Genomic DNA, 71,537 nt, shown 5'->3' on the forward strand with positions numbered 1-71,537 from the left:
CGCTTGGACTTCTTCGGTGCCATCTGGAATGTCACAAGCCTCTTCTCGCGCATATGCTCGGGGGCTGAAGAATTGATTGGAAGACAAAAGAGGAACTCTAACAAGGAAGGCCGATAAGATTAACAGAGGCAAGAGCAAGTGGAAAAACCTAGATTGGTTCAGCTCAGTTAAATAACTGAGTTAGTGGCATTTTTGAAAATATCAAGAAGTTCAAAGGTCACACTTCAAAAAGAACACCTCGATTCTGGAACCTTAGCCCTAAATCAAGGGATTTCAAGTCAAGGTTCGGGGGCTGTGGGATATGTGTCATAAATGACAACTTTTTTTTCAAAGAAGATTCGAATTTCAAACGAAGATTTAAAAGACCTTGAAGACAGAGTTGACCCTCAGCCTGATCTTTCGGTTCATCCTATGGCTCGGGAGCTAGTCCATATGGAGCATGAGTATATCGCGCACCATATATGAAGGGAAGATTCGGGGCTAGAGCACCTCATAGCCTCGATGCAGCCAAAAAAGTACTCGGAAGACTACTCGAAGCACTCAACGGACTCCGAGCCTGAGCAATGGATTCTAGAAGCACTCGGAAGCGCTCGATGAACGTGTTCGGAAGTACTCGACGCCTGCGGGACTCGACTACGAAGAGCTCGGGGGCTTGTCAGACCCGGGGCAACGAGACTGCTCATAGGCGTGGAATATTCTGGAGTAAGGAATAATACATGGAATACCCCTTACTACCTTGTATCTACTCGAGCAACAGTAGGACTAGCTGATGTATAAGGAAACTACTCGACCTCATTGAAGTAGGACTCTGATCGTACTTGGCTAGGACGTTCCATGTAACCCTGTCCCCCCAAGATATATAAGGGCGGGCAGGGACCCCCTCAAGACATCGAACAACACCTAAGGCAATACAACCACCACACAGGACGTAGGGTGTTACGCTCCGGTGGCCTGAACCCGTCTAAATCTTTGTGTTCCTTGCACCATCGCATTCTGATCCCGGCGAGTCCCTGCCTTCAACCACTCTCCTCGGGGTATACCCCGGAGAACCCGCCGGTAAAATACCGACACCGCCGTCTTCAACGCAGACCCAAGACACGCAACACAGGTCGACACCACACACCAACACCCAAAGACTGTTTGAAGCAAAACACGCCACCATGGATCGAGCCTCTCCGCCTCCACCCATAGATGAACGAAGGCAGCGATGCCCGCTCCACCAGCAAACCTAGTTACCTAGCCATAACCACCTAAATGTAGAAGCTAAAACTACTCTGGCCACCGATCCATCCGATCCCTTTGTCGTATTGCCGCCGAAGAGGCTGCCGGTGAAGGGAATCGGGCAAATAAAATGAATTTTCGAATTAATTTGGAAAATAATTTTTAGGGGCGGGCCGGAGTGTCACCTGCCCCTACAAATATATATGTACGGGCGGGTGAGGCCCCCACTTACCCCTACAAATATTTTTCCAAATTACGTAGATAATTCCTTTAATTCAAAAAAAATAGTAACACACATCAAAAAAATTATGAAATTTTGAATGTCCGGATACTCCGGGTCTGTGTTTGGATACTCTGGGCTAATTGTTCGGACGTCCGCTTATTTTCCCTGATATGTCCGGATACTCCGGGACCATGTCCGAATACTCCGGGATAATTCCTTCAATTTAAAAGAAATAAGAAAACACATCGAAAAATTGTGAAACTTTAACCATATGTATATTGTGATATGTATAACAGAAAAAATATCAAAATTACATTTCAGTGTATATAATAAATAGAATTGTTGAAACCAGAATGAGTCTTGGGGAGCTCCTCTCCTGAGCAAACAATAGAGGGTCGAGAGGAGAAAGAAGCCCAAACTTTTATATACATTTTTAGGAGGGGGGCGTTGGTAGGGGTCAAACCTGTCACATTAACCCCATCCACCCCAGATTTTATGTTATGGGCCTAAACTAGCCCAACAAATCGGCCCCCATGTGTAATGCAGTCAAATTCCAGTAATACAAAAATTTTGTTTGGGAACAAAAAAAATTATTCCGGAACAAAAAATAGTTATTGGGCCTTATGTGATGCTTTGACTGCCAGTCACCCGAGCGACTCCTAATATTTGCCGGGGGGGGGGGGGGTTGAGCTGCCCCTAAAAATAGGATTTGCAGGGGCGGCTCACCCCCCACCCACCCCAAAAAATCGCACCCATTTTTAGGGGCAACTGAGGGGTGAGCCACCCCTACAAATGCCAGTTTTAGGGACAGCTCATGCTATACTACCCGCGCCCCATTTGTAGGAACGGGTGACTTTTTGGTTCGTCCATAAAAGAATTCAAGGTGCTGCTACAAATCGTTTTTGTCGTAGTGAGTATCAAGGTGGAGTGGAGCCAAAAAAATTTGGAGTGGAGTGCTCCCAAGACCCTCATCCAAATGGGAGTGCTAATGGTCTGGGCTAAGCTTTAATCAAAACTCAAAAACTTTAACATGTATATAAATAATAATATATGCTAAAGTTTAGTACTCAACTTCCAACAAATTAACATGCATAGAAAAAATCTCGACATAACAGCATTTCTTCTGGATTTGCTGACCGACCAAACTACAGTTTTCAGCGAAATAAGCCGGTTACAGTTGCATAAAGTTGGAGTGATAACCTCAAGGTAGCTTCCATGCGAATGCTGAACATGTGACGAGATGCAATGTCGTCTCGTCATCGCGGCTTCCTGCTCCGCTTGCTCTTTGCAGCGGTGGCAGCATTAGCGGTGTCGGCAAGGGAGGCGAGCTCGAGAGACCAGGATGAGAAGCCATCCATCTACCTCGTATTGGTGCACGGCGAGCCCTTGGCCGCGGCGTTCCAGCGAGGTGTTGGTCGGAACGCGACGTGGCACCGAGCACAGAAGAGGAGGGTGGCGCGGTTCCACGACCGCCTCCTCCGGCGCGCCGCCGTGGATGAAGGTGGCGGCGGCGGCTCGTACCACTGCCGGAAGATCTACAGCTTCCAACGCGCCGTCAACGGGTTTGCCATCCACGCGACTGCCTCCCTGGCGGAGAGGCTGCGGGCGGCGCCGGAGGTGGCAGCTGTTGAGGAGGACGTGGGCACGAGGCTTATGACCACGTACATGCCGCGGCTTCTCGGCCTGCCCAACGGCGTGTGGCGGCGGCACTGGGTCGGCGGCGGAGGTGACAACGGGGAGGGGGTGCTGGTCGGGTTCGTCGACTCCGGCATCGACCCCGCACACCCCAGCTTTGCGTACGTCCCACGTGCACGGGCTGATCGATCCGCCTGATGACGACAATGATGGCGCGGGGGCCCGGCCGCCGTTCGCCGCTGCGGGTGCTTGCAGCGTCGGTCCCATGTTCCCGCCTGGCGCGTGCAACGGCAAGATCGCCACGGCGAGGTACTTCGCTGGTGGCGCGGCGGCAACACTTCCGCTCGACCCCTCGCGCGACCTGTCGCCGTTCGACGCCAAGGGGCACGGCTGGTGTGCTTTGTATTACAACTTACAATTTACCGGAAATTCTGAAGAGCAGTATGGAAGCAGTTTAGTTTGTTTTGCAGCCATGTTGCTTCAATAGCGGCGGGGAACCGGGGAGTGCCGGCGGTCTGCGGCGGCGCAATGTACGGCTTCGCCAGCGGCATGGCACCATGTGCAAGGCAAGGCAATGCATGACACCAAGCATTAGTTATGTTTGCTACGATCTGGCTTAGATTACAAGGAAAAAACATAATTTATCTTTACACTGAAACAACTCGCTATAGGATTAAAGAGAGTTAGAGGTACAAGCCATAACCCATCCAATCCCTTTGGCGAGGGATTAACCCAACAAATCTTACATGGTATCAAAGAAAAGTCACTCTCTTTTCTTAGTGTTCTTTTGGAATTCTTCTTCACAATTCCTTACGAAGGGTTGAAAGTTTATAGTCTAATTTCAACATTGCAGATTAGCTGTGTACAAGGCGGTATACCCAGCAGGAGGAACCATGGCTGATCTCATCACCGCCATAGATCAAGTAAGGCATTATTTGTAATGCTGGAGTTTTACATAAAAATTGCCGGAAACAATTGAATGTCTAAAAATTCTCGAAATTTTAGGAAAGCAAATCGTGAAAACCTTTATAACTTCCATCGTGTTTATCAGGCAACCCAAGACAAGGTGGACGTGCTGGTACTGTCCGTCGGACAAGATGAGCGTCCGACCAGCAAGGTCACGTTCCTCAGCATGCTGGACATTGCGCTGTTGTCGGCAAGGAGAGCCGGCGTGTTAGTCGCGCAGGCTGCCGGCAACCGAGGGCCAGCCGAGTCCTCCGTCGTCTCCTACAGCCCGTGGGTGACGACCGTCGCCGCCAGCACCACCGGCCGGAGATACACGTCGAGGCTGGTCATCGGCGACGGTCGCCACGTACCGGGACTCGGCTTGTCAGGTACTTGTACTAGCTCCTCTCCTAGCTAGATCTTGTTTCCATCAAGCTATGCGCAGTCACGATGAGTATCATTTCTCGCAGCGCCCACGCTCGAGTACAGGCTCGTCGCGGCGAAGGACGCCGCGGCGCCGGACGCCGCCAGCATGGAACGCGCGGAGGAATGCCAGGACACGGAGGCGCTGCGCTGGCACGCCGGCGTTCTGCGGGGAAGCATCGTCGTATGCTCCTTCTCGCGGGGCTTCTACAACGGCACGTCGACAGTGACCGCCGTCCTCGACGTGGCGGGACGTGGCGGAGGCTCTCGGGTTCGCTGGTTTCGTCCTCGTGGCCAGCGAACAGTACGGCGACTTCCTAGCGCGGCCTCTGCCTTTCCGTGTTCCCGGCGTCATGGTCCCCCGAGTCGCCGATGCTCAGGTGATCGACGGATCAATCTGGTGCAGTTCGTCTTTGGCACGGCGCTGATTGCGACGTTCGTGGCAGGTGATGTGGTCGTACTACGCGGCGCACACGGTCTACGCGGGCAGCGCGACCGTGTTCGGCGCCGCCGCGGCGATTGCGGAGGGAAGAGTGGCCACGTTCACGGACGTGGCTCCGGTGGTGGCGCGGTACTCGTCGCGAGGGCCCGACGTCACCGACGGGGAGTCGACGCCGGCAGACGTACTCAAGCCGGACATCCTCGCGCCAGGCGACCAGATATGGGCGGCCTGGAGCACCCCCAGCGTCAACCAGCCAATCCTCGCCGGCAATCATTTCGCGATGGTCTCGGGAACCAGCATGGCAGCGCCGCACGTCGGCGGCGTCGCGGCACTCATCAAGCGGAGGCACCCGTCGTGGGGGCCGGCAGCCATCGCCTCAGCGCTGTCCACCACCGCGCAGAGGCACGACGAGCGCAAGGTCCCGATCATGTCGGAGGACTTCGAGATCGGCTCGTTGCCCCCCGCGACTCCATTCGACTACGGCGCCGGGGTCGTGAACCCTGCCGGCGCGCTGGACCCCGGTCTGGTCATCGCGCCAGAGCCCCACGACTACGTCGGCTTCCTCTGCTCCTTGCGGCAGCTTAGCCCCGACGAGGTCCGGGCCGCCACCGGCTTGGCGTGCCAGGCGCTGCCGCGGGCTTCTCCGGCGGACCTCAACGTGCCGTCCGTCACCGTGTCCGCGCTGCGGGGATCCCTATCCATCCGGCGCAGGGTCACGAACGTGGCGAGCGACGCCGAGACGTACCTCTGCTCCACGCTGCCGCCGGCCCGGCGTGGACGTCGCCGTGCGGCCAGGGTGGTTCGAGGTGGCACCCGGGGAAACGCGGGAGCTGGCGGTCGAGCTCAGTGTGACCAGGGCGTTTGGGGCGTTCAGCTTCGGTGAGATCGTTCTTACCGAACCACTGGCCGTGCGGCCCCTTGCGACGGCATGACAGAATGCATCCGTTCAGGTCGGCAGCTGATTAAGTTGGTCTCTAGACTCTAGTGAACCGACGAATATATGCTAAAATCTATTCTAGTCTTGCAAAAATCGAAGTTTTTTTGAAAATACAAAAAAAATTCAAAGCTGTGTGCTACGTTACATCTATCGTTGTAACTGGGAAGGAACTGGTTGCAGCTTTGATGGTATTGTAGTGGTAGTATATTCTTTGCCTTCTATTGACAAATCAGCTGCGGCGAAGTTTAGGAAAAAGGAAAAGGAGATAGCATATACTAGATCCATTACATTCTTGAATTTCTATTATAAACTTCTTTGCTTGAACTTCTACACCCCTCTCAAACATTTGCCAACTTATTAGAAAACGTCCAGCAAACTAGCCAAATATCACTCTATATACCTTTTATTTGCCTACCTACTCCACAAGGTTTACCAAACTAGCCGTATCACACTTTTTCACATCCTACTAACCTGTTTTTACACTGCAGAAGCATGGTTTTCTCGGTTGCAGCTTAAAATGGCGACGGCAAGCAGGTCAGTTTGCTAGAAGTCAGTCTGCCAGAGATACTCCAGGGTCGGGGTCTAGGGAAGTAGGGATGGTAGGACTGGATTCCTTCCTCGTGCCCATGGGCTCAGCGAAGGCTTCTCATTCTCACACTGATGCAGCATATGAAGCAAGGCCAAAACTGCCACGCTGTTCGTTTCCATTATGAACCCGAAGCTCATACCGGAGTTAGCAGAGATCTCATAAATGTTATAAGTTGCAACAATCAAACATGAGTATGTCTTTACAACCAGACCGTTCTACTTCTAACTTACAAGATTTCATCCAGGCCCCCTGGTTGTTGATGACCCTAGAACCCAACAAGACAGCACACAATGCATGAAACAGATGATGCATCATGTATCCAAGTTAATTGCTGTCCACAGATCATATCCTAAGATGGTTCGCTGTCAAACAACCTGCAAAAATGAAGAGCCTGGATGTGTTAGGAACTCGGTGATATGATAGCCGATCTGCAATAACATAATGAAAAGTTAATAAGAACCGTTGACCTCCCATGCACATCACAGTTTAAACCAAATGCCTAATTTGTCGGGCTCATCATACTTGGGTTGTTTCCTTATGCTAATGCATAATCAAGTATCTCGTGTCAAACAGGAAACATGTGCTCCACAATAAAGCGGGACTGATAATATGTGGTTTCGAACAGTGTCCTTGAATATGGTTTGCAAGGATCAAGCATCAAGGGCCATGCCATGAAAAGACACCACAATTCTTTATAATGTATGGCATAAATGTTAACATATAAGTTAGCACTCATCATTTAAATAACATGCATTTAAAATGCATAGAACACAGAGAGAGCACCTGCTATATGTTGTAGTAGCACATTACTTGCGCCTGAAGAAAGTAGGAATCCTTATATTTTCTGCCACTCCCTATGTGAACACCATTTTTAATCCAATCTTCTCTATGAATCCAAGCATCCCTACCAGTATCCAGGACGCCCAAAATCTGCACCAAAGTAAAGTAAAGTAAAGATCCAGGAATATGGAACACAGGCCAACAAAAAGGGGGAAACAAAGCACAAGATGCATCACTAATTTCAATCTTACTGCTAACAGTCCATTACCCAGTTTCTCAAATCAGACAGATCCTTTTCTTTTTAGCTGCTTGGGTGCCCACAGCAAAGTTTATCCAAAAACTGTTAGGCTACGTAAAGAGTGAAATTTTGGATGCAACCACCACAATCCTTTTGTTCATGGTTGAGAAATCCCTTGCTTTGGCACATGATATGGTACCAAAACTCCTAAAGTCAAATTGCCAAGCTTCTTCTGTGGATTTGGTTGTCTCCTTGAACAGGATGGTCAGTTGTTTCCAGGTCAAGATCATCTGGTTGCTTGTGCTATCTATGAAGGTGCCTGACCGAGTGGCCGGGTAAGTTCCTGGGCTTGGGTTTCACTAGTCTAGCTGCCGTTGTCCTCCATGTTTATGCTTAAGGTAGAGTCCAAATATGTATGTTCATTCCTCAAGAGTCCTAGTTACATCTGAAATTACACTATGCTCTTGCTTACCTTTATAAGGAGTACTCCCTCCGTTAAAAAATAGTTAAAAAATACAAGATGCGCTTGTTTTCGGAACTTCGTATGTTAAGGGTGTAAAAACTATACAGCTAGATTTATAATTCAAAGTGCTTTTATGCTATATTAATTTTATGGCTACAAGTGATATATTGTGCAGAAACACTAGTTGAAGTCTAGTTTTGAATATAGAGCCAAAATAAATTAGCCTTAAATTCTTGCGTTAGGGATCAAAGAAAAAAAGTGATTTTCCTAAAAAGGAAAATTCTATTCTAAAAAACTTGCATCAGGTTATCTTATTAGCACAGGGTATGGAGAGCATGATAATACTATTTCCCGAGGATGACAATAGAGCATAGCCTAAGCTTATATTAAGCATAAAAATAAAGTATTTTATAGAACTATTTACAAGGGAAAAGAAGAAACTAAACCAGCCACAGGGAAACTGACTTCTTCAAAATCAAAAGTCTAGTCTGAAGCAAACAGTAGACAAGAAAACATATTACTAGATAATGCATCACACTAGCAGTGGTGGATTTGAGATGTAGGGAGGGCTGATGCTTTCTTCCCTCCTCTTCTAATGGAGGTTGCAGTCAGTAGGGGGGGCAGGAGCCCCCTCAGCCCCCCTACTGGTTCCGCCCCTGCACACTAGGACACTAGGTACTGGACCAGAATATATCAAACTTTGATGCACTTCAGCACACCGTAAGCTTTCAAAAAATCATTTTGAAATTTTCCATACATTAACCAAAAGAGTTGGTTATACATTTCATTTTTCTCATTTTTTTATCTCAAACTCCCAATATTTTTCAACTTCTAGTATGGCATGCCCTCAATGGGTTCACTTTCTCTCAGTATCTGCCAGGGTTTTTCAGTTCATGGAGGTAGCCAGTTACTGCTAAGATTTGGAAAATAATGCTCCCCTTTGCCCCTCTGGGCACCCTCAAGCCTAGTGCGGACTAGAAGGATCACAAATATTTAATTAAATTTTGTTGGCACGGCTCAAAACCTCAAACTCACATCATGACCTATAAGATCTTATGCCATATTGAGTTTGCTACACCCAAATTTCGCACAAGCTATAAAGGATAATTGACAGCATACTTTTCAGCGGAGAAAAGATGTAACTTACCACTCCACCTTTCCATGGAACAAATAACGGATAAGTCCTAGACTGCAGCACCTACAATTTCAAATGAGAGGTTAAGAAACAAGAAACTAAAGATAAATGTTGTAGATTATGGACTCGCAACATCAATCTCTAATATTCAAAACTATTGAACCTAGAAATGCCAAAACGACCTATAGGTTGGAATGGAGGGAGTAGATTGAATGTAAATCCAGGAACAAACCTATCATATAACTTCAGGCAATAATCTCAAGAGATAGAGCAAGCATTACTAATTAAAGAGAAAAGAATCAATCCATCACTTTAAGTTTACAGGACACACCTCAACTCTCTCAACAGATTGGTTTGCTGGAATTTTATTGAGAATCCTGCAAATAAAAGTTTAGTAGATAAACAAACCTTTGAAGGTCAGGAAATAGCATACATTGATGAAAATTTGCATTTTACTTTTTTGTCCAAAATTGGGCTAATGGCATCAGAATGTTCATTTCAGCGTAGCCTTAATTTTAAAGAAGGCACTACCTCCAGACACAAATAAATAACATTTTGGGAGGAAATGCAGCCAAAGCACATAAATTCTGCTACAACTTGTAGAAACATTGAAGAGAGACTAGTGATCAAGCATACATTTTAAGGACCGTGCCCATGTCCAAAATGTCAGTTATTTGTGACCTAGAGAGGGGGGCTTAATACTCCTCTGTTTCACAATAGTTGTCCAGTATACTTCTACAAAGGGACTACAAAATATATTTATGTAAAAAAACTGATGTCCATTATTCTTGTGCACTGTATACATAGTATCACATTATTTGCAAACTTATTCCAAAGCTTTTGCAAAGTTAGTCCAACATTCTTCCATTAAACAATGATAGGACAAGCGACATATAACAAACCTTTGCTCCAGAACTGGTGCAAGGCCAGCTGTAGAAGCTGCACCACCAACCTGAAAGGCACATATTACAGTAATCCCTCTAACGAGTCAGAGACAATATTGGTTTTATTGGAGAAAATAAGCTTGATATTTTACCAGCTGAATGCTACAGAAAAGCTTCCTTTGAAGGTCAACACGTCCTGTAATCAGTAGTTGTTACTGTTAAAAAGTTTTCTTTCAGGTAAGCGATAAATCAAGAAAGAATGAAAGATTACCTGTCGAAAGAATGCTACTAACAATGGCCTCTACGAGGCCAATGTTATCAAATTTCTTTAATCTAGTGGGAAACATCGGGTAATTGTCCCACATGCCATACCCACCATTCCCACTAGGGTAAAGACTGTCACTTGTTTGCCAAGTATCTTCCAGCATGTCATCATAGTCTTGGAACCTGGGAGCATACACAACTCGTATGAAGCAATCATATAATATGCAAAAGCATAATCACCAAACTAAGAAAAACAAAATCTCACCAAGATCGAGGAGGTGGAGGGTACTCTTCTGGAACAAGAACCCTTGGGTAAAGAAGCCCCATAGGAGGAACCTATTTTATCACAATTTACCGTAATTTAAATTTCATATATGTTACATATATACAATTCATATAAGAGAAACACCTGCAGAATTTCGCCTACAATTGTTCAACACCCTTTTCAAGGAGATGGAAAATGATGGAATATGAATTGCAACAATTAAATAAGCACTTTAAATGGACAGATCCAGTTTGTTTGTGCACACTTCTGTGTGCATGAGAGAGAACATATCCACAGTTCTACTCATGCCAGGCATGAGCACAATGTTCACTTCTGTAAGACAATGCATTCTGAAAAAAACATAATCTTATGTGTTGTTTTAAAAGACAGCAGCAGCAAGGAAATAAAGGGGAAGACCAAAAGATTGTGTACATGTTCAAGGAATTACATTAAGAGCTGATAGTCTTGTCTTCTGATGACCAGCAGATCTTTCATTATCGTATGAATGAACAAGGGTAACTGCATCAAACGTCCCACTCTGAAAAAATGAAAAAAATATGTACTTATACCACCTCAACTGTAATGAAAACAACAGAATTGGCCAAGGAAAGTTTTAGGTAAAACCGTAAAAGAAAGTTTTAAGCAAAGATACAAGTTTTTGTCATTTTTTGACCATTTTTACATAAAGCATGGTAGGACATAACCTGCAAATTTAAAATGGTATCTTCAGCAAAATATTACCTTACGCTACTGGAATTCTTTTTCTGTACTAATAAGCATGATGCAATAAAAAATGACCATTTAAAAGGCATGTTTGGAGGATGGGGATTGGTCTAGGAATTTTAGGAATGATGTTGCATTCATACTAAATCCTAGGCATTTGGATCCCAACCTACAAAGTACAAGGTCCTAAGGGCAACTCCAATGGAACTGTCAGAGTGCGAGCAGCGTAGCGCGTATCCGTGGTGGACGGGAGGCCGGGGACTCGGCTCCCGGCGGCGGCGAGGGCGCAACTCCGTTCTGGTGGCCGGCGTCGAGCAAGAACAGAGGAGCACGCTGGACAGAGGCAAGGACGTGTGGGACGCCCAGAGATCTAATTGATCTCCTAGCATAACTTCCATTAAGCCATCTAGTACATAGATATATGTTTGATTACAACCAACTTAAGAATACGAAATTCAAACACAAAGTAAACTGCTACGGCACCGTGGGCGCGCTGCCCGTCTTCTCATCAGCCATGACGGCGCCTCTCATACACGCGTCCGACCATAACAAGAACTCTCAAATTTGAGCCCTTATTCCCCTCAATGAGAATCTCTCATCCAGATTCCCACCCTGCTTTCCTTAGCACTCCAACCGAACTCTCATATACCTCCTTACATCTTATGCACCTCTTTCTTTATTAATATCATCATGTAACTAACAATCTAAGCATTATATATGCAAACGGTGTTTATTACCAACAAGAATTTTATGAATGACTATATTTCCTACTAATAATGTTTTAACGGAATTATTTATAACCATTAATTTTTAATAACCATATTTAATAGTTATTTTGAAAAGGCAAAATAGCCAAAATCATCCCTGAACTATGGGGCTTGGCTCAATTTGGTCCCTGAACTATGAAAACGTCCATTTTAGTCCCTCAACTATCCTAACCAACCCAACTTCATCCTTGAATGTGACGTGGCAACTCCATGTAGGCAACTCCAGTAACCGCTCAGTCAGTTTGGAGTGTGAAATACCCTTTTTACCCTCCATCAATAGAGCAGAGGCAGCCCACATCGAGCCGCTCCCTCCCTTGCCATTGATGACCTATACTACCTAGGAGGGGTGACGACCTGGCTGGGGAGCAGTGTTCTAAAGGCGTTAAGGCGAGGCGAGGCGAGCTGGGTCCGCCTAGACGAGTAGGCGGCGCCTAGGCGACAAGGTGCCACTGTAACCCAAGGGGAGCAGGGTCCGCGTGGGCCGCTGCCTCCCTCGCCGCTGCGCAGGTTGTCGCGCCCGCCGCACACGCCACGCAGGTCCAGGCCGTCGCGGGCCCTCGTCCTCAGCCCCACCCGGCGGCCAAGCTCGCCGCTGCTGCTCCCCTGTTCGCGCCGTTCTGGACACCGCCCGCTCCACCCAGCCAGCAGCCGACCTGGCCTGGGGGGTGGGACCAGGCCGCACTGGCGCAGTCCTTTAGCGCCATAGGGCGGACGCCACCGGTCTGCACCGAGTGGATCGCCGACTCGGGTGCCTCATTTCACACCACCCCACATGTCGGTATCCTCTCGTCTGTCCGACCCCCACACCCCTCTTGTCCTTCTTCCGTCATGGTTGGTGACGGGTCTTGCCTTCCTGTCATCGCCGTGGGTTCTGCTCCTGGCTCTTTTCGTCTTCCCAATGTCCTTGTTGCTCCTCAGATGGTTCATAACCTTCTTTCCATTCGTTAGTTTACAACTGATAATTCTTGTTCCATAGAGTTTGATTCTTCTAGCCTCACTGTAAAGGATTCGGCCTCCCGGCGTCCGCTACTCCGGTGTGACAGCACAGGGCCCCTTTACAACCTTCGCCTTCCTTCTTCCGCTGCACCACTCTCGCCTTCTTCTTCGCCCTGGCTGTCTTGGTCTGCCGCTTTTGCCGCGACGCCGTCTTCCACCATCTGGCACCGCCGTCTTGGTCACCCTGGCCGCGACGTTCTGGCTCAGCTCAGTCGTAGTACAGATGTTCCTAGTACTAGGGCTCCTGCTGAGCCCCTCTGCCATGCGTGCCAGCTCGGTCGTCATGTTCGGCTCCCTTTTTCTTCTTCTTCGCATGCGACACATGCATTTGACCTTGTTCACTGTGACCTGTGGACCTCTCCTGTACTTAGCCTTTCTGGTTATAAGTACTATTTGGTGGTGGTCGACGACTTCTCGCGCTACTCTTGGACGTTTCCTTTGCGCGCCAAGTCTGAGACCTTCCCCACCCTTCACTTCTTTGCCTGGGTGTCCACTCAGTTCGGCCTCACCGTTAAGGCCGTCCAGTGTGACAACGGGCGGGAGTTCGACAACTCCACCTCCCGTTCTTTCTTCCTCTCTCGGGGTGTTCCGCTGCGTATGTCTTGTCCGTAAACCTCCTCAGAATGGCAAGGCTGAGCGGATGATTCGCACGACGAACGACGTCGTGCGCACCCTTCTGATCCAGGCTTCTCTGCCCCCGCGCTTCTGGGCTGAGAGCCTCCACACCGCCACCTACTTGCTCAACCGTCTTCCGTCCACTGCTTCTCCTGCTCCCACTCCACACCACGCTCTTTTCGGTACCCCTCCTCGCTACGACCACCTTCGGGTTTTCGGGTGTGCGTGTTAACCTAACACCTCCGCCACTGCTCCTCACAAGCTGGCGCCCCGCTCGACTCGTTGTGTGTTCCTTGGTTACTCCCCTGACCACAAGGGGTACCGATGCTTTGACCTCACCTCTCGCCGCGTCATGATCACCCGACACGTCGTCTTTGACGAGTCGAATTTCCCCTACTTTACCTCTTCTACAACTTCTCCTGACCCCGAGCTGGAGTCTTTGTTTCCGACTGACCCGGTGGTTCAGCCACCGTTACCTGTCTGTCCTTTTCCTGTAGATTTTCCCGGCACGTCGGCACCGTTTCCGGTGATCCCTGCTGCGCCGAGCGCGGCCCCGGTGCCCGCGGTCGCGCCACGCGCGGTCCCCGGACCTCCGGTCGTGCCACGCGCGGCCCCGGTGTCTCCCACTGCGCCACGCGTGGCCCCGGAGCCTTCACCTGCACCTGCGCGGTACGCTCAGCCGATGCAGGTGTACCGGCGTCGCTCGGCGCCGACCCCGACATCGCAGCGGTCCGTTGAGCCGATGCAGGTGTACCGGCGTCGTTCGGCGCCGACACTGGCGCCGCCTCCTGCTCCAGAGGCTCCTGCGACGCCGACGCCGGAGCCGTCGCCGCCGCCGCCTCCTCCGTCTCCCTCTCGAGCCGAGCCGGAGGTATACCACCCGCCAGTCATCCATCGAGATCCTCGGCATATCCCATGGTGACTCGGCGGATGGCGTCTCAGGCCGCGACTCTCCGCTACCGAGGGAGAGCCGCGGGTCTCTCCGGTACCCTCCTCTATCCGCGACGCCTTGGCGGATCCTTGCTGGCGTCGCGCGATGGAAGAGGAGTACGCGGCTCTTCATGCCAACCAGACGTGGGACCTCGTGCCGCGTCCGTCTGGTTGCAAGTGGATCTGGACGCATAAGCGTCGGGCTGATGGCACACTGGAGCGCTACAAGGCTCGCTGGGTTCTCCAGGGGTTCACTCAGCGGCCTGGTGTGGACTATGATGAGACCTTCAGCCCAGTCGTTAAGCCCGCTACGATGCGCACGGTCCTCTCGCTTGCGCTCTCGCGCTCTTGGCCTGTGCACCAAATGGACGTGAAGAATGTGTTTCTTCACGGCACTCTGCCAGAGACTGTCTACTGCTCTCAGCCAGCGGGATTTGTGGATTCGAGTCGTCCGGATATGGTCTGCCGGCTCAACAAGTCTCTCTATAGACTGAAGCAGGCTCCTCGAGCTTGGTACTCTCGGTTCGCCACGTTCTTGCTCACATTGGGGTTCACCGAGGCCAAGTCTGACACGTCTCTTCGTCTACCGCCGTGGGGATGAGACTTCCTATCTGCTGCTCTACGTTGATGACATTGTGCTCACAGCCTCTAGTCAGCGATTGCTTCAGAGTGTCATCTCCTCTCTGCAGCAGGAGTTTGCTATGAAGGATCTCGGTCAGCTCCACAACTTCTTGGGCGTCACTGTTGAGCCTCGCCCGTCTGGTCTTCTCCTGCACCAGCGACAGTACGCACTCGATATCCTGGAGCGGACTGGGATGACTGATTGCAAGCCCTGCTCCACTCCTGTCGACACTTAGGCGAAGCTGTCCGCTGATCTGGGTGATCCGGTGGCTGATCCTACTGCCTACCGGAGTCTGGCTGGTGTTTTGCAGTACCTCACCTTCACCAGGCCGGACCTCACCTACGCTGTCCAGCAGGTCTGTCTCCATATGCATGATCCCCGAGAGTCACACCTTGCTGCGCTGAAGCGTCTCCTCCGCTACGTCCGTGGCACTGTGGACCTCGGCCTGGTGCTTCACCGCTCGTCCTCTGCTGAGCTGGTGGTCTACACCGACGCTGACTGGGCTGGCTGCCCGGACACTCGTCGCTCCACTTCCGGCTACGCCGTCTTCCTGGGCGGCAACCTGGTCTCCTGGTCGTCCAAGCGGCAGCCGGTTGTCTCCCGCTCCAGTGCCGAGGCGGAGTACCGGGCTATCGCTAACGGCGTAGCGGAGGCGTCCAGGCTACGACAGCTCTTGGCGGAGCTCCATAGCCCGCTCGCCAAGAGCACGCTCGTCTACTGCGACAACGTCAGCGCCGTGTATCTCTCCACCAACCCCGTCCAGCATCAGCGAACGAAGCACGTGGAGATCGACCTACACTTCGTGCGCGACAGAGTCGCAATCGGCGATGTTCGGGTACTCCATGTCCCAACTACCTCCCAGTTTGCTGACATCTTCACCAAGGGGCTGCCCTCCTCGACCTTCTCGGAGTTTCGATCCAGCCTCAACGTAGCCGGTGGCTAGTTGTGGCTGCGGGGGGGGGGGGGGGGGGATGAGTATTTGCCCTTTGTACACTATTTGTACTCTCTTCTTGTCCAGTCTTGAACACCGCTGCGTCGGTAGTTCAGACTGCGGGGGGTGTTAGCTTTCTTATTGTCCAGTCTTTAACACCGCTGCGCCGGTAGTTCAGACTGCGGGGGGGGGGGGGGGGGTGTTGGAGTATATTGAGCCCATGTGTATAGAGGCTCATTTATAGGTATTATATATACCCACCCTTCTAGGGTTGGAGGAATACAAGCATTATTCTCTCCTACAAGCAGGTTGCACACCGTGCCTCCTTCTATGCTGATGATGCAGTGATCTTCCTTCGCCCCACCAGCAATGATCTCCGAGTCATGAAGTTTCTACTCGATTTATTTGGGCAAGCCTCAGGGCTCCACACCAATCTGTCTAAAAGCTCTGCTTCTCTCCAATTCACTGCTCCGAGGAGGACCTGCAGCGCACGACAGAGATTTTAGCGTGTTCATTATTAAATTTTTCTTGCCAATACCTTGGTCTGCCTCTCACCATCAGGAAACCCAGCAAAGAAGTTTTTCTCCCTCTCATTGACAAAGTGGCAGATCACCTGCCGGGGTGGAAGGCCTCTCTTATGAATAGGGCTGGGCGGCTGGTGTTAACTCGAGTAGTCCTGACAGCCACTTCCACTTACGCCATGATTGCTTTGGATCTTCCTCGATGGGTAATCAAAGCAATTGACAAAAAACGTAGGGGATTTCTCTGGAAGGGTCAGGAAAAAGCTAATGGTGGTAACTGCCTGGTCTCTTGGGACAAGGTTCAGCGGCCTCTTGAATATGGAGGTCTGGGAATTAATAATCTGGAAGTTTTCGGATGGGCACTACGAATCCGGTGGCTCTGGGCACAAAAAACTGATCCCAACAGACCTTGGGCTGGTCTCCTGATTCAAGTGCCGGCAAAAGCAAAAGCTCTTTTTGATATGGCAGTCGATGCAGTGGTCGTCAGCGGTGAATCCATCCTATTTTGGACAGACTGGTGGCTTAATGGGGGGGAACACTAGCTGAATTAGCCCCCAATCTATTCAGTGCTGTACCAAAAGGAGTGAGAAAATCAAGGACAGTAGCTCAAGCACTACATAATAGAGGGTGGGTTCGAGATATCAGAGGTGCTTTAACAGTTCAGGTCTTGATGGAGTATCTACAGGTTTGGGGTCCTTTGGAAGGGGTAATTCTACAGCAGGGCGTACCTGATCAGTTCCGGTGGAAATTAAGTCAGTCAGGTTCTTATAGCAGCAAAACAGCTTATGCTGCTTGCTTTGTCGGCTCCATCAGATTTCCAACCTGGAGACGGATCTGGAAGAGCTGGGCTCCTTTGCGCTGCAAGTTCTTCCTCTGGTTAGCCATCAAGCAACGGATTTGGACTGCTGATCGCCTCGCCAAGCGGGGACTGCCTCACCATGCTGCTTGCCCTCTTTGCGACCAGGAACAGGAAACAGCCCAGCATCTCCTTCTCACTTGTGTGTTCACCCGGCAATGCTGGTCGCTAATATTTCAGCACCTGAATTTGGCCATTGCCGGACCTACCACCTCGACGACCAGTTTTTCGGCTTGGTGGAGCACAACTATAAAACATGTGCCTAAAGATCATCGCAAGGGTCTGAACTCCCTCATCATCCTGGTTACGTGGGAGATCTGGAAGCACCGCAACGCTTGTGTGTTCAAAGGTTCTCGACCAAGTGTTCAGTTGCTCCTCCAGACAGTGTCTAGTGAGTGTGTTCTTTGGTGCATGGCAGGAGCTTCCAAGCTCAAGGAGCTCCTCGATAGGTCGATGCCCCTGGTACCTTAGGTCCTAATGTTGTATGGAGTACAGGGGTTGTCTAATCCCAGTGTTCCCCCCTTTTTTCCTTCTTAAATGAAATGACGCGCAGTCCTGCGCCGTTCGAGAAAAAAAAATCAACATGAGAGACGGGATGAGGCATCGGTTGGAGTTGCCCTAAGTGCCAATTACTAGGATTTCATTGCATATATCAGGACCCGTCAGTCTGCTAAAGCTCAAAAAAGGCAGGGAGGGATGGAGATTTTAACTTGGAAAAAGAAAAGAAAGTAGATTTTGTTGGTTTTCAACATGCTGGATTTACTAGTCAACATACACTTGAAAAACTGCATGATAATACAATTGTTAACAGAAGACGCATGCTGATGCGTTGTCTCGCCATGACGAGGATTCCATGTCCCATGCTCTATCTCTGTCTCAACCTGAATTTGAGCTATTTGAGGAATTCAGAGCTGAAGCAGCTACACTTCCTGAGATTGAGGCTAAGCGCCGTGAGATCGCAGATGGAACAGCAGGTGCAGCTTGGACCTTGGTTGATGATTTTGTCATGCATCGTGGGCGGATTTTTGTTCCATCTTCCTCTCATCTCTGGCCGCAGCTCCTGGAAACTGCTCATGGTCTTCGGGCTTCGTTCTATAATCCAGGTGCTGCTAAATTGGTTCGTGAATATGTTCAGAGCTGCCAGGTATGTCAAAGAAGTAAAACTGAGCATTTACATCCTGCTGGTCTGCTACAGCCACTTGATGTCCCTTCAACCATATGGAGTGACATTGCCATGGATTTTGTGGAAGGTTTTCCTCGTGTGGGTGGCAAGTCAGTGGTCTTGACGGTTGTTGATCGTTTCTCCAAGATGGCGCATTTCATTGCCCTTGGTCATCCTTATACAGCCCTTTCTGTTGCCCAGGCTTTCTTTGACAATGTGGTCAAACTCCACGGGTTACCATGCTCTATTGTCAGCGACCGAGACCCTGTTTTTACTAGCACTTTGTGGACTGAATTACTTAAGCTGGCTGGTGTCAAACTCCGCCTGAGTTCCGCTTTTCGTCCACAAACAGATGGTCAATCCGAGGTCACTAATCGGATTCTGGGAATTTACCTCCGTTGTTTGGCTGGTGATCGCCCCAGGAGTTGGTTGAGGTGGTTGCCATGGACAGAATTCTGCTACAATACTTCCTATCAAACGGCTCTTCACACTACTCCCTTCAGGGTGGTTTATGGTCGCGACCCTCCCTCTCTTTTGTCCTATGAACCTGGTTTGTCCAGAGTAGTAGCCCTGGATAAACAACTACAGCAGCGTGATGAGTTCTTGGCTGAAATCCGTGAAAGGTTACTGCAAGCTCAGGATTACATGAAGACTACTTATGACAAGGCTCATAGGGAGGTTGAGTTTGCTGTAGGAGAATGGGCATGGCTTCATCTCCATAATCGCCAAGCTGCCGGCATTACATCAGGTGGTAATCAGAAGCTAGCTCCACGTTACTATGGCCCATTTCAGGTTCTGGAGCGGGTAGGCAAGGTGGCCTATCGTCTTAAGCAATGTTCTTAAGGCGTTAAGGCGAGGCACGGCGAGCGACCCCGTCGGCATGGCGAGGCGACGCCTAGGCGGACGCCTAGGCGAGCAAGGCGAAGCCTTATAGCAGCAAAATGTAGGGAGAAAAAGAAAAAAGAGAAGGAAGGAGAAGGGAGAAAAGGAAAAAGAATAAGAGAAAGGAGACAACTTGGCCCAGCCCACTAAAAGCCCAAGCACCACCCCACATCCCCACCAGGCCTGACCTAGCTCCCCTATCCCGAACACTCTCAAACTTGCCCACCCTTCGCTCGCGAGTCACTGCCGGCGGCGGCGGCTACCTTCCGCTCCTCTCCCTCCTCGCCCTCGCCCTCTCCCTCCTTCTCCCTCCCTCACCGGAGCTAGCAGGAAGCTTCCCCCTCCTCTCCCTCTCCCTTCTCCCTCCCTCAAGTTCTCCAGGTGAGCCGCTGCCTGCTGGATCCGCGCCAGCCGCCAGAGCCAGCAGGGAAGCCTTCCCTTCCTCTCCCTTCTCCCTCCCTTCCTCACGCTCTCCAGATGGCTGCTGTCCGTCGGATCGACGCCAGAGCTAGCAGGAAGCTGTTTCTCCTCTTCCTCCCCCTTCTCCCTCCCTCCCTCTCTCACTTTGCTGCTGTTATGGTAAGGCGACCATGGACACCTCATCCCGGTCGCTCCTTCCCCTTACTCTTCCTCTCTTCTGGCTGGGCGTCGGCGACGCCTTGGCCTCCCTGAGCGCCTTGACGCCTTGGCCTCCCTGAGCGCCTAGGCGACGCCTTAAGAACCATGGTCTTAAGTTGCCTCCCAAAGCACAGATTCATGATGTTTTCCACGTTGTCTTTCTCAAGAAACATAATGGAGCACCACCTGCAGAGATTATGCCTCTCCTAGCTATTGCTGATGGCCGAGCATTGCCTACACCAGCTGCTGTTTCTCGTGCAAAGCCTAATGGTCATTCTTGGGACATTCTGGTACAATGGGTTGGCAGAGGACCTGCTGAAGCTACATGGGAAGCATTGGAGTCCTTCAAGGAGCGCTACCCAGATTTTCAGCTTGAGGACAAGCTGTTTTCCCAGGAGGGCGGAAGTGTTATGGACAAGTTCTTTGGTGCCAAGTTCAGGCGCAGGTCCAAGGACAAGAGTCCTGGTTCGGTTTAGATATTTGTTTCGGTTTCTTAGTCGGTTGATAGTTTCCTTTAGGGACAGGTTAGCTAAATTAGGGAGGTTTGTTAGTTTCGGGCTCTTATAAGGAGCACGGCAGGATCTTTTGTAATCAAGGAAGAAGTAGATCAGAATTCTCAGAGCCTCCAGCGTGAGGGCGAGATTCGTCTACCTCAACCTATATCATCAATAAAGCCAGCAATTTAGCCATAACACATGTGGTCCAACTTGGAAAAACTTCTAAGCCATTACCTTTTTAAGAATTAGCAAGCCTAGAATAAGCAACTTACCCTTATTTGACTATATGACTCTTTTATTTTGTTGAGCATTAGCATATCTATAGGCTTGCTCACTGGATCAGTTTGAAAGTTTGGCCATGTGCGATGGCGACGTTGAACCCAAAGCAGGCACCTAGAGATATCCTACAATACAATGAAATTAACAAAGGACACATCATTGAGAAAGAAATAGTGCATAATGAGAGAATGATATACATATATACAACACAAAGAGATAGTGCTTTCAGCATCCAGAAAAGTAATTCATGCAGTTAAAGGGCTACTAAAATGTTAGTACTATTTACCCAAGGAGATGACCACATCATTTTGAAGACTAACAGTAATGCCATCAAGGAATCAATTTATCACTAGCTGGATCAGATTATGAAATCACAAAACTATGTAATAATATGTTAAAATACAATAAGCATTAGTCAGAGTTCATATATATTAGTCTAGAGGGCTATAATAATATAACTTCCCCAAATCCCACCTTGTGTGGGAACTTTAAGCATTGAGTGCACCCCTTTATACTATTATATTTCCTAAATTTATCACTAACTGAAATGAAGAAGAATATTACAGAAAGCATGAAACAACAAGGTATACAAAAACACTAAGGAAATGCCTAGATATACAGGACATGGACCAAACAACATATAAAACAGAATTACAGAACATAAAAAGGCACACATTTAGCTGCATTCATCTAAAACCAAAAATGAGTAGTAGAGAAGTGTTTCTCATTACCTCATAGTGCTAATATTAAGGGTTTGTCTGATATAGTAAAACATTGATCAAACTGAAACAATTCTACATATAACTTGTTTCTAGTGTTCCAATGCTACATTAATCAAGTTCATCCTCCTCATTACAAAACTAAAGAGGGAGATACAACAACAACAACATAGCTTTTTTTCCCAAGCAAGTTGGGGTAGGCTAGAGATGAAACCCGAAAGAAATAAGTTCAAGGTTCAGGCACATTGATAGCTAGCCTCCAAGCGCTCCTATCCAAAATTATCTCTTTAGAAATATTCCAATCCTTAAGGTCTCTCTTAACTGACTCATACCACGTCAGTTTAGGTCTACCTCTACCCCTCTTTACATTATCGACCCGCTCAAGAACCCCATTACGCACCGGCACCTCAGGAGGCCTTCGTTGGACATGTCCAAACCATCTCAACCGATGCTGGGTAAGTTTCTCCTCAATTGGTGCCACCCCGACCCTATCCCGAATAACTTCGTTCCGGAATCTATCCCTCCTTGTGTGCCCGCAAAACCACCGCAACATCCGCATCTCTGCTACACTCAGTTGCTGGACATGTCGCTTTTTTGTAGGCCAACATTCAGCACCGTATAACATCGCCGGACGAATTGTTGTCCTATAGAATTTGACTTTTAGCTTTTGTGGCACCCTCTTGTCACAAAGGATGCCAGAAGTTTGCCGCCATTTCAACCAGCCAGCTGAAATTCTATGCCTAACATCTTCATCAATATCGCCATCCTTTTGTAGCACCGATCCTAAATACCGAAAAGTATCCTTCTGGACCACCACTTGCCCATCTAGACTAACGTCTCCCCCCTCATGCCTAGTCGCGCTGAAATCACACATCATGTACTCGGTCTTTGTACTACTAAGTCTGAACCCTTTCGACTCTAACGTGCGTCTCCACAGCTCTAAGTTCCTATTAGCCCCTGCCCTACTCTCGTCAACTAGCACCACATCATCAGCAAAGAGCATACATCAAGGGATCTCACCTTGTATATCCCTTGTGACCTCATCCATCACTAAAGCAAATAAATAAGGGCTCAATGTTGACCCCTGGTGTAGGCCTATGTTAATAGGAAAGTCAGTGGTGTTGCCATAGAATTGCAGTTCAAATCAAATAAATTGCAGTTCAAAAATTGTCAGCTATAGAATTGTTACTCATATCTCTGATCGGCTTTTGCAAAATATGTTGAAAACCCTAAAATCTACACTGCATTAACAGTAATTCTATCATGGGCAGTTGGCTGAGCTGTCGCTAGGCCTATTGGGCCCCCATTAGTGTTAGGTTTAGAGATAGAGTTAGATATATTGCTTAAGGGCCAAGCAAGCCTCTCTATATAAAGAGAGGAGATGTATCAATTAGAGGAATCAAGTAAGAATTATTAGGACAGATCCTCATCTAAATAGGGCCTTGAGATTGGGCGCAGCCACCATCGGCATACCCGATCTCAAGTGTCTGGTTCAGCGTTTGTTTACCATCACAATCCCCAACTTCCCCTAGTTCTGCACGGCTCCCCAATCAGAGCCGTGACAAATTCATTTTGTTAGGACTCTTTACAGAACCACAGCTACTCTTTTCTTATTATACATATTTTTAGCACTTGAGTAACTGCAGAAACAGAACTGCTGCTGAGGGAGCTATCGACAAAGCAGAAATTTCTGCATTCCTAAGTAATATGTTGTGAACAGGATGATGAAATTACAAGATACATCAATACTACAATCACACTGTACCAAATAAAAGGAAGATCCCCATTGCTGACACACAAGTAGAATAGGACTGAATGCACAGCAGTACATTAGATCATGACAACATATGGACAAAATGAGCAAAGTAATGAAAATCTGTTGTGCAGGCAAACATACATCTCCACCATATGGAAGCGCCAATGCTGTGTGGGGCAAAGCTACTCCATCCTGCAAACATTGGGGAAGATGATGTGTTGATATCTAATTTGTGTTTTCCCGAAAAATGCCATGACACTAAAAATAAGACCTCCATTCCCTAGCAGTTAATGCAATAATAAAAAAGAAACACATGGGCCATTACCTCTACACAAACTACTTGTGTAACTTGAGCACCAATGTTGACAACACAAGCTGTAGACAAACCATTTCCAAACGCTGCAGCTAGAGCTTCCTAATAAAACGTAAACATAAAATATGTTGGATGCCATTTTGTGAATCATCAAATATAAAAGCATGGCCAAGTCTCTTGAATTCTGCTAGCACATATATTCTGAGCCCAAAAACGGCACTAAGCAATCAATTTGTAGTTTACCCAAACAGGAAAATTCAACACCATATGAACCACATTTTAACTCAAATCTAATGCCCAGCCTTTGGGTACAAGTTGCTCAATCTAATTGTCGACTAGTAAAACTCGTGCGTTCACAAGGATCTGATTTGTAGCTACAAAACATAGAGCAAGTGGCTAGACTTAATCACATAATCGAGAACCGCTAACACTAGCAAAAAATATGTCGATTGTTCTTCTAGAGCAACAGTGTAGTAGCCCATGTGTAGGAGAGAATAATTGTGTCTATTCCTCCAAACCCTAGAAGGGTGGGAAATATAGTAGCTATACATGGGCCTCAAGATGGGCCTCTATACATGGGCTTCACATATACACCAATACCCCCCCTCAGTCTGAACTACCGGCGCAGCGGTGTTCAAGACTGGACAATGAGAAAGTACACACAGAGCAAATACCCCCCGCAGCCACAACTAGCCACCGGCTACGTTGAGGCTGGAGTGAAACTCCGCGAAAGTCGAGGAGGGAAGACCCTTGGTGAAGATGTCAGCAAACTGGGAGGTGGTCGGGACATAGAGAACCCGAACATCGCCGATAGCGACCCTGTTGCGCACGAAGTGTAAGTCGATCTCCACACGCTTCGTCCGCTGATGCTGGACGGAGTCGGTGGAGAAATACACGGCGCTGACATTGTCGCAGTAGACGAGCGTGATCTTGGCGAGCGGGCTGTAGAGCTCCGCCAAGAGCTGTCGGAGCCAGGACGTCTCCGCCACGCCGTTAGCAACAGCCGAGTACTCCGCCTCAGCGCTGGAGCGGGAGACAACGGGCTACCGCTTGGATGACCAAGAGACAAGGTTGCCGCCCAGGAAGACGGCGTAGTCGGAAGTGGAGCGGCGAGTGTCCGGACAGCCAGCCCAGTCAGCGTCGGTGTAGACAACCAGCTCAGCTGTGGGAGAGCGGTGAAGAACCAAGCCGAAGCCAACAGTGCCACGGACGTAGCGGAGGAGACGCTTCAGCGCAGCAAGGTGTGACTCCCAAGGATCATGCATGTGAAGACATACCTGCTGGAGGGCATATGTGAGATCCGGCCGGGTGAAAGTGAGGTACTGCAAGGCACCGGCAAGGCTTCGGTAGACAGTAGGATCAGCCACGGGATCACCCAGATCAGCAGACAGCTTCGCTTGAGTGTCGACAGGAGTGGAGCGGGGCTTGCAATCAGTCATCCCAGCCTGCTCCAGAATGTCGAGTGCATACTGCCGCTGGTGAAGGAACAGGCTAGACGAGCGATGCTCAACAGTAACACCCAAGAAGTGGTGGAGCTGACCAAGATCCTTCATAGCAAACTCCTGTTGCAGAAAGGAGATGACGCGCTGAAGCAACTGGTGACTGGAGGCTGTGAGCACAATGTCATCAACATAAAGCAGCAGGTAGGCAGTCTCATCCCCATGGCGATAGATGAACAGAGAAGTATCAGACTTAGCCTCGGTGAATCCTAATGTCAACAAGAACGTGGCGAACCGAGACTACAGCCCGAGGAGACTGCTTCAGACCATAAAGAGACTTGTTGAGCCGACAGACTAAATCCGAACGACTGGAGTCCACAAATTCCGCTGGCTGAGAGCAGTAGACTGTCTCTGACAAAGTGCCATGGAGAAACACATTCTTGACATCCAACTGGTGCACAGGCCAAGAGCGAGAGTGCAAGCGAGAGGACCGTGCGCACCGTAGCGGGCTTCACCACTGGACTGAAGGTCTCATCATAGTCCACACCAGGCCGTTGGGGGAAACCCCGGAGGACCCAGCGAGCCTTGTAGCGCTCCAATGTGCCATCAGCTCGACGCTTATGCGTCCAGATCCACTTGCCAGTGACCACATTGCAACCAGACAGACGTGGCACGAGGTCCCACGTCTGGTTGACAAGAAGAGTCGCGTACTCCTCTTCCATCGCGCGATGCCAGTGGTGATCCGCCAAGGCGTCGCGGACAGAGGAGGGTACCGGAGAGACCCGCGGCTTTCCCCGGTGGCGGAGAGAGTCACGGCCTGAGACGCCATCCGCCGAGTCACCATGGGATGGATATGCCGAGGATCCCGATGGATGACTAGCGGGTGGTACACCGCCGACTCGACTCGAGAGCGAGTCGGCGGCGCCGGCGGCGGCGACGGCGGCTCCTGTGTAGGTGGCAGCAGCGACGGCTCCGGTGTAGGCGCCGAATGAGCCTCCAGAGCCGGAGGCGGCGCCGGTGTCGGCGCCGGTACACCAACACCGACTGAGCGTACCACGCAGGTGCATGGGAAAGCACCGGGTCCGCGCGCGGCACGACTGAAGGTCCGAGAGCCGCGCGAGGCGCGACAGCGGGCGCCGGGGCCGCGCTTGGCGCAGCAGGGATCACCGGAAGCGGTGCCGGTGTACCGGGAAAAACTGCAAGAAAAGGACAGACAGGTAAAGGTGGCTAAACCACCGGGTCAGTCGAAAACAGGGACTCCAACTCGGGGTCAGGAGAAGGTGTGGAGGAGGTGGAGTAGGGGAAATCCGACTCGTCAAACACAACGTGTCGGGAAATGAGGACCCGGCGAGAGGTGAGGTCAAAGCATCGGTACCTCTTGTAGTCAGATGAGTAACCAAGAAACACACGAGTCGAACGGGGCGCCAGCTTGTGAGGAGCAGTGGCGGAGATGTTAGGGTAACATGCACAACCGAAGACCCGAAGGTGGTCGTAGCGAGGAGGGGTACCAAAAAGAGCGTGGTGTGGAGTGGGAGCTGGAGAAACAGTGGACGGAAGACGGTTAAGCAAGTAGGTGGCGGTGTGGAGGCTCTCAGCCCAGAAGCGCGGGGGCAGAGAGGCCTGGATCAGAAGGGTGCGCATGACGTCGTTCGTCGTGCGAATCAACCACTCAACCTTGCCGTTCTGGGGAGAGGTATGCGGACAAGACATACGTAGCTGAACACCCCGAGAGAGGAAGAAGGAACGGGAGGTGGAGTTATCGAACCCATGCCCGTTGTCACACTGGACGGCCTTAATGGTGAGGCCGAACTGAGTGGACACCTAGTCAAAGAAGTGGAGGAGGGTGGGGAAGGTCTCAGACTTGGCGTGCAAAGGAAAAGTTCGAGTAATGAGAAAAATCATCAACCACCACCAGATAGTATTTATAGCTAGAAATGTTGAGTACAGGAGAGGTCCACAGGTCACAGTGAATAAGATCAAAAGCATGCGCAGCATACGAAGAAGAAGAAAAAGGAAGTCTAACATGACGACCTAACTGGCACACATGACAGAGGTGCTCCGCAGGAGCCCTAGTACATGGAATATCGGTACTACGACTGAGCTGAGACAAAATGTCGCGGCCGGGGTGTCCAAGCCGGCGGTGCCAGGTGGTGGAAGACGGCGCCGCGGCAAAAGCAGCAGACGAAAAAGAAGTCGAAGGCGGAGCAGCGGAAGCAGGAGGACGAAGGGTGTAAAGGGGCCCCGAGCTGTCACATCGGAGGAGCGGACGCCGGAAAGCCGAATCCTTCACAGTAAGACCAGAAGAGACAAATTCGATAGAACACGAATTATCAGCAGTAAACTGGCGAATGGAAAAAATGTTGTGAACCATCTGAGGAGCAACAAGTACATTAGGAAGACGAAAAGAACCAGAAGCAGAACTCACGGCAGTGACAGGAAGGCAAGACCCGTCACCAACCATGATAGAAGGACAAGAGGGGTGTGGGGGTCGGACAGAAGAGAGGATACCGGCATCTGGGGTGGTGTGGAAGGAGGCACCCGAGTCGGCGATCCACTCGGTGCTGACCGGCGGCGTCAGCCTCATGGTGCTGAAGGACTGCGCCAGCGCGGCCTGGTCCCACCCCCCAGGCCAGGTCGGCTGCTGGCTTGGCTGAGCAGACGGGGTCCAGGATGGCGCGAACAGGGGAGCAGCACCGGTGAACATGGCCGCCAGCTGGAGCTGAGGACGAACCCCCCCCCCCCCCCGACCCTGGAACAGCCACATCGAGATACGCCCTGACCATGGGTTGCTGAAGGATGGCCAAGACATACCTCCAGGGGCAGGGGCAGGAGCCGGAGCCGGAGCGCCCCGACGGCCCCCACCGGCACCAGAACCCCCAGAAGCAGGGCCACCCCCCAACCTCCGGTTTGCCCGGTGGGAGCAGCACCAAGGAGGGAGGTGGCAGTAGCGGCGGAGGAAGCCGGTGGAGCAGCAACGAGCGCGGTGGGGGTGGACGAGGACGATCCGGGCGTGAGACCCCTGGTGATCTCGAGAACGAGGTCGTCCGGACCTACAGGAAGGAGGGGAAGGGCCTCTGGCGGGTGATCCATGTTTTCAGGTGGTCATAGGTGCTGCTTAGACCCCGCAGGACATTGAGCACCAAGACCCGATCAGACACCGGACACCCGAGGTCGTGAAGAGCATCAGCCATGCCCTTCATCCTCATGCAGAACTCACCAACGGAGAGGTCCCCCTACTCGAAGGTGCGGAAGGTGGCGTCGAGCTGGAGAGTGCGGAACTCGGCGTTGCCGAGGAACTGCCCCTCGAGCGCCATCCAGGCCTGTCGCGCGGTGCCGCCGTGGGTCCTGACGATGTCCTGAAGATCTAGGAAGATGGTCCCAAAGATCTAGGACATGGCGACGTTGTCGAGGCGCAGCCACCACCACGTCCCGCGCCTCGATCGGCGTGTCGAGGAGGACGTGATCGTCGAGTGCGTAGCGGTGGAGTGCGAGGAGGACCTGATCCCGCTAGCGTCCATAGAAGGACGTGGAGTCGCGGAGGACAGTGACCAGGGCCCTGATGTTCTGGACGCCGGCGGCCTAGAGGTGGAGTTGGGCGACCTTGGGGTCAGTCGGGTCGTGCCGGGGTCCAGATCCAAAGGGCGGGGCCTGGTGGGAGGAAAAGGCACCGTGCTCGGGAACGACGGGCTGCTGGCCGGAGGAGACACGGAGGTAGTGCTCCGCCTCGGCGACCCGGAGAGCGAGAGCATTGGCCGTGGCGCGCTCGCGCTCCCAGGCGAGGGCAGCCACGCGGACCCGCTCCTGGGCCGCCGAAGCCTCGGACTTGCGGCGAGGAGGGCCGCGGCGAGAGCGGCGTCGGCCTGCTGCCCACGGAGTGCGGCAGCGGCGAGCGGCGCATCCGCGGAGGGCATCCCGAGGCCAGGCCACGCGGAGGGCATCCGCGGATGAGCTTCAGGAAGAGCGGCATCGGCGCGATGGGCCGCAGTGGCGGTGGCAGCCGTGGCGGCGGGAACGGCGGCCGGCGCCTGCAGCAGGGGCTGCAGGGCGGCTGGATTGGCGCCCGGCGCCTGCAGCAGCTGCAGGTCGGCGGGATCGGCAGCCGCGCCCCCTGTGCCCGCGGCCCCCGCGCCCGCAGCGGCGGCGGCGGCGCGCTGCACGGGGGCCGCGACCCCTGCGCCCCCTGCACCCGCAGCCCCCGCACCCGCGCAAGCAGCTGCGGCAGGATCGGGCAGGGGGGTGACAGGGGCGGCGGCGGCGGCGCCACCCGCGCGCGCGGCACCCGCCCCCATGGCGGCAGCAGCAGCGGCAGAGGAAGGTAGAGGTGGGAAAGAGGAGAGGGGAGGGGCCGGCGGTCGGCCGGCCATAGAGCCAGCGGCGGCGGCGGCAGGGGAGGCAGGGGAGGTGGGGAGAGAAGGAGAAACCTAGGCTAATGATACCATGTAGGAGAGAATAATTGTCTATTCTTCCAAACCCTAGAAGGGTGGGTAATATAGTAGCTATACATGGGCCTCAAAATGGGCCTCTATACATGGGCTCACATATACACCAACACCATGTACTTACATTATTTTGGCAGTGGAGTGAACTTCCACTCTAGCACAAATACCGACAGTTATACTGCACTGCTACCAAAGCCTCAGCTTGGCAAATCAACATACCCTATCCAGCATAGTTACTTAATAACCAATAGAAGGATCATAAACATACTAGTGAAGTACCACATGTTGACTGAACTGCTGATTTAGAACATAATCCATTAGGTGAATTAGTGAATGGAATTATTCCGTAGTTCCAGGAAAACAATAATATCAGAAATGAGGAAATTATTACAGCAACATTGGAGTGTAATTACATACAGTAACAAAAGCTATCCCCATCTTGACTGACAGATCCAATTAACTGAATTAACTGGGATACAATCGCAGGGAAAGAAAAAGGACTCTTTATGTGATAAATGCTAGGAGATTGGAGACAAAGACAAACCTGATGTACCACTGCTGTGCTAAACCCCAAATCGTGGAGAACAATAGACATCATCTCTTTTATTTCTGGCATAGTGAGTAAATTAGTATTCTTCACCAGAAAAAGAATTAACAGAATATGCCATATCAAAAATAATTTATACTTTGCAGTACAGGATAGCGCGAAATATAAAACAAAAGGGAAAAGTGAACAGCTGACTGTTACTCAAAACACACAAAAAATCTAATAATAATATGGATAACAGATATATACAAATTTAAAGCATTGGACAAGGACATAAGCTGAATTGATGACTGATGGCCAACAACCAAAGGATCGAGATTCGAAAACCAAACAAGGCATAAGATCGGATACACGATCACGATACAAATAAAATGTGCCACTGGGCAAAGATCATGTCCAAAGAGACAAATCCCAATTAAGCGAACCAGGCAACCTCATAGTATGTGAACATGCGCTGTTGGAAATAATCTATTACAGAACCATGCGCTTATCCAAACCATCTTGCTAAGAAACTGAATTCGGTGAATTGACAATTACAATGTCGACTGAAAAAAAATGCTAGGATGTTAAACTGAAAGAAAATAAATATCACCTTAGCTTCAAAATCAGTCAAATACAAACAGAATGCCCCATGTAACACAATGACACCAAATCAGATGTTGGAAAAGCAATGAGCCCATCCTCCTCACATATAACAATAATGGTGTTGACACTCTAAAATTACCATGTAATCTAGATGTCTACTAAAGTAATTCACTAAGTACTGGCATCACACGAGGCAGTATTATATGGCATGGAAAGTGACATCAGGTCTCACCCAAACCCAAGAAAAAGATCTATTATGAGAAGAAATTTGATAAACCTTTGTATAAAGCATATCATCCTAATGTTCTATTGTATGAAAGGAGAAATACCTCGGTTGTCAAATGTCTCCCCAAGAACAAGAATCGCAGAATATAGACCTCTGTCTCTTGGGTTGATATGCAACTTTTCTGTCAGTATCCAGTTCCAAATAGTGCGTAAGTCTTCTAAAACCTGCAACATAATGTTTAACAAAATTAAAATCAGTAGGATGACACATACACAAGAATAACAGGAGATAGCCACATAAGTATGACAACCAATGCAAAAGGATACCATTCTTAGCTTATCTTTTCGCCACCCCTTTTGGGAGCCAGATACCGCCTGTTGCTAGCATCCAGTTCAGGTCTTTTAAAAATGCAAAGTCACTATTTTGCAGCCCAGAGTTCTACTCATTCTATCAAAATGAATTACTTATAAAGCCAAAACACTCCTACTCAAGCATTATAGAACTTACAAGAGAAATCTCAGCAAATAAACTGAAATGAAACTCCATGATCTAGGCTGTGTTGTCAAGTACACTAAGTGAAGCATACTACAGTTGAACTATCTTTAAGAAAAGAAACATGCATTAATCTAGTTTCCTACCTGATGCAGTGAATAATTATGGGACACATTGAAATGGCCTCTCCTGATAGGACGACTCAAACAGTATGACTCAGATGGAGGGATTTTCAAAGCATCTTCTCCAAATATCACTTCCTTGTACTTGTTCTCTTCAAAGTCATGCCCATTACCATCACCGGATGTGCTTGGCGGAGTATCTTCCTCAGCATCCTTGTGTACTGACCTATCTGGCAAATTTGGAGGGTTCGGCAAAACTATTATAAGAAGGAAACATTGTTATTTAGAGTTTCCTGTTAACTACAGAAGAATTGAACATAACTGGGTAACTGTTACGACAAATATCAGCAGGTACCAAATTATCTCCAGCTGTTTCATATGGGTAAGATCACTACTAACCAGGCAGGTATTTAAACAGAAGTCATAACAAGCGATCAAAATGTCAAAAAATATAACCATATCAAGTAACACTGATGTCCAACTTCCAAAATGTAAACAAATATATAAGGGCAGTACCCTAAACACAAAATATGCGGTTCAACTTCTGTTAACAACAGCAACTCTGGAATGAATAAGGAATTACTTCAATGCATGAAAAGTAATGATCAGAAAGTACCAATTGATGTGGATGGCTTGATACTTCTCTCTGTCACATTTGTCCAGGTGAATTTACTATCATCCCTACTTTGCTGTGAGGAAAAGCCATCAACACGTCCCATCTGAAGAGGTCAACATAACCACATCAATCAAAACAAAACTGAATCTTGTGGTGCCAAACTATCTAATATATCTGCATTGCAAACATCAATTAGTCTTAAATATTTGAAGCTGCATTCAGGAGAGCTGAAAAGCTGCTGAGTCACTTACAAAACCATGATTGGAAAATAACAGCAAGTTCCACAATTGGATATAATTTAGAACTAACTCTACACCTTCAGGAGAGCTGAAAAGCTGCTGAGACATTCAAGGACATTTTAGAACCTTCATGTCCAACTGCATGCTATGATGCTAATATACTGCCTTATAATGCTTTGTTCAACACTTCCATCGTAAGAACATATTTTAACATCTAACAATGTCATTCAATATCATTCAATGATAGCTATAAGGACATTAGTGAAAAAGTTCAGTTAATTTATGTGCTTGCTTGTAGACATTATATTTCATAAACAAGGAGATTCATTATATGGCACAGATAACACCAGATTGCACAATTGGACACAAAATAAGTGGTGGCCAATTTCTGAGGGTATGGCACTTCGGGCCCACGAAGGATAGGATGGTAAACAGCAAGCCACAAACAGGAGGAAATAATAATGGGATGGAATGACAACCTAAAAACAATGGCATAAAAGGAATTGAACAATTGTTTAGTGGAAGACTGTGCAGGGTGTCTCTATATAAATAAATTAGCTTAGTGTACAAGTCCTGATTCCTATCTAGCTATTGTTCAGCTTATTAGCAACTTAGAACCTTATAAGCCAAAATGCACAAACAAGCAACTCCCGCTGGGCTCAGTTGCACTGTAAGGGACTGGCCATATCATTATGACATGAGCTGATGAGCCTACAAACCCAGTTTAAGACTTGTTTGGATAAACCCTTTCCCTCCCAATCCATGTGGATTGGAGTAGAAAATGAACTAATTTCCACCTCAATCCCTCTCAATGCATATGGATTGCCGGGGAGTATCATACATCCAAATGAGGCCTTAACAGGATATTAGGTCCAAGGTGTCTTACTCCCTAGCCTTACAGTCTTTGGTGCAAATGGGTATCCTTTTTTTATCCGATCGTGGTTTGTGTGTGTGTGTGTGTGTGTGTTTGTTGTTGCGGTGGTGGTGGTGTAAAAGCTGAAGCATGAGTAACATGGCATAAGGTAAAGGCATGTGGTCACAATACACAATACCCTCGGAGGAAGGGGTTGGTTCAGTGAAGGCATTTCTTCATCCAAAAATGGTATTTTCATCAGTGCTGCAATCTGCAAGAGTAACAACTCATTAGCTACGGAGCCAAACATAGTCCAATCCAAAAGGAAAATGACTGGAATCTTTTCTTTTACAATATCATATGCACTCTCGCGCTCGGCATTCTGTGATGAAGAAGCACGGCAATTGAGCATCTGCAAACAAGCATAACTCTTGTTCAATAAAGATATATTGAAGTTAGAGTTACAATGCAAGTATGCAACAAACACTATAGAAAGGCCTCCCTCTTATTTGCTATTACCTGATCCCGAACAGAGAACTTTGGCTCTTTGCCCTCCTGTGGATTGATGCGTCGCGCAATACAGTGTGGTATATTGAATGGCACATCCTGACTAGCAAACCCCATGCGCACGTTTGCAGATCCTACATAAGATGTGCAGTTGCTTAAATGACTAGCAACCATGAATTACATTCATGTAGGAAAAACAAGTAATGCACTTCTCACTGTCAGCACGGTAGGTTATAAATCATGCAATGCACTTCTATTAACTTCGTTACTGCACTTAAGCAATCGATTCAACCAAGCAAAGGACAAAACATGGCTGAGATTCCCATTTTGAATTATCAAAATTAACCAGAGGTTCAGAATTTCCGAGCACATTGGACCCCATAAGGCGTGAATCATGAATAGAACGACGAAGAAGCAAACCGCTTCAGGGGGGAAATAGTCTGAGAAAAGTAGTGATAATTTTACACGTGCGAGCACTAGGGTTTCGGCTGGGGCGCACCTGGGTTGATGACTACGAGGTTAGATCCGCGCTCGGCCATAAGCTGCGACGGCACCACCGTCTTGAGGTAGTCCTGCGCGACGGGGCGGCACAGAATCAAACGTCAGTCGCCACTCGCTAGGGTTTCTCGGGGGTTTATGGGGGCAGGAGGGACAAGCCAGATTCAGCGCGGAGGAGGATAAGCAAGCGAGGGGAACCAATAGAGCTTACCATCCCGCCGCCGGCGTCCGCGGCGGAGCGGGGCGCCGGGGTTGGAGGCGAATGCTCTGCTCCTCTTCCACTAGGAGCGGGTTTGCTCGCCCGCTTTTTAGGTTTGGTTTGTTTTGTTTCCCCCAGCTACGAGGGGAACCGTGAGGTGAGTTTGTGGGCTCCGCATCCGCTGGTCTTCGGCATGCGCATGTCTCATTACTGCCACCACTTATAAAAAAAACAATGAAAAAACTGGAATTACTTTATTTTTTTGCGAGGAGAATTACTTTACATTCGAGTATCGATAAAGTTCTAATAACCTCTAAACTATTTGTTAATTTAATTTACTCCTAAACTATGTCATTTAATCAACATTTTAAGAAAGGTTTAAGTATAACTTTTTTAGATGATAGTGGACATCATAACATATTTTTGAAAAATATATTAAGAAAATTTCATGAAAATTTAATATTAAGTTAATCTTTATGATGCAAAATTATAAGAATAAATTACGGAAAATTAATAATATATTTTTACATACGTTGTGATGCACAATAAAACCTTACAATACTAAATTAAGATTTCACTTGTGTGTAGAAAAAAATACAAATTATATTAGGAGGTTAATTGAACTCAAATGTTATAGTTTAGGGGGTTAAATTGGACTAAGGAATAGTTAAGAAGGTTATCCGGATTTTGACAGCACTTGAGGTGAGTAATTTGAACTTTTTCCAAACAAAAAAAAACTCAAATTCTTTACTACACCTTTGTATGTTTAAGTAATACTTAGTATAACTTTTTTAATTATTATGTATGTATTAACAACAAATTTAGCAACGATTATTGCTACAACTTATATTGTACAAACTAGTCAAACTTAATCTTCAGCCGTGGCGGAGCGGACCCGATAAATCAACCAAATTCAATGCAAATCATTGTTGCCGGCAGTTTAGACACCCTAGCTTTCTTGTGAATAAGGCCACAACGAAAAGCTGGGCTGGCTTCGCCCCTGATCTTCGGCATGGAAGACAGTAAACAAAATACGCTTTATATCTTCAACTTTCGCCATGTAACTATGCGAGCTATTTGGAAGCAAAGGAAATGTTCAGACGATTCTTTGAGGAAAGTTATAAATGAATATGCCTTGAGGAGCATAATTTTTTTTAGTTTTGTTCTAAAGCATGAAAAATGAAAACCAAACCGTACTCATTGATATCATATGAAACTTTGACGAGAGAGATCTATGAAGTCTGTTCTATAAGTCAAAACTCAAAACTATTCTAAAGGATCCTCTATAATCATCAAGAATCACAAGATCTATTATGTACGTTTGTCTTCAATGAATACATTTTCATAATTCACTTCGTAGATGTAATTGATATTGATACTCTTTATCTATAATCATCAATAATCTGATTGACATCACATGAAACATGGCCGAAAAGATCCGTGAAGATTGGTAAATGAACCAAAGAATAAAATGTACCCTAATTGTACTCTAATTTTCGACCAGCACAAGGGTTATTCTAGGGGTAGCTCTACCAACTATTACCTGAGTTCGATTTTGGTCATCCAACTACAAAAACTGGATATTCTTGAACATCAAGCTATCAAAATTGTTTATATTTGGTCCCCGGACGGTTTTGCTGGGTGGTTAGAGTGACACACACGCTTGTGGTTTTGCATTTGCTGACGTGGACATCGTGTCGGTGTTTTACCGTCGGGTTCTCCGAGGGGTATCCCAAGGAGAGTGGTTATGAGTAGGGACTCGCCGTGATCAGAACGCGATGGTGCAAGGAACACAAGGATTTAGACAGGTTCAGGCCGCCGGAGCGTAATACCCTGTGGTGGTTTGTATTCCCTCAGGTATTGTTCGATGTTTTTGGCTAGTCGAGTCCTATTAGGATCCCAGTCCAAGGAGTTCGGCTAGTTCCCGAGTGTATCGACTAGTTCTACTCCTATTCGGGTAGATACGAAAGAGGTGGGGCGTATCCATGTGCTATACTCTACTCTAGAATATTCCATCCTGATGAGCAGTCCTGCTGCCCCAGGTCTGACAAGCCCCCGAGCTCTTCGTAGTCGAGTCATGCAGGCATCGAGCGCTTCTGAAGACGTCCGTCGGGTACTTTGAGGGTTCCTGGACTTTTATCCGCGTAATCGAGCATTTCGAGTGCTTTTGGAGCAAGTCGTCCATCCTCGGAGTCCATCGAGTGCTTCGAGTAGTCTTCCGAGTGTTTTTTCGGCTGCATCGAGGCTATGAGGTGCTCAAGCACCGAATCTGTCCTGTATATGGTGCGCGATGTACTCGCACTCCATATGGAGTAGCCCCCGAGCCTTAGTTTGATTCGATGAATCGGGCTGGGGATCAGTTCAGTCTTCTGGGTTCTTCGACCCTCCGTTTGTAGTCTGCAACTTTTTTTGAAAAAAGTTGCCATTTATGACATGTATTCCGCAGCCCCCGAGCCTTAAATTCAAATCCTTGATTTCGGGTTAAGGATCCAGGAGAATCGTGTTTCGTCCTCTTGTGATCTTTCTGAAATCATCAGAGCTGCAGCGAATCTTCTGAAAAGGTGACAGTGCGGTGTACTATTTGCCCGTGGGTTCACATGGCGAGTACTGCTGTAGAATCTTTTCTGTTTTGCCCGTGAGCCTCCCTGCCCTTGGATGTCATGGGCTGAGCTGCGGTTCTGCTACTTCCTCTTATTTAAGCAGGGTCTGCTGCACTTGGATCTTCATTCTTGTAGATGTAGCCATGGGTTCCAAGTGGAGTTCTTCGTTGGAGAGTACTCAACCTCCTGATGAGAGTACTCGATTCATCCTTGTAGGTGCTAGAAGAGTGTTTGCGAGCAGCACAAACACTTGTTATCTCTCAGGCCGCCGCCTTTACTTCTCACATCGCAGCCATCCTAGTTATCTTGGTGGGGAGCTGGTGGAAGCTGTGTCAGAAGCTTTTTCGGGTGGGAACTATGGTTGCCTCCCCCCCCCCCCCCCCCGATGACTTCTGGAGAGATGACATTATTTTTGTTGCAAAACATATCAGGGAGAAGAGCATATGCAAGAAGAGGATTTGCGATGTTCTGGACCATCCATATCTTCTTACAACAAGCCTTTTCCTCCCTGAATGTATCTGGGTTACTCCTCTTTGGGAGTAACATGCACTACTACAGAATTCCATTTTGCGAGGCACTTAAAATAGGCCTCGGAGGCGGGCGGCATCCCGGACCGCCTCGGTTAACAGATTAACCGAGGCGGTCATGTAACAAAAACCGCCTCGATTAATGACACTTAACTGAGGCGGTTGTGTTAAGAAAACTGCCTCGGTTAAACTAACCGCCTCAGTTAAATGTCATTAACCGAGGCCTTTCTCTTACAGTGCCCGCCTCGGTTAAGTCTATTATATATAACAACCATCCCTTCTTCTTCCTCCCCGCGGCTCCACCTCCATTTTTGGGTGTTTTGAGGTCAAAACACCCAAACTTGAGCATTCTAGAGGGGGGAGGTTTTGCCCTTATATTTGGTGGGGGGAGGACACTACAAAAGGTTGATTTCTAACTCCTCACCCTCTCATCTCCTCTCTTTCTACTTGTTTTGGATCTAGATCTAGATCTAGTTCTAAATGCAAGAGAGAGAAACTCGGATCTGGGTCGATCTGACTCTTGATTTTTCGCTGTGTACAGGGTCTCCTCATGGACAGGGCAGAGTGGATGTACAAGATACCGAGGGCTGGCAACGATCTGACTTTTTTGCATCATGTGACAAAATTTGTTGTCATTGCGAAAAAGCATCGTACAAGTCTGGGTTAGGAGGGCACCATTTGTCCGTGCAATAGATGCAAGAACAATCTTGTCTACGAAGATAGCATGGTGAAATCTCATCTGATCTGCTATGGTTTTGTCAACAATTACACCATCTGGAAGTTTCATGGCGAAGTGGATTCGAGCGCCACCGGTGCATCAGAACGAAAGTCGTCGACGACGACGACCTCTTCGGGACAACAGCCCTCATCATCACCGGCAGCGAGAGCGGACAGCGATACTGGGAATCATGATTATGTCAATATCAACGAACTTCTCCAAGACATGGCAGCCAATGATGGCGATGGGGGATTGTGACGAGCAGAGTGATTGTTTGGGGCCCGAAGATGCAGAGATCTTCGAGAACTCGGCTAACCGCATGGACCAAGACAATGTTCTGTTTGGGAACCCGAAGTGGCTCGAGAATTTTAAGGAGATGAAGCAGGCGGTAATTGATCTGCTGTATAAGGACTGTCCGAAGCAATGGACGGCATTGTGTTTTAATCTCCAATTGCTGATGCTGAAGTCTCACCATGGGTCGTCCGACACTAGCTTCAATGACCTGTTACGTATCCTTACTGACACATACCCAGAGGGTAACAAGATGCCGGCCAATATGTATCGAGCGAAGAAAATGATCCAGCCAGTGTCCATGAAGCTTAAAAAGTTCCATGCGTGCAATAATCACTGTATCCTATATCGGGGCAAGTATGACAACTTACAGAGCTGTCCGCATTGCGGCGCATGTCGCTACAAGAGGAATGCCGGTTGTCGCGCCAATGTGGATGAAGAGGGACCCAAGAGTAGGCAGAAGAAGAAGAAGACGACCAAGCAGATCCCGGCGGTTCCTGAGGAGGAGGAAGAAGAGGGATACGTGCAGAGAAAAAGTCATGCCCTGTCAATGTGGTACCTCCATGTGATCGATTGCCTGTGTGTGCTATTCGGGAACCTAGAGGATGCCAAGCTAATGTCGTGGCATGCATCGGCAAAACGCATTAAGGGCGATGGCAAGCTACGACACCCCCTCCGATGCCAATCAGTGGAAAAGATTCGATGCAAAGTATGCAAAGGAGTTTGGTGACGAGGCGAGGAACGTCAGGTTCGCACTAAGTACCGATGGGATGAATCCGTTCGGTGACCTCTGCAGCTACCACAGCACTTGGTCGGTCATCTTGACCATCTACGACCTACCTTCCTATCTATGCCTGAAGCGTAGGTATCTTTTACTGACCATGCTTATTTCTGTCTTGAAGCAGCCAGGCAATGATATAGATGTGTTTCTGGAGCCACTCATGGAGGACATGAAGATGCTATGGGAAGAGGGGGTAAAAATGATGGATGCGTTCGTAAAGAAGGAGTTTACTCTAAAAGTCATCATCTTTGTCACCATCACTGATTACCCTGGCCTTTTTGCACTATCGGGGCAGATCAAAGGCAAGTCAGGTTGTGTAGTTTGCTTTGACGGTACCTGCTACACTTATCTTAGTGGATCGAACAAATTGGTGTACATGAGGCACATGTGTTTCCTCAGTAAAAAGCACAGGTATCGGCATACTTCGATGGATCAGTTCTTTGACAAAGAGGACAAGCCTCAAACAAATGAGCCAGAGAAGACGAGTTATGGGCAAAAGGTGTTTGAAATGGTGAAGGGCATAAACATAGAGTTTGGGAAGAAGAAGAAAGCTAAGGAAGATGGGACCACGAAAAAGAAGAAGAGGAAGCGGGATATGATGGAGGAGGAACAACCGCCTGTCACCCCAGTGTCAGACCCGGGACAGCGGGACTGCTTATAGGAATAGAATGTTCTATAGTAAGGGATAGCTCATGGATGTACCTAACCTCTTTTGTAACTACCCGAATAGGCATAGAACTAGCTGCGGTGCAAGGGAAACTACCCGATTGTGTTGTAGTAGGACTCCAACTGTACTCGGCTAGGACTTTCCATGTAACCCTGTCCCCCCGGATATATAAGGGCGGGCAGGGACCCCCTCCAAACAATCATCAACACCTAAGGCAATACAAACCACATAGGACGTAGGGTATTACGCAAACTCGCGGCCCGAACCTGTCTAAATCTCTATATTCCTTGTACCATCGAGTTCTAGAGCAGTCGATCCCTACCTACAAACCCTACTGCTAAGGGTATCCCTGAGCAGGCTTGGCGGTAAACACCGACAGCTGGCGCGCCAGGTAGGGGATTCGGCGAGTTCACCAACGAATTCGATGGCCAGATCAAGCAACACCAACAGCGTGCCAGAAGGCACGACTTTCGTTTTTTGTTCCTGGGCTTGCACGGCTGATGGAACGAGAGGCTTTTCCAGCCACCTTGTCACGCCTAACTCGCCTAAATCGAAAACCCGCTCCCAACTCGCCGACATCCGCGAGTCCGCGGATCTCGACGAGAAATGAGTTCCACCCGAACTCGACTCGGACAACCCAGGAAACGTGACAACTCAAAACCGAACTCTTGGTTTGGTCGAGTTCGACACAAATTCTGATTCCGAAAAGCCTTACTTTTCCAAAACTCTTGGAAAATACCTGGCTCATCTGAAGACAATCAAACGCCCTAAGATCAAAAACTCAGAACTACTCGCTGGAGTGGATCAAGTTTCACGATCGATAGAGGGCTGCATCAAACTTGCAGAAACCGCTCTAAGCCTATCTGCGCTACAACAGAACCCTAAAGCACTAAACCCACCGCAGAAGAGGTCGGGCGACATGCTCTCAGGGATCGATCGGGTAAATTCAAAGCTTGCTAACTGCATCAAGGTGGCTGAAAGCACTCTGCAAAACAAAGAGCAGAAATCGAGAGGAGGAATCTGCGGGGGGAGCTGGTGAGACAGACCCCCGGCTTGTTCGGACGGGACCGTCTATCTCCAGGATACCTCAGAGCCCTTCACCGAAACCTGCTCACACTCGGACTCTGAAACCAGTCGAGTCCAAGTTCGATCAGGACTTTGATCGCTTCATGAACGGTCTCAAGAACTTTGAACCATTTGATGATCTTGAAGAGTGGTCAGACAATGTTGAGATGTTCATGGACGCTATGGCCAAACCAACCGAGCATGCCGACGCTCTTTGGGAACTGGCCAAGCTTAAAAAAGGAAAAGCCAAGGCCCCAGAACAATCCAGCAACTCAATCTATGACAAACCCTGGATTAAGGAGCCTGAGAGGCTAACTCCTACTCAATCATAGCTACACTGGATGATCGAGAACGCCCTCCGTATAGAGATGGGCATACCACTTCTCGCTCACCCAAAGCATACATACTCAAAAATCGGTGGGCTAACCGACTCCGAATCCGAGTACTCCTTCGACTCGGAGGAACAACTGGACGACCTAATCTAGTATAGTAAACAAGTCGAGTCCAACTCGGCTAAGAACTCTAAGTCCGATCAGGACTCCCTCCCTAATTTGATTATATATGCAACGCCGCAAGGACGGACAGTGCACCTCAGGAAGGCACAAGATCCCAACGCTTCTGCCTCACAGCTAGAGGATCTGCCCTACCAACAGAGCACTCCTTTAGACCCGTCCTCAAGAAAACAAGACCAAGAAGTTCAAGATCTCTGCCGTGAAATCCTCATGGTTTGTATCGCCGAAGAACTTGAGGGCGATCCCACGGAGCGTCTTAACCTCGACGACTACAATTCTGATGATTTCAACGAGTACCTTTCCGACAGCATGGAAACTACTCCTCCTACAATCACAGAAGCCCAACTTACCACCAAGGAGAATCTACCTGCTCCTCCTCCTCCTCCAGCGGTGACCATCACCGTCCAACTGGACGAGCAGCATCCAGCAAAAGATCTCTATGAGCGTCGCCGCCAGCTCAACCAGAAGAGGGCGTTCAGGCGTCAGCGCCTCGCCAACACCCTACAAGAACAACAAAGCGACAACTACGACTACTCCAACTGCGACCTCCGCAGTGTGATCAACATTGGGCGCGACGCGCGCAATGTCATCATCTCAAGAAGAAAGGAACGGGAGGAAGTCAAGGCATACAACCCTTCTTCCAACTACCGCATCCCGCCAAAGGCTTCCGCATCTTTCAAGAAGTACAAGCCGGCAACCACCAGTACCCGTCCTCAGGGTAAACCATGCACCCAGCATCAAGCTGAATCGCCTCAGAATGGAAACAGGATCAACAAAGTACTGCTACGCAAGTGCTTTATCTACCCAAAGAGTTCTCACACGATCTTCCAGTGTGACTCACTCCGCAAGGCCCTTGGGGCACCTCTCCCGAAGGAGACCCCACCAATAAATCTAGTCGACCTCTGCATCGACTAGCTCTACCCCAAATCTAGTCGACCCCCATATCGACTAGTACTATCTTTGAATAAGTTTTATTCAGTTATGTAAACCATTGCTCACGTCCAACGAGCAAGGGGTAGGTCTTAAGAGTCAGAGTCTGTCACTTTACAGTTATTGTAAGTTCGACAAACCCAAATAAAGTTGATTTCTCCTATATCAACTACTTGGCTCTCGCTCACATGACCAATACCCCACCTCGAAAGTCTTGCTCAGCATTGGAGCAGCTATCGAGTAGTTTTTATGGTTCTCACTCGAGCGCTTTTTTGACATTTATTCTTGGGCAACCCGACGGGGTTCATACCTAACAGTTCTGTCCTAAAAGACACTCTAGTCCTCTGGTAGGACACCCTACTCGTCTTGCCCGAGTAGGTCTTGGATACCCTTTCGGCACCTTCATCTTGGGCAACCCGACGGGGTTAGTACCCAACAGACTTGCCCTAAGAGTTACTCCAGTCCTTAGTTAAATGACACCTTACTCGCCTTGCTCGAGTAAGTTTTGGATATCTTTCTAACATTTACGTCGTGGGCAACCCGACGGGGTTCGTACCTAACAGTTCTGTCTTAAGGATTACTCCAGTCCTTGGTTAAAGGACACCTTACTCGCCTTGCTCGAGTAAGTTTTGGATATCCCTTCGACATTTACGTCTTGGGCAACCCGACGGGGTTCGTACCTAACAGTTCTGTCTTACGGATTACTCCAGTCCTTGGTTAAAGGACACCCTACTCGATGGATCGAGTAGGTCTTGGATACTCTTTCGGCACATTCATCTTGGACAACCCGACGGGGTTAGTACCTAATAGACTTGCCTTAAAGTTACTCCTGTCCTCAGGTAGGACACCTTACTCGTTCTGCTCGAGTAAGTTTGGGATGTTTCTAGAATATTCACGTCTTGGTTAACTCGACGGAGTTCAATCCTAATAGTCCTATTCTAGAAATCAATCCAGTCCATTAATAGGATGCACTACTCGATACGATCGAGTAGTTTGGGCAATTTTCGTAAACAACTGCATACTATCTGGGTAACCAACCAAGATCTACCCTAAATGGTCAACTACGAAAACCCCTCAAGGAGTACAAATAAGTTCTTGATACTCTAAAATAAGTTGACACAAGTTTCCCGCTTACTTAGTTTACTATGGGAATCTCCATTACATAATCTTTTTGCCTCGAGTACTTGACGGGTACTACTCGCTTGCTTGAGATACAAAAAGAACTCCTGTTCTTCCTTAGTAATCTAAGCATTTGTCGAGAGCTTCATGTCTTCTTATCTATCGAGAAACTTCTTAAAACTCCTAAATACTCAATAATAGTTCTTCCCCCATTAGGACAACAAAGTTCATATTAGCCGCGTGCTAATCGAAAAATTTTCCTCCAAAAAGGAAATTCATACTAAACTACGGCTTCTCACACCTTTAAGTGCTATTCCCACTTGGTTAATCATGCGGGATTCAATCCTAACCGGTCAGCACTATGGTTATGATTCAGAAACATACAAACTCAAATTTGTTCGAGAATATGTTGCCTCCTAAGGCACCCACGGATACAATGCATCGTATCTACTATTATGACTGAGTGGGCCAAGTGCTGCCTACACTCAGGACCCACGAGTACAACTACTCGACACATTAAGGGATTCCACAATCCTAACAAGTACTTGACTTTACACAAATATCTAGCATTTGTTCAAAGTACTTCTGGCTCACACGCCAACTCAAATACAAGAAAAGCTTAAGGAGACTCTGCTATGCTCAAGGCTTCTACAATCTGATAGCCACCCCGGAAGTTTCTACCAAATACTGATGGAACTGATCATCAGTACAATCAGCCTTGGCTCATGTCCAAGAGCATCCAGACGAGTGGTTGGCCAATAAGATTTCACCAGCCCAAGTACGTGACCTACGTACTGGCAGGTAATGTGGGAAACAAACCTCTCGAAGGCCCCAGGCACCCTGCGAAGCCTCCCGACCAGCGTGAGTGGTTCATCTCCATCTCTAACTGGGATATCCATGGCCTCGGCTACCTCCAGGGCGGCATCTCTGACTTCTTTCAGCTCCACGAGCTCACGCTGCATCGAGTCTCGAGACTCTGACAAAGTCTTGAGTTGTTGCAGCATCGATGCTGCCTCACGGTCAGAGTCATCCTTGATCTTCTTGAGCTTCTCTATTTAATCTGCGTTTCAGTACATAAGAATCTTTAAATCCTGTACCAGGCTTTCTTGAATCTCTAAAGATTTGGTACAAGCTGTGTACTCGATAGAAAGAAAATCTTATAAACACTAAGCAGATCTACTAGTCGAATGCATATCAAATGCTAAAGACTAACCTTTCTTAGATTGGGAAAACTTTTTCAGCTTCCCCTCAAGAGCATTCTTCTCAGATGAGAGCGTCTTAACCCTCTCCTTGAGAGCATTTAGCTCTGTCTCATCTGGTGTCTGGACACCCTTTCGTCCCAGTGCCTCCTGCAAAACAAAAAGATCAGTATTCTACTCGATCCACTATAAAAGTACTTGAAGCATTCGACTACTTACCTCCAGCAGCTTAAAAGCATGCTCCACCTTCTCTCGCGACAAGTTACTTCTCGATGAGACTTTGGAAGTACTCGCCACAACAATAGCCTTCTTGGGCACTTCTTCAATCCTTCCTACAGTATTCCCTGTGACTTGGGAATCTAAAGAAAGAACATGGTACATAATTACATTAAGAGCAAACAAAAGGATATCTTTTTACAAGGCACTACAAGCTTACCTGCTGGGATCTCCGCAGGCTGTTTATCATCGCCTCCCTCAGGAAGCTTCTCGCTCTCTCCTTCTCCTAGAAGCCTGCCGCTTTGTGACAACCCAGAAAATTCACCAAAATAAATCACTCGCTAAAAATCATTTTCAAAATCTTTTTTGTCGCTGAGCTCAAATCCTTCCAAGTCTTTTTCCTTCCGAGCTCCTAATTACCTCAAAACCTTTCCCGGCGATCCGCCGACCCGACATCAGTACCAATCGCCGTCCTATCCCCCTTCCAGTTCCCTCGTTCCGCGTGCTCGTCGCCGACTGACCGAACACCGCAGCGTGCGCGTGGCCGACCGCCGCCGCGAATCCCGCCGACAGCTCTCTCTCTCTCTCTCTCCATTTTTCTTTTTCCCTTTTTCCTTTTTTTCTTTTCCCCCTCCTTTCCTTTCTCCTTCTCCCTCCTCTCCTCCTTTCCCTGATGCGCTGCACGAGCTCTGCTCGGCACGCCGCCCCCCCTGCACCGAGCCCTTTCCTGGGAGCCGCCTCCCCCGCTCGCGGCCGCCGCTCGCCGTCCCCTCCTCTGCACGCGCCGTGCCCACTTGCTGCCTCGGCGCGCGTGCGCTCCCGCGGCAAGGGCCCCCGCACAGCGCCGCCGAGCCGAGCCCGAGGTAGGGCCGGGAATCGAATCCCCGTAGCCCCTTCTCCATTTTCCCCTCCCTCCTGGCCGCCGCCGCCCCCTGGACCGCCGGAATCTAGCGCCGCCGGCGCCGTCCCCCCCCCCTCTCCTCTGTTTCTGTCGCGAGGAAGGAGAAAGGGGGCAAATTTGCCCTTAACCCCCTGCTCTCTCTCCTTTTTATTTAAGAACCCCCCCTTGTAGCCTCTTTTACAAAAGAAACCCCTCCCTTATTCCTTTTCAAGAATAGGTCCCTCCACTATATGAAAATAATCATACACAGACCCCTACATATTTTTAGAGTAGCCCGGATATTTTCTAAAATTTCAATCAAGTCCTTGCCATCCCAAAAATAATTACAGAGAAGCCCTCTCTTATTTCTTTTAATGAATAAGCCCCTCCACTATATAAAATATTTATGAGTAGGTCCCTGCCTAATTTCCAGAATAGGCCAAACCTTTTCCAAAATTTTATTCAAGTCCTGTCACTCCCAGAAATAATTACAAATAGGCCCTCGGATCCTTATTTAGCCCCTAAACCCCTCTCCAGCCTATCATTTCATGCACCAAAAATCCTCCGTTTGCCCCGAAACTTTACCACGCCATTTCCAACATAATTTCAGTCATGCCATTAGAGAACCACCCAAAAATATTGCTCCCATATCCATATATTAATTTCTTCCGATTCGAGCTCGACGATAAAACCTTTATTTCTTTTTCTTTATTGTGTGTTTGTTTGTGTGCGCCGTAGATCACGGTGTGAACAAGGGAGAACCCGTCGACGAGCAGTACCATGAGCAGGTGTGCGAGGACCAGTACCACGAGCCCGAATCCGAAGGATAGTACCTCGATTAGGACCTCCCAGAAGGCTTTGAAGACGGCAAGTTCAATCTCATCCTTTGATTGCATATTTCGACCCAGTTTTATAAACACAATCTATTGGCCTATATTACAAAATTGCATATATTTTTACTGCTAAAAACATGGTTGGATAGCCACCCTCTGATTTGTTATAACTATTCCTTGACCACCTAGATTAATGTCTAAATATGATTTATTCTATTTGGATATTGATCGCTGCTAGAGTGCCGCTTAGGACCCGGTACTCGTTTTATTACACTCTAAAATGGTTGCAACATGTTTTATAAAAAGGAAAATGTGTGAGTATTAAGAAAAGGGAAATTGGGTTGCAAAGAATAAAATGTTAAGATGGGATGGACGAATGGCATCCCCTGGGTGGATTGTTGTATTGGAGGCTTGTACCGTTGTGGTAGAGCAAGGAGGTTGGGAGATGGCCATCCTGTCACAATTAAGGACCGAGTTGATGTGTCATCTTGCCTGACTCAACTATCGTGCAAACCACTCGACCGTTGTATGTGGCAACGGCTTAGCATAAACCCCACTAGTTAGTCTGATAGCCATCTGAAGAGCTGAGAGCAACGGGCGACCAAGGAGAAGGGATAAGGTCGTGGTGACTTATGCCCCGGTTAAACCTCGATGTCAGGTACACTCATTATGATCAAAGGTACGCTCATTATGATCAAACTAACAATGCCATGACAACAATTTGCATTGTGCTTACAGGATGCAAGCATATGCTACCCAGCAACTAGGGGAAGATATTATCTACCTATCTCCTATGCATATTACCCAAAGGGCCATTAGTGGGTACGATATACCGGACACACACCCAAAGTTAGTGAATTTGACCGGTCTGCAGCGAGTGGAGGTCCGAGTTAAAATGCGAGGCGAGATGTTGTATAGAAAAGGACAATACATCTTAGAAGCCATGAAGAAGGTTCGGGGCAATGGGTGTATCCTTGCCGCGCACCAATTCGGGTAAGTTAAAACGATACTTGCTATGTTTCAATTGTGATTTTTCAAGTTTTCACCATTTGTGTACCAATATTGTTTCAATTGTGTAGCGGGGGAATCATGGGCCACTGGGTTGTATTTGTCATCTATCCTCAGGATGGAAAGGCTGTCATATTCGATTCCTTGCGCCATACGCACAAAGAAGCATATAAGGATTTCGAATACTGTCTGCGATAGTAAGTGACGACACAATTCCTTATGCACTCAAAGTATTTATTGAATTTGTTGTTGACACTAGTGTTTCGTATATAGTGCTTACAGGAAATACGCGGAAGACCCCGATTGCTATGATCGGAGGTCCGAGAAAAAGAAGCAGAAGAATGGCACAAAATTGCGCCTCAGGCGAGATTTTCCGGTATGTATGAAGAAGATTATGTTCTACTACATTTGCATGCAATCTATGTGTCCTAACAACTATGTCTTACATTAATGCAGTGTGCGAAGCAACCTGCATACTTAGTATTGTGTGGATACTATGCTTGTGCATACCTCATGACTGCCGGATGTTACAACAGAAGCTGGCGACAGCTCAAGAAATCTGTAGCATGGTGGCGCAGGTCAAGGGTGGACAAGTATGTCATCAACCAAATAATATCTGACATTTGTAAGTTTGTCACTGATGAATGTTGTCATGTTGGGGGTCTCGCCTTCTATGACGAGAGCGATCTAGCAACAGACTATAAGTTTGTGAGGCTACGCAACTGGAGAACCCAACTTAACATGAAGGACTACAAGTTGCCGGAACTCGATTAGATGCCTTTAGCTTTTGTAATCATTTGAACACTAATGTCGAATTGATGTAATATATATTTGTGAATGGATGTAATATACTTGTTGAACATGTACTATGCAAAATTGGATTGGCACCTAAATGGATGTAATATGTGTTTTCTGATTGGGTTTTCAAATTCGAATTGGTTTTCAAATTCGATTTTAAATTCAAAATCAAATATTCTTTTTTTTAATATGGAAAATCTTAATGGAGGTGGTCAAATTAAAACTGATCGCCTCCGTTAAGATACAATAACGGAGGCGGTCAAGTTAATACTGACCGCCTCAATTAAGATGCATTAACCGAGGCGTTTGATGTAACATGACTGCCTCGGTTAATGCTTTTACCGAGGCGGTCGGGAAACCGCCTCGGTAAATGCCTCCATTAACTGTGACGGAGTGTCCGAGGCGATTGGCCTGCCCGCCTCGGAAAAGCCATTTTGACCGCCTCGGAAAAGGAATTCTATAGTAGTGAAGCTTTGTATCTTTGTATCAGCCCTTGGGCTGTCCCCTTTGTAGTTGAGATCGAGTGGTTTCGAGTGGTGAAACCATTGAGATCTGTGTATTTTCTTGTATTAGAATGTAATCCTTGAAAGGAAATTTCCGTTTTTGCGCTGATTCCGCTTCTTCTGTGGGGAGGTCCGGAATTTGCTTGCTGAAATAACTCTGGAACTGGCGCGTGACCTTTGAGCTTCTTGTTATTTACCGTACTGCCACGGGGTGTGCTTATTTAACTGTTCGAGTAGATCTATGCACGTTTCCTTAACCTTCTCTGCCACCGCAAAAAAACTCATCTGCTCTCGCCTCCAAGTGCTACAAGAAACTAGCCACTGCTATCCCCCGAGCATGAAGCAGGAGAGAATCTATTTTTCTCTGTTCACATGGCGCCGAAGAAATCTGCTGCGAAGGGGAAGGCGGGCGGCGCTGCCGGTGCCGAGGTGGAGGTCCATGGGTGGAAGTCGAGTAAGTGTACTGACTCCCATCTATTGAATCTAGTAGACAGTCATCTTCTTCAGCCCCAGAACATGATCCATTGGAGGCGTTCGGGCGGGAAGTTTTTTCCTCATGAGGGGGGAAACGAACCTGTCGTTTTTCTTCCTCATGTTCTTTGGGGCTTCGGTATTCCCGTTTCTGATTTAATCCGAGGCCTTCTTCACCATTGGGGGGTTCAGGTGCATCACTTGACCCCTAACTCAATTCTTCACATCTTGATCTTTGTTCATCTGTGTGAAGCTTTCCTGGGGATGGAGCCCCACTTTGATCTTTTCCAGTATTTCTTTCATCTGAAACCCCACCCTAACAAATCGAAGATAGATGTAGTTGGGGGTGCCGGGTTATAGTTCCGTCAGGGGAAGAAACCCGAGTATATCTCCTATGACTTGAGTGACAAGATCATCAACTGGAAGGGGATGTGGTTTTACGTTAGGAATCTTTCCTCTTCCCTTCCTGTTCGTACTCCTGGTCCCCCTGTGAAGAGACCTAGTTGGAATTCCAAGGGAGGCAGGGTAGATCAAGTCAACTTTCTCCTTGGAGAAATCGAGAAGTTGAAGGCGGATCACCGGATTTGCGGTGCTTCTTTGATTGCGCATTGGTAAATACGGAGGTTCCAGCCGCTGCAGTGGCGGGTCCATTTGGGTTTTCAGTATACGGGAGAGACGAATCCTTCCCGTTATAGCCAATCCAGGATTACTAAAGATGATCTGAAGGATCGGGTGATGCTATTGCTGAAGAACTTGGCTGGGACGGCCAATATTGCTGGGACTTTCAGTGCTGGCAGACGTCCTCGGGAGGTACTGCATCGAGTAGTGGATTATAGTTTTAAGTCGAGTGCTTTTTGTCGAGTAGTCGAGTTGATCCGGTATCTTTCGTGCAGATTAATCCCGAAAACTATTAGAGTAAGCCTCCGCTGCCTGAAGATGTGCCTTTGGCACATATTGACTCAAGTGTGCATCTGACTTCTTTTGTCTTGTATTTTGGTTCAAGTTGACCGTTGGGTCCTTGATTGATCGCAGTTGTATTTTGTTTGCAGGTCCTTCGGCTAGTCGGACGGCGTCGGATATCTGGGACCGGACAGCGGATGAGCCGGCAGTCGAGTCTACAAGGACTGGGAGTAGTGACAGGTGAGTACGGGTTGTTACTTTTTTGGAGTGTTGTGTTTGATTTTGATGGCTTTTCTTCTTCTTAGGCCTCTTTCCCCTTCCAAGAGGCAGGTTGTGGGCTCTGTTGAGAGCCCTGCCATCACAACTCCCGCTGCGCCGGCTGAATCTGGCAGGAGTGGCTCTGCTAAGGGGCAGAGCGCTTCGGGGTTGAGCGTGGTCCCGAAGTTTACTAAGCCGAAGAAGTTCGTGCTCAAAAATTCTTCTCAGTAAGTTCAAATGTTGATCGACTGCTTGTCTCTGCTTTCTTTGTTCTTGTGTTGAAGTGTCGAGTACTTTTTTTGTAGCAATCCAGACGCTCTAGGGATTGATGAGTCGGAGAAGGGGATTTTTGATTCCCTTAAGAATATTGCCCAGTTGCCTCCTAGTTCGCCGAAGGAGGGTGATCGGTTGGCAGATTCCGCTGCTGGTACTGCGGAGAGTCCTGCAGCCGGGGAGGCAGGCAAGGAGTCTTCTGTTGCTGGCACTGGTGAGTGGCTTGATGTGATCGACTGGTTTTTTCGTCGAGCTTTTTGCTAATGTCTTTGAATTTTTCAGATAAGTAGGCCGAGGATCAACCGAAGAGTTCTTTGGTTGTCGCCAATGTTAATCCATCCTTGCAGGAAGTGCCGCGGCAAGAGGTGGAGAAGTCGGTCGAGGGATCGACTGCTGTCGTCCAGGGAATTTTGGACTGCCATTCTTCTCTTGTTGTAAGTATCTTTTTGTACTCGAGTAGTTGAGTTTGTCAAGTACTCTGTCTTGACTTTGATTTGTTGACAGAATCTGGCTAAGCAAGTTGCTGATCAGGCCGAGTTCCTTTGGCAGACTGGGGAGGATCTCCAGTTGACAACTGACCAGGCACCGCAGCTTGAGAAGATGGCTGCTCTTGAGAAGTTTTCTTGGGAGCAGTCTGAGAAGGTCAAGCTTCTGGAGGCCCAGGTTGAAACTTTGGAGCAGGACAATTCTGCTATGAAGGATAAGGCCTCCAAGCTGCAAGAGAAGGCCAAGGCTACTGCCAAGGAGAAGAAAGGTATTCTTTTCCTTCTTTTGTGTCCTTCGAGTAGTTTTCCTCTCTTCTCATGTTTTTTTCTTGCTTTGACAGAGCTTAAAAGCTTGTTGTCGCGAAAGGATAATGTAACATTCCAGATTTTTCCGGAATGTTATAAAGTCGAAAAATGTGGATTTCAAAAAAAATTCGGCAATGCTTTAAATAATTCATCTAAGTAGGAATTCTACATCTCTAAATTCCTAGTAAATTAAAAACTTTGTTTATAATTAAGGCTATTGTTTGCTAGTGTGAAACATTTGAAGTTACTTGGATTTTAATTTGGCTCTACCTTGTTTAATTTGATTTGGTTTTGGATTTATTTTATTGGGTGAAATTGTGTGGAAATTAAATCGAGGTGTGCTCCTCAATTTAATTTCAAACGCTAACACTTGTGTGGGGTTTAATTTGAATTGAGCCATTCAAATTAAATCCGAGCTCTAACCTCTAACAACCCGCTAACCATATCTAACCCTAACACGCTAACCTATCCTAGCCCTGACCCCAAACCGGACGAGCCCGCTAACCAGCCCGAACCCAGGTCCGATCCAGCCCGGTTAGACCCAAAACCACCTAAGCCCATCAGCACCTAAACCCTGTAAGCAGCCCAAACCCACCTAACGTCCTAACCCGGCCTGCCAACCCAGTCCAAACCGGCCCAGTCTGAACCCCGGCCTGCAACCTCGCCGGCCCGAGACCTCCGCTTGGCCTGTTGTCCAGGCCCGTTGGCACCGCGCCAGCCAGCTTACCCCCACGCGCGGAAGCGCCCGCGCGGCCCAAGCCAGCCAGCGCCGCCCGCTCACCTTTCACCTGTGCCGCTGCCAATCGGAACCCACTGGTTAGGTGCACTGTGCGCCTTTCCCCTCCGCCTCGCCTCGCCCTCCTCTGCTTTTTGCCCGGCGCCGCCGCCTCCACCTGCTCCCGCGCAGTGCCATCCCCGCATCGCGACAAGCGGACGAAACTGCCGTGCCACCTTTTTCCCTCGGCCCGCGCCGCGCACCCCGGAAACCCTAGGTTCCACGCGGGAGGCCGCTGGATGCTTGCCACATAGCCTCCGCGCGCCCACCGACCCCCAGCGTCAATCCTCGGCGTCTGTGCCCCGCGCCAAGCCCATAACCCTAGCTGACCTGCCTATAAAACCCGCAGCCTCCGCCCAAGTGCTTTTCCCTTGTCCGCCGCCAGCCGCCAAAATAGAGAAAGAGGAGAGGGAGAGGAGAAGAAGGAGGAGGAGGTGCCGAACGCCATGAGGAGGAGGAGAGAAGAAGGAGGATCCGGAGTGACGCCGCCGAGGAACGCCGACGCCGAGCCTGCGCCTGATCGTCTACATCGCCGTAGCTGTTCTTCCTGCACGGCCTCACCTCGCTCCTGCCCCGCCTCGCCGCTGCACCAACTCCGTCGCCCCCGAGCCCGCCGGTAGGTGTCGCCAACCCCTACCTAACCTCGTGTTCCCTACCTGCGTGCCATTGATCCGAGCCTCGCCGCCCTTGATCTTGCCCGTGCTGTGCCCCGCCGTCGTTGCCATGTCGCGACGTCGCGGCATGGAGACCACGCGCATGCACGCCACGAACCACAAACGCCCTCACGCGTTCACGCGCCGCTCGCAGCCGGGCCAGAAGGCATGCCTTGGCCCCGGCCGCACTCGTGCGCCTCGCCACTCACCGTCTCGCACAGCCTCGTCTCGGCTCCACCTGACCAAGCCCGCGTCGCGATGCCCTCACGACGTCGTGCGCGCACGCACCTGAACCGTCACCATCACCTCACTGTGGTTGTGTCGCGCTTGATGCGTGCACACACCGCACCATGCGTGTCGCATTCCCGACGCTCCCTAGCCCCATCTGCCACCGCCCTGCTTTGCCCCTATCCTCGCTGCAGAATGCGAGATCGCCACGCCGGTCTCGACGTTGCGGGTTTGAGCCGTTTGCAGCCCTGCCTTGTCACCTTGGCCTCCGTCCTCGTCTTCGTGCTGTCGTCGCCCTGAAAGAAGCTCGTCGCCGCTCGGAGGAGAGGGACCCTGTGAAGACAACCTCGCCGCCGACGCACCGCCGGAGATGCACCATCGTCAAACCAGGAAGAAGGAGCTGCCGGACCACGTCGTCGCCGCCGCAGCCGCTCACCGGAGCCGTCGAGTTCAGATCGCGCCCCCTTGGATCTGTCTCGCTGCGGGACCTCGCCATCCCGAGCCGCCTTAACCACACTTCGAACTCGTCGCCGCGGACCCGTGTCCGACCTTGCCTTGCCCTTGTTCCGTCCTCGCCACGCCAAGCGCCGCGCGCGCTCATCCTGGAACACCCATGCAGTCGCGCCGTAGACCTGCCTGTGCTCGCCGCCGTACCCTTTGACCTTGCCTTGCCCCTCACCTTCCTTCTGCCTCGACTGGTCTCGCCATCGAGCCGTCACTCTAGCCTAATCCTTCTGCGCGGCCTTGTGCGCGCGCCAAGCCTAAGCCTCGACCTCGCTGCCTCTACCCCACCTTGCCGACGACCCAGAGCCGCTTTGCCACTGCCACAAGGGCCGGTGAACCTGTCCGCCGCCGGAAGAAAGAAGCAGAGGAGGAAAAGAAATGAGGAAGGAGAAAGAATAAGAGGAAAGGAGAAAAGAAGACGGGCCACTTTCGGCCCAGGAAGCCCGAAGCTGAGCTGGCCCTTTTTTTCGTTCAAGCCGTCTGACCGGAGCCGGCCTTTGTCCCCGAGCTGCTTCCCGAGCCGGCCTGCAAGCCACAGCCCGAGCCGGCCTGTGAGCCGTACCCTGAGCTGGCCTGCCTTACTGAGCCGAACCTAAGCCGGCCTGCAAGCCACAGGCTGAGCCGCCCACTCGTGTGAGCCGAGCCTTGATGGGCCGCCAGCTTGCTTTCGGCCCGTTAGCCCTTACAACCTTTTCCCTTTTTCTTTTTTGGTTTTGCTCTTACACGCGGGTCCCACTTGTAAGTCACTACTGAGAGACTGACCCGTGGGCCCCACTGACACGCGGACCCCACTGACCCGGTTGACCGGTCAACGGTCATCGTTGACTTGGTCAACGCTGACGTTAGCAGGGCCCACTGCTGACGTCAGCAGAGCTGACCCCCAGGTGACGTCATGATGACGTTGTGCTGATGTCATCATGCCACGTGGCATGCTCTAGTGTTGCCATGTGTCACCTTTGAGTTTTTCCTTTTTTGATAATCATTTATTAATTCCAGAAAATGCTTTAACCGTAGAAAATTCACAGTAATTCAACCGGAGCTCCGAAAAATATGAAACCAATTTCATAATTCTTGTAAAATCATGATCTATGCATTAGAATCGGTTTTGTTGTGAGTTGGATCTCTTTTGGGCCTGTTTTGTGCATTCTTGCACTTTGGCCCCTGTACTTATACGTAATTATGACTAGGTCCTGACGTGGAGGAGTTGACCGACGTCCCGGACGACCACAAGATCCAGAAGGACTACCCCGACACCCGGAGGACCCAGAAGGATGTACCGGACGACCAAAAGACGTCAGAGGACCAAGAAAGACCACGAAGACCTATCAGGTTCACGCCCATCCGCGATTGAATACCTATTAGGCATTGCTTGCTAGATACGCTATGCTCCCAAATTGAGTGATGAGATGAGCTTGTATGGCCATTTACTTTCCGTATTCCTTGTCTCCCGTACTTAGCTTTGATTGATGCATGCTATTGCTACTATGAGTGAGAATTGGGGTATGGGAATATTTGATGTGATAGTCCTTGCTTGCTGGAAGATGCCTCCATATATTTTGGACTGCCATTCTTCTCTTGTTGTAAGTATCTTTTTATACTCGAGTAGTTGAGTTTGTCAAGTACTCTGTCTTGACTTTGTTTTGTTGACAGAATCTGGCTAAGCAAGTTGCTGATCAGGCCGAGTTCCTTCGGCGGACTGGGGAGGATCTCCAGTTGACAACTGACCAGGCACTGCAGCTTGAGAAGATGGCTGCTCTTGAGAAGTTTTCTTGGGAGCAGTCTGAGAAGGTCAAGCTTCTGGAGGCCCGGGTTGAAACTTTGGAGCAGGACAATTCTGCTATGAAGGATAAGGCCTCCAAGCTGCAAGAGAAGGCCAAGGCTACTGCCAAGGAGAAGAAAGGTATTCTTTTCCTTCTTTTGTGTCCTTCGAGTAGTTTTCTTCTCTTCTCATGTTTTTTCTTGCTTTGACAGAGCTTAAAAGCTTGTTGTCGCGAAAGGATAACGAGGTGACTAATCTGACCAATATTATGTATCATCACGCAGATGCTGTGGAGAAGCTGACCAAGATCAAAGCTGATGCTGACAAGCAGACGGTCGGTGATATGAAGCAGATCAGGGAGCTATCCCAGCAGTTGGCTGATCTTGAAGTGGCGGCTAAAGTAGTCGTTGACATGGTGGAGGATGAGGGAGCTGGCGAGAAGAGCTTGCTGGAGCGTCTTCGTGAAGCTCCTCAGCGGCTCAGTAGCTTCTTCTCCGACACCTCTAGGGAGTACTTAGCTCATGCCTTAGGATTAGTCAAGTCCTTTCTCCCTTCCACGAACTTGTCCCCTATTGGTGATGGGGTTGCCGTTGGCTGTTCAGAGGAACAATTGTCTAAGTACGTCGCGGAGATGAAACCCATCGCTGATAGGGTTATTAGTGGCTTGGAGCTGGCACCAGAGGCTTGAACAATTGTTGTGAAATTCCTTTGGCTTTTGTGTGGACGGATATCCGCTGCAATACTTTCGACATTCTGATGTATAGTACTTTCTTTTGAGTTGACGGCCGATCGGCTGGTTGCCTTTGTCATTGGTTGTCTTGATTTGTTTTTTCGAGTACCGTGGTAGTCGATTTTCATGTGTCATGGTTGTTCGAGTACCATGGTAGTCGAGGTTTTTGATCGTCTCGTGGACGGATGAGCCCTCTTTGTCGAGTACTATAGTAGTCGATAGGTCTTCATCTTCTTGTGTGATGACTCCCTTGATTGGGGGTCTTTTTGGGTCGAGTACTGTAGTAGTCGAATGGTTGTTGTCTTTTATATGAGAGAGTCCTCTTGGGAGGTAGGGAGCTTGTCCCATATCCTAGCAAGATCGGCCTCATAACTACCCATAGATGTTTGGCCGAAATGATGTGTCGCAGAATCAGTAGTGGACATCGTTTGTGTGGTATATTGTGGATTAGCCCTAAGCCAATCATCCCAAACATCCTTGGGAAACGGTGGACGAAAAGGGGGTGCACCGTATGACTTCGTCATATACGGCGGCACAAAATCCGCCAATTCTCTCTCCAGGATATAATCAGCAGAAGTAGGAAGAGGCGCAATTTGTGGCTGTGACACAGAACCGAGCACCATGGCACCGGTCTGACCGGTCTGACCGGTCGGGGCGACCGATCTGATCGGTTCGGCCCTGGACGGCCGAACTGAGCACGGCGGGGGCGTCTGTCCCGCGAAGTAATTCGGCGGTATACCATACTGATAATTCTCTGACGGTGCGGCCGAAAGACTAGGGTTAGAGGAAAAATTGAAATAATCATTGACGGTTTTCTTCCCCTTGTTTTGCATACTCAAGTCCATAAGTATATCTTGTGTAAGCGTTTGGGACTGTTCGAATCTACTCAAAAAGGCATCGGCAAACTGCTTAATAGAATCGAAGGTAAAACTTACCTAGCTTGAAGTGCAAGCAGATGAAGCAACGGCTGTAGCTGTAGTAGATGGGTTCGGCGGTGGTGGTGCGAATGTGGGCTTGTTGAACTCCTCCTTCTTGAACACGCCTTGCCGAGTCTTCCTAAAGCATGCAAGCAATCTCTTCTTGGCATCCTCCTGTTCCTTCTGGAACGCAGCCTCGAATTGCTTGCGTGTCTCCTCAGGCATGTCTTCATACTTGCTGTCGATGGGAGTTGCATCTACCTTGGGGTCAACCTTCTCACCGGCCATTGCGCCCGATGAACTCAGATCTGTCCCTAGCAGAGTCGCCAAAATTTATGTTGACGCAGAATTGGCCAACACACAAATGCTAGAACGTGCAGGATCGCAACAATCAGAACCTAGCGAAGCCCGCCGGCGACCGGTCGAACGCAGAGAAGCTTCGCGAAGACCTAAAACCACAAGCTCGGGAGGGAACCCGTCGGAGCTCGTAGATTTAGGGTTGTCTTGAGGTTGGCAGGTCACTCAAGACATCCTTGAACGCCATCGAGACAAGCAAAGAACAGCATGAGGTTGGAAAAGCTAGGGTTTGGAGAAAAATAGGAAAATTGTAAATTGATTGATTCGATTGGGTAGAAGGACCTCAATCGGCCGTGGCCTTTATATTTATAGGCCGGGGAGGACATACCACTTCCAAATCGGGTTACAAACGAACTCTACAACTCAGATCTAACCTGATTCGGATTACACAGGACCAGACCGGTCAGACCGGTCAGCCTTCGGCAATGCCAATTTTGGCTTCCAACAATATATACGTCTAAGTGCTTCACCTTGGGGTTGTCCAGCCATATTCTTGAAGAAGAAGGATGATAGTTTGAGGTTGTGTGTGACTACCGACCTCTCAATGCGATAACCATTAAAAACAAATACCCACTTCCCCGTGTCGATGTTTTATTTGATCAATTGGCTGGAGCTAAAAAAATTTCAAAGATTAATCTTCGTTCTAGCTATCATCAAATCAAAATCAGACCATGCGACATCCCTAAGATCACCTTCTCCACATGATATGGACTTTATGAATTTTTAGTCATGTCGTTCGGTCTCACAAATGCTCCTATCTACTTCATGTATCTCAGAAATTTGGTATTCATGCTGGTGCTTGATAAGTTTGTCGTGGTTTTCATTGATGACATACTTATTTATTCCAATAATGAGGAAGAGCATGGTAAGCACTTGTGCATTGTTCTTCAACGCCTCCGAGACCATCAACTATATGCTAAATTTTTCTAAATGCGAATTCTTGCTGAATAGTGTGAAATTCTTGGGCCACACTATTTCTAGCGAAGGCATATCAGTTGACCCCAGCTCCTCCTCCCTCCCTCTCCCATCTCCTCCTCCCTCCCTCATCTCACTTGGGAGCAGCGGTGCAGGCCATGGCAGCCGATGCGCGTCCCCGTCTCTATCCTCTCATCCCAGATCTCCCTCCCTCTCCCTTCTCATTCTCCTTCTCCTCCCTCCCTCACCTGTGAGCAGTGGCGCAGTGCCATGGTGACAGGTGCGCATCGTGGCGCCTCATCTCCTCCCATCTTTCTCAATCACTGCCTCCCCTCCATTCTACCTCACGCTAGGGTGGAGGGGCGCAACGGCGGCATGAGGTGCCCGTGGAAGCTGCGCTTGGATGCGGCGGGCGGACCATGAAGAGCTGCAGAGGCAGCGGCCAGCGTGCTCGGATGTGGCGAGCAGGGCGCGAGGAGCTGCAATGGCTGTGGCGCAAGGTTGCAGTGGGTAGGGCGCGTGAGCAGCTGAAGCTGCGGCGGCGCGAGGGCTCCGCGGCGGCAGCGTGTGGGGCTCGGATGCGGCGGCAGAGCATGCTAGGCGATGGCGGCGGCGCTGTTTTTATCTTTTCTTTATCAAGATATTAAATAGAAACACCATCGGGTCAGGAACCGTTGGTGATGGACCATCGCATCACTATCGACACTAATCTAATGGCCTGTCCGAACCAGCGGTGACGCCACTTTTCAACCAGCGGTGACGCCACTTTTCAACCGGCGGTAGTGAAGGGGCTCTGTGGAGCGGTGAAAAAGGTCAGCTGCCTGCAAAAGATATATCAAATAGACAAGTTAGGGGACCTATCTATCTTATCCATCTAAACTTCAGACGGTGGCAGAAGGAACACATCTGAGAAAAATAATTAGACAGTTTTGAGAGCTTTCATCTGCTTTATTGCATTACTTGATAGCGTTTTGGCTAGCGGTGATTTTTATGGGGCTATTATCGGAAGTATTGCAATAACCACCGTGTTTTAGTCCACCATTTCGAACATCAAATAATGATCCATTTTAATGTAGTGTCTATAGGACACTTGAAAAAAGTGAATTGTGCTCAAGATAAAAAAAACAGTATGTCTAGCTGGCAAAGAAATTTCCACATACCAAATCACAAAATTTCAATGTCCTACCAATAAGTTTCCTTTATATAAATATAGCATTTGTATTTTTTTTTACATATTTTGACTAATCATTCTATTACAGTTCTTGTTCATTTGGCACATTTGGCACTGCTCTAAGAGGATCAGCACAAGGGAGCACTTATAATTAAATATAGTCTGGATCTTTGGTTGAGTTGTGGATTTATGGCTTCCTCTTTTACAGCGCTGAAGTTGGCTCTTCAGGTGAGTTTTCCCTGCATGTTATTTAACTGTAAATTAATAGTACGAACATGTGCGGAAAAAAGCATTGCAGTAGTATCCTTATGATAATAAACTAAATCAAACTTGGTTTATGAGTAGCAGTATGGAAATATACGTTGCATAGTTTCAGTTTTGAGTAGGGATGCAACTACAACAAAACACCCATGTAGAGACACAGACACTATTTTTAGCTTCTAGAGACATTTTATGTTTTCTGTGCATAACCATAGAGTCGGTTTTCACTATGTTGTAGAGGTGCCACTACAACCAGTGTCTCTTTGATAGAAGAGACACTTTGCTAATGGTCTCCATGTTCTATAAGACAACTTGTAATGACACACTATTATGTCTCTACCCTCTAGGTGTCTAAAAATTACTAAAAACATGATAATACTTGAGTAATGTTGTTTTGAAGCTTGGAAGCTTGGAACTCAAGACCTCTGCATAATCCTCAACTTGCTAGCCATCTCAACCTTACACCAATTGTTACACATATCTTAGTATAATTCTTATGAGTATTCCATAATGTGCCTCAATGATTTAAATAGTGTCTCAAGATATTAAGATGAATGGCTCAAACTATGCCTCTATGGGGCTAAGGTCAAAAAATTAAAGCATCTCAAACTTGCCCTAATAATCTGTATTGACATTTTATAAAATGATGTAAAATGTCTCTATAAATAAAAATTCCTCAGATAGTGTCTCAATACATGTGACGCTTTCTAAAGTGTGCCACAAGAAGTGTCTATACAATACATTGTGATATATTTGTAAAGACAAATTATAAATGTCTATACAAAAGTAAGAATGGCATTTCAAATAAATCAATCAATCAATTAGAAGGAAAATTATCTTGATCGTAAGTCGTAACTAATCAGATAGCTAAAAAGATACCATTGGGTACTCAGCCACTTGCATGCTTAGTTATTGTCACTAGTGTGTAAGTAACTAATTAATGCATAATATTCAAAACTAATGCAGGTGAGTAATTCTCTAAAAATCTTTATAAAAACATATTAAGTTGCTTTCATATGAAGTAGCAGGAAAACATACTCTATAGCAGAATAAAAGTGCTGCTTTGGTGGTATCTCAAGTTGATCAGCGCTTTTGTCAAACATCTCTAAAACCTTGGTCATTGTTGGGCGAGAAATAGGACTCACTTGTATACACCACAAGCCAATCGAGGCCATCTTCCTTGCCATCTCTTCTGTTTTTCCTGCCATATCAAATGAGTGCAAGCTTCCTACTTCAGCCAAATGGCTATAGATCAAGTCTGGGAAATATATCTCTCTAGAATTACCAACACTTGCTTTCAGATCCTTCCTTCCTCCCACCATTTCAAGAAGCATCATTCCGTAGCTGTAGACATCTGATTTAGTAGAAACTACTCCAAATCTCCTTGCAAAAACTTCAGGGGCAATGAATCCGATTGTCCCTCGCATGCCCGCCATTGATAGGTAACTCTCCTTTGGATTGCATAACTTAGCCAAGCCAAAATCAGCAATCTTGGGGACAAAATCATCAGCAAGAAGGATATTATGTGGTTTAATGTCAAAATGTATGATGCGTGTATTGCAGCCACGGTGCAAATACTCTAGACCTCTTGCAATACCTATTGATATATCATAGAGCCTATCCCATCCAAGACTTGCTTTTGAATTTTCATCATAAATGAATTTGTCCAATGACCCATTAGGCATATACTCATAAATAAGAGCTCGTTTTGATCCCTCCAAACAAAAACCAAGCAGGGTAACAATATTAACGTGAGATGTTCTTCTTATGCTGATAACCTCATTGACAAATTCTTCTCCATTTCTTGTGAAGTCCTGGAGGAACTTCACTGCAACAAATATACCACTTGGTAATGCACCTTTATATACCATGCCATAACCACCTTCTCCAAGTTTTTCGCTAAAACATCTTGTTATTTCCTTTAGTTGTGAATATTTATATCTCTTTGGAGCAAAGGAACCATAGCTTTCTAGTAGTTCCTCAATGTTCTCTTCATGAATGGAGTTCACTCCAATGATTGATTGAAACTTTCCACTCTTATGGATCTTGATGGCAAACACAACACAGACCATGACCAAGAGAATGCCCGCCACAGTTGGAACTAGTACAAAGAAAGTGTGTGACCAATGAGAGAAACAAAATTTATAGCATTCTAAAATAATATTATTATATAACATAACTACCTACCATGAGAAAATGGATACAATTATCATGAACCCAGTTCTAGTTATCTTTCTAGAATAATCAACTTTAACGATTATGTTGAATTTCTATCACAGAGTACTTAGTTATTTCTCCTCAAAATTAAAGCAACTGTATCACTACAGTCATGCTTCTAGCATTGTAAGTCACAGTAATATGAATATATCCTTATAGCAAATTGTCAACTTAGCAAATTGATTTATGCATTATATTATTCCTTACAAATACACTAAATGCGATCACACATGACCCATGATATTTTTTATTTAAATTTCTTGTGCTTACTTCCATCAAAATTATGTAAAAACGAATTGCTTTTAGATCATAATTAATAGTATGCTAATAAGTCATCAGAATATTATGAGTAAATACCCGTCAATGACATCCTTGAGCGAAACTTTCTGAGCTTGGCTTCTGTAAAATGAAATATGCATACACAATATTAAACATAAACAATATAGAGCCTGCAAATATATTTGAAGTTCACGGGCGTCATGTGCAGGTGACTGTATACAACTAGAATTGTGGTGGCTAGGGTTTTGATTAGCGTTGTAGGCATGTCTTTCCCACAGCCATAACTATCTTGGCGTATGCTAATTCAGTATGGCAATGCTATTTCTACACCCTAGGTGTAGGACGTTATTCGCCCACCTTCTATTGAAAATTTGTCTAGTAATTTTGCATCGCCGAAATACTGAATTAAATTTACCAAATTAATGAGAAATGTTAATAATAGCTCACCAATTACTGAAATATTGAAAATTTGTTTAGTAATTTTGCTACTCCTCTGGCACCATGGTTTAGGCATGATAATCCTCTAGCACTGTTACCAAAATTTCAAATTTAGGAGTGTCATCACCATGATACTTCTCTAGCACCTTTACCGAATTTCCAGTTTTGGTAACAGTATGATGCCCCCCCCCCTCTCCTTAAGACTGGCCTCATACATGCACTAGGGAATAGCATAATCAATGTAAGGCATGATGTTGTCTTTTTTTTTGGTGATCATGGCTGGATATGTACTTCATTAAAGGGCTATTTGGATCCACTCATTTTGGAGGAATTGAAATCTAGTTAACAAACTAGGCTGTTTGGCTTAGAATTTGACATCCCACCACTTTCTAACCATTTTCCAAAGTTTAGATATAAGCCTATGGTAAACTCATAGGGTGGGAGATAGAAATTGATTCTATACATCTCCAATCTATGTTTCAATTCTATAACTTATAGTACACTCTTTGACTCACTCCTCTGTAGTAGAAATATAGTACATAAGTATCTCACTCGTATTGCCAATAAGAGTATACAAATATATTCTATATATGATCATATTAGACTAATAGATGTGTCTAAGATACCAGAGGAATATCTTTATCTTGAGTGGGGCTTTTAATTTCCATATTCTCTTATTTAGATTAGGCGTCATTCTTACAAAGGATAATCTTGCAAAACGGAATTGGCAGGGGAACCAACAGTGCTGTTTCTGTCATGAGAATGAAACGATACAACATCTGTTTTTTGACTGCCGATTCACGAGAATGGTATGGGCTTCGGTCTATGCGGCCTGGGGCATACCAAAACCTCATAATATGCCTAGTATGTGTGGGAGTTGGCTCAATGGAATTTCTAAAGAATATAAGCCACTAGTACTTCTGGGCGCGACAGCCTTGTGTTGGTCTGTTTGGCTATGCAGAAATGCGGTGGTGTTCGATAACAAAAAATCTTCCTTTTTGCAGGTTATCTACTCAACTACGCACTGGCTCCGTACATGGGCTATCCTTCAGAAGTATACTTTGCAGGACAAGCTTGTAGCGGCCTCTCATTTCTTGGCACAGGTGGCCAAGGTTTTTTTTGCCCGGGCACATGGGTGGCGGTCTAGTCTTCGGATTGACAGTCATTAGTGTGGAAGGATCTTTATCAAACTCTTTTTAGGCTGTGTGTCGTTTAGGTAGAGGTCGGGAAATTTTCAAGACGATGTATCACCTTGATGTATTGTGCTTGAAATCAATAAAATTTCCCTTATAAAAAAAAGACTAATAGATGTGTGTCTAAATTATAATTATTAGAATGGAATTCAAATTCAAAAGTTCCAAACGGAGCCTAAAGAGAAAAGGAGAAGAGTTTACAAGCACCATATGGGCAACCAAGGGTAGCCCGAGTTGCGACAAGAGAATAATAATTTACATATAGTAATGTGTGACCAAGGTTTCGACCTAGAGCAGTAGCTAGACTCTACCTACTTGTAACCCGCTAGCACCTATTGAACAGACTCATCAGCAATGGTGTCGAGAAGCTGGTGTATACTTGTCTTGCTTGGCGGTCAAAAACTCTGTTGTTTACTCGATGATATTGTCTTTTATATGTTGCTGTTGCCAACATTTGCCCACATGAAAGCATCTAGACCCCTAATTTCGATTTTAGTAACTAACACTACTAGAAAACCCCTCATCCATCCACCACAAAAATACCAGTGCAAATTGGATCAAAGACTAAAGGATGGTAACACCAACCAGTATTAAGAGATACACATTTGTACCGGTACATATACTCACATTAGCACCAACCAATACTAATATGGACCCTTTAGTATTGGTTGGTGTTAGTCGTTGCCACCCATAAAGGATCATTCAAGGTTTAATTCTGAAGAAAAACATCTATTCTTTAGTTAGATATGTTGGGTAGGTGAGACGGTGAGGAAAGTACACATGATGTAAGAGGTCGCTGGTTTGAACCCAAGCATTGTACACGCGAAAAGCTTCCCTCCTTTAGTTAGCTGACTTATTTTTAAAATCATGGATCTTTCCTAGGTTTGAAATATTTGTTTTGGAATTTTTTTGGCGTCTTTCCCTTTTAATACTGGTTGATAATAACATTTGGTACTAAAGGTTGAGACTACTTGTAGTCTCGGTTGCGGACCGGTAGGGCTGTTTTCTAGTAGTGTAATGATAACATTTGTGGACTAATAATTTCATTTAAGATATAATAATAGGTTAGTCCCGGACATGAACCAAGCTTCAATGGACTATGGTGATACCTTAGATGATACCATCAAAAAAGCTCATGGCAAAAGTACATGGCGCTCCTTTTTCTATTTCACCGATGAAGATGTGATTGGAGAATGATACATGAATGGATTAATAGTCTAGATAGCCATACTATACTATGAAGTGGAGCCAATATTCATTTGCTTGATGGTTCTACAGTGTCACTACTATGGTTAGTGGCGTTTCAAAAGGTTCAAAGAATAGCATTCAAGATGTTTTCTAAAGATGTTTAACTGAGCAAGAATGGTGGATGGTCTAACTGCATGTGCAACGACATACCTTTTTATGGCTTCGCCAAATACATTGTTGAGATGAGAGAGCAAATTTTGAGTGGCAGACCGACCAACAGTGGCAAATGGTCCCCTGCTGCTATGTTAAACTTCAGGGATGAAACATTGATGTTTTTGTGTTGCACTCATCCTAGGTCGGACGGTCCAACCCCTACTGGTGGGCGAAACGTATAAAACGACCGACAGTCCGCTAGCTCCTAACTAGTGCCCTTCTCAAGCTGGATAGAGCCACTACCGGTTCTTCGGGAGTCCATGAGATTCTGACACACATTTATTGTTAAAATAGCCATTTTTATTTTAAAGAGCAGATTGTCCGATTTTGTAACAGCGGATAGTCCACTAGAATTGTGTTTTGACTTAATGTTTGAAGCTAACAGCTAGGTTCCCAAGGGTTCTCAATATATACATCATGTCTGGCTGTGTTTTAGATCTCATGGCTCTTTATAAAGTTTTGTTGATATACTAGAGTCATCTTTCTTCTCTCACTCACTTTCCTTTTTTGACATCGCAGCTTGTGAGATTGAGAGCATGCTAATGCATTGCATATAGAGTTTGAGCTTTGTGGTACTAGCTAGTCTTGAAGAAAAAATCATCAACTTGTTACTTGTAGAGTTTGTTGGATCCTTTGATGGCTTGGATGTTGTGGGACCATGCACTGCACTTTTGAAAAAAATTTAAGGAGCCCTTGTTATTCTTTTAGAATTACTAAATAAGTTTCCAGTAGTTCAGTATATATCACCCACTTTCTGTTACTAGTAAATATAATCATAAAAAACTGAACTAAATTACCAAGCTACTGAATAATGTTCAATAATTACTCGCGATTACTGAACTACTTAAAACTTATTTAGTAATTCTGCTCATTTTAGCTATTGGTGTAGAATAGCATACAACTCTAACCATGAATGCTCCACTTGGAAACTACTACAAACTCGGTAAATACATTAAGCAAAAGATGAATTGTAATTTGATTTTTTAAAGGATAAAATTGTATCCCTACTAACCTCTGTCACAGCCTAAAGAAAAAAAAGAAAAAAAATTCCTCGCCCGGGCCCACCCGTCAGCCTCCCTTTCTCCTTCCCCTGCTCTGCCTCGGCGCGACACACGTCGCCACCGCCGCCGGCCATCGTTGGGACACGCGCCGGCCATCCTCGGGCACTGCGCGCGCATCCTTATCTGCACCAAGTCTGCCCCTCCCCTTGCTCTCTCCTTATCCGCGCCCGGCTCCTTCTTCCCCCCAAACCCTAGCTCTGCTCCACCATGGCCGCCGCACCCTAGCTCCGTCGCCGCCGCGATTCGTCGCCGCCGGTGAGGTCCTCCCCGATCTAGCGCGTGTGCCCCCTAGCCCTCCCCATCCTCGACCAGTTTGGGCCCTTACCCGGCCTCCTCCCCCTCCCTGCTGGGCCGCCGGCGAGCGCCTCCGCCCGCAGCCGCCTAGCGCCACCGCTGGTGAGCCTCACCGCCGGCGCCTCCACCCCGTGCGCGCACCCTTTGCCCCGCTCCGGCTTCGCCTCGCTACGCCGCCTCGCGCCGCCGCTGCTCGCCGTCGCCGCGCACGACACCGTGGCCGCGCCCACAGCGCGCCCTGGCCGCGCCCCGCCGTGGGTCAAGGCCCATGGTTGGCTTTGACTCGGGCTGGTGGGCCGCTGGCCCGTGGGCCCCGCCTGTCAGCCTCAAGTCTGGCTGGCCGTGGGGTGGATCTAGCGTTTAGGGTTTCTTGATTTGTGCTGCAATGTTGAACTTTGCGTTGGAAAGTGGTAAAATGGCAAAACTAGTTTTGTTAGCCTTGTGTTCCTGCCTAGTTTCTATGATAATTTTTTTAGATTTGTTTAGTTGAGTTTGCATGCCTTTCCCGATTTATCTTGTTTAGAGTTGCTGAAAATTAATATATTTATGATTAATTATAGGAAAATGCTTTTGCTACAAAACCAATTTTCATGAGTTCTTTATAATGTTCTTTGCATGCTCAATTTAATTTGTGATTTGTGCTTGCGGTGTAAGTTCATTTCTTAATTCTTGCATCGCATTCATGCATTATAGTGACCGAACCGTTGGAGAACGAACCCGTGGAGCCCGCCAAGTCCGTTGGGCCTGAACCCGGAGTCCAGTTCGTGATCGAGTCCGAAGCTATCCAAGGCAAGCAGCTAAGCATGATTCCTTACTCCTATTTAATCTGAGTTAGTTAGTTACATCACCGGGTAATATGGGGTTATATAGTATGTATGTATTGCATTTTGGTACCTACTCTCTTGCATTACCCTTCCTTGAATTGTTATCCATGTCCTTGTCACTTGTTAGTCAGTTAATAACTTAATCTGACTATATGCTTAGCCCTGCTTAGAATACTCATATTGCTTGCTCGAAAGGAATGGTTTGGAGTATCACACTTACCTGATTATCCTTGATCGCACTTGAGCAACTGGGGCAAGTGAAATGCAGTATCGAGGTTCGAGCGGAAAGGTAGGGCCTAGAGAATGAAGTCACATGTGCATAGTCCGCTTGGATCGATTAAGGTCCGTTCGTGGATGACGTCGGTTTTGAGCACCTTTTCGTGCTACCACATATCCAATATAATGGTACGGATGAACCAATTAATTTCTTTGACTTGATCATTGATGTGCAGTCCTAGATACGTGGCTAAGGGCTATGCAGAGAGGCTTAGAGGTGTCCCCGGGTGGACCTATGTGTAGGAAAGTTTAGAGATGTCCCCAGTGGAAACTAAGTCTCTACGCGTAAGCTAGGTGTGAAAATTTCAATGATCGGGCCTTGTTGGGTACGGTTGACGTGGGTACCCTGTAAGGATCGCCGGGGTATCCGACCCTAGAGGGGGAGAGGGTGAATAGGGTCACTAAATCGCTTTCTAACCTAGGGCTCAATCTACTTGCATAAGATAAACCTAACACGTCCTACACATACTAGTTATGACTAAGGTTTATCTATGCTACTCTCTACTTACCCCAAAAGACTTGCAACCTATAGCCAATCCTAATCAAACTAACTAGGAAAGTAAAGGCACGCAAGATAGAGTAAATGCGGAAACGTAATACGGTAAGTAAAGAGGTAAGGGCAAGATGGATGCAAACTTCCGAGTAGAAACGGTCATGTAACGTGGTTCGGCTCAAATGCCTACGTCCACGGGACACCGAGGCTCTTCCGATCACCGTCTTGCACTAGGCCACCAAGGCGCACCGGCAAGCAAAGGCAAGTGCCCACAAGACACCGAGTCTCGTGCACCGCCACCGTCTCTCTCGGTCACCCGGCCGAAATCCACTACGGAGCTTCTCCAACAAGGAGGGGGTCTCCTCTTCCCCCGTACAAAGTGTCGGCACCGCTCCACACCAAGTCGGAGGGTCGTCGACGGGAATGTTTTGCTTACCTCGGCAAGACTTCTCTTAAGCTAGCTCTCTCAAGAGCTAAGCTTAATCAAGCACTAAGTACTCTCACAAGTGTGCTTAAACTTATATGATGTACAATGAAGCTCTATGGTGGTTGGAGGTGTTCTTCAAGTGTAGTAGACTTCTCTATCTCTTCAGCAACTTCAGCACACACCAAATGAGGTGTGGGGTGGGATATATATAGCCCAACCCTCCAAAACTAGCCGTTGAGAAAAGCTGACAGATTTCCTTAGCACCGGTTAATCCGACGCTCAGGAAAATCGCCATCGCCGATTTAACCGGTGAGTGCATTTTCCCAGCAACTAGCCGTTACTACTCCAACGGCTACTTGATCAATTGCACCGACGCTCTTGAATTCATCATCGGTTTAACCGGTGTATGTAAGCTCAGAAACCCCCAAAAACGGAGTCTCTGGACAACTGCACCGACGCTTGTCTTCAGGCATCGTCGGTTCAACCGACGCTAAACCCTAGCCTCAGCTTCTGGGTCCATTGCACCGACGCCATCATTTTTCCCATCGTCGGTTCATCCGGTGCACTCTGCTGACTGAGTCTTCTCTGAACTCATTGCACCGGTGTATGTAATTTGCCTCACGTCGGTTTAACCGGTGAGTGCAAATTACCTCTGTCTTGGTCCTTTCGACTTGATTTCTTCGGGGTTTTGTATCTTTTCATCCCTTGGACCTTTAAGCCTGATAATAATCATCTTAACACATATATTAGTCCAAGTGTTGTGTGTGTCATCAATCGCCAAAACATTATATTGAAATATGGCATGAGAGGCCATTTTCGCTACATACCCCCTTATCCAACTTTGGCCGGTTGGGTGAGTCGCATGGTCCTTGCGTCGTGTGGGTAAAGTAATACACCCTTGCAAGGTTATAATCAATTCGAATTGCCGCGCTCTCGGTTATGAGCACGCTCTTTATCCCATGAACTCCTCGTAGAAGTGCGGACATGTTGGAATGGATTTTAGTAACTCGGGAATAACTATGTTATTTTTAATATGTTCTACTAATATTTAATGGGGTCGGGCAACATTAATTAATTTTGCTAGGTGTTAGTTTAGAGAGCTCATGCTTATGCAATAATTACTTAACCTTAAAGCTTTTACTTGAGCCTTTGCATGATCCTTGTTTATTTAATCGCGTAAGTCTTGCGAGTACTTTTGTACTCAGGATGCTTCTAACCCTAGTTGAAGGTGAACCGGAAGTGGTGTTCGGCCACTTCTACCCTGCCGTTTTAGGTACGGGGGAGGAGTAGGTCGTTGAGGTTGGGATGGTGTCCTTGAGCAAGACATCATCATCGTAGTAGATTTTATCATAATCGAACTCCGTGAGAGCATGTAAATACAATAAATTTTAAATTCCTGTTTAATATGGCATTCGTGAGCCCAATGCTTGTAATGGAAGTTAGTTGAACCCTCCTATATTGAACTTGTAGTATTAAGATTCGAACTCTGGTATTGTAAAACTGCTCTTTGTGGATTATTGGCGATGTATTCGATTGTAAACGGTATGTGCATATGCTGATTCTGGGCGTATGTTGGAGCACATGCCGGGACTACCGGATTTGATATTATTTTGGATGAATGACGTGTCAGTTATTCGTATCTCTAGATGTGGGATAACACGTAGCACGCTCTCCGGCAAACACGTGTTAACTCTCATTTGAATGATAATGACCGACGATTCGTTTAAAGAGTATCAAATTTGACAGTTCTCACAACCTCATCCTTAACTTGGGAAGTAGTTCCTCTGCAGCACTCCCTCGATGCGAGCGGACCCTCCTACACTTGGATCCACACGTCCGCAGGTGAGTCCTGTACCGCAGAGGAGACTCATGCCTCTGGCAAGGTCTCTGTCCTAGGATAAAACTGTAGTTTTGATGTTCACAGAATTGACTAGAGCAGACACGACCCAAAGAAAAAAATGACCGTCCGTATGATCTCACAAAACATAAACGGAAGAAGACAGCCTTGGTCACAATCAAAATCCTACATTTAAGATTCCATCCGGCGGTTGTTGATCGGCGTTACCATCACCAAAGACTCAACTTGCCGGACCAGTGCGCGGGCCTGACTTTGGTCCACAAATTGCTCGCTTTATGGGCCTTGCCTTGTTTGGCATTCTACCGAAATAGCGCGCACATTTCCCGAAAAAAAAATTTCGCATGCATAAAATACTAAATGAAGTCTATTTATAAAAAATTTTTAGGGATGAGTGTAACTTTTCGCGACGAATCTAATGAGGATAATTAATCGATGATTGGCTATAGTAATGCTACAGTAATCGCCTCTAATCGCGCGGTCAAAGACCTTTTTAGATTCTTCAAGGTCACTAGCGCGGGAGTTCTGGAGTTGGTTTTGTAAACTGCCTTTGTTTGACACCGTAATTAGCGGTCAAAATATTATTATTCATAGCACGCTAAAATCCTAACGCGAACCAAACGAGGCCCTTGCTGGCTTCAAATGGATTCCCTTGCCACGTCAGGTGCAAGCAAAATTTTTATATGTTTATGTCCTACATGGCGCGGGTATAGTCATCCCTTGTGACGTTTTCTTATAATAATAATGATGGAAAGCGAGCGTCATAAATCAGCAAT

General features: G+C 47.6%; 2 protein-coding genes and 1 pseudogene across 9 annotated transcripts in view; 1 reads left to right on the forward strand and 2 right to left on the reverse strand.

Annotated features, from left to right (window-relative positions):
- The first annotated feature begins 2,689 nt into the window (after positions 1-2,689).
- Positions 2,690-5,821, forward strand: LOC120680952 (annotated as a pseudogene).
- Positions 5,822-6,099: 278 nt separating this feature from the next.
- Positions 6,100-34,566, reverse strand: LOC120683762 (actin-related protein 9). Of its 5 annotated transcripts, none has more exons than XM_039965839.1 (21): positions 34,406-34,566; positions 34,196-34,268; positions 33,709-33,830; positions 33,542-33,601; positions 33,389-33,460; positions 32,098-32,200; positions 31,506-31,711; positions 30,971-31,091; positions 30,054-30,118; positions 23,644-23,733; positions 23,460-23,510; positions 20,837-20,968; positions 10,893-10,982; positions 10,445-10,515; positions 10,187-10,362; positions 10,068-10,111; positions 9,934-9,983; positions 9,363-9,408; positions 9,044-9,094; positions 7,199-7,345; positions 6,100-6,789 (listed from the first exon to the last, which is right to left on the reverse strand). In XM_039965839.1, the coding sequence occupies exons 1-20, from the start codon at positions 34,406-34,408 to the stop codon at positions 7,202-7,204; spliced, it is 1,770 nt and encodes a 589-aa protein (XP_039821773.1). In that variant the 5' UTR covers positions 34,409-34,566; the 3' UTR covers positions 6,100-6,789; positions 7,199-7,201. The 5 variants fall into 5 exon arrangements, with proteins under 5 accessions (XP_039821773.1, XP_039821771.1, XP_039821772.1 ...); XM_039965837.1 differs by having other exon boundaries at positions 31,506-31,738; XM_039965838.1 differs by having other exon boundaries at positions 6,100-6,843; positions 31,506-31,738.
- Positions 34,567-59,720: 25,154 nt separating this feature from the next.
- LOC120683548 (LEAF RUST 10 DISEASE-RESISTANCE LOCUS RECEPTOR-LIKE PROTEIN KINASE-like 2.4) overlaps positions 59,721-71,537 on the reverse strand; it is a 13,350-nt gene continuing 1,533 nt past the window's right edge. The window contains exons 3-6 of one of the 4 annotated variants that reach the window (XM_039965631.1): positions 62,578-62,619; positions 61,289-62,104; positions 61,149-61,204; positions 59,721-59,981 (exon numbers count right to left, since the gene is read on the reverse strand). In XM_039965631.1, the coding sequence (XP_039821565.1) occupies positions 59,967-59,981; positions 61,149-61,204; positions 61,289-62,104; positions 62,578-62,619 (929 nt within the window). In that variant the 3' untranslated portion in view covers positions 59,721-59,966. Of the gene's footprint in view, positions 59,982-61,041; positions 62,105-62,577; positions 62,620-71,537 lie in introns of all 4 variants that reach the window. The other 3 variants (XM_039965629.1, XM_039965630.1, XM_039965628.1) reach the window with 3 other exon arrangements.

The sequence above is a fragment of the Panicum virgatum genome, chromosome 7N (genome assembly GCF_016808335.1).
Source record: "Panicum virgatum strain AP13 chromosome 7N, P.virgatum_v5, whole genome shotgun sequence".
Lineage (NCBI taxonomy): Eukaryota > Viridiplantae > Streptophyta > Magnoliopsida > Poales > Poaceae > Panicum > Panicum virgatum.

Bases quoted from the DNA above. Each gene is read 5' to 3' on its own strand.
- LOC120683762 (XM_039965837.1), bottom strand. The intron at 23,511-23,643 runs GTAATGGCCCAT...CAATGTTTGCAG, and splicing joins CACAAGTAGTTTGTGTAGAG to GATGGAGTAGCTTTGCCCCA. The intron at 20,969-23,459 runs GTATGTTTGCCT...ATTGTATTGTAG, and splicing joins CGCTTCCATATGGTGGAGAT to GATATCTCTAGGTGCCTGCT.